This window comes from Ictidomys tridecemlineatus, chromosome 6 (assembly GCF_052094955.1).
Source record: "Ictidomys tridecemlineatus isolate mIctTri1 chromosome 6, mIctTri1.hap1, whole genome shotgun sequence".
NCBI classification, from domain to species: Eukaryota; Metazoa; Chordata; class Mammalia; order Rodentia; family Sciuridae; genus Ictidomys; species Ictidomys tridecemlineatus.
This window is the reverse complement of record NC_135482.1, coordinates 16873269-16945357: the sequence shown is the minus strand read 5'-3', so window position 1 is coordinate 16945357 and position 72089 is coordinate 16873269. Positions and strand designations below refer to the sequence as shown.

The 72089-nt window shown below is 39.7% G+C and overlaps 1 protein-coding gene across 1 annotated transcript; it reads right to left on the bottom strand.

Annotated features, from left to right (window-relative positions):
• Positions 1-20535: 20535 nt before the first annotated feature.
• On the bottom strand, positions 20536-68904 carry C6H12orf42 (chromosome 6 C12orf42 homolog). Its single transcript, XM_078052924.1, has 3 exons — positions 68620-68904; positions 24986-25339; positions 20536-21883 (listed from the first exon to the last, which is right to left on the bottom strand). Exons 2-3 carry the CDS (start codon positions 25173-25175, stop codon positions 21450-21452), a joined length of 624 nt encoding a protein of 207 aa, XP_077909050.1. The 5' UTR covers positions 25176-25339; positions 68620-68904; the 3' UTR covers positions 20536-21449.
• Between the last annotated feature and the right edge of the window lie 3185 nt (positions 68905-72089).

The window sequence follows — 72089 nt, the reverse complement described above, 5'->3', positions numbered from 1 at the left end:
GCAGATCCAGGACCCAGGAAGGACAAGTGACTTAGGACACACAGTTAGCCAGAGACCACGCGGTGAGCGGGAGCCACAGGCTTCTGACTGGTGTGTGACCTGCCTTGCTCTCTCTTCCTGTCACCCAAGCATGCGTTCTTCTCAGTTTCTCGCCAGACTCTCTGCTTCCAAGAAATCACGAGTTCGTTCTATTCACACACAACACCTAGCTGGCTCATTTGTTCCCGTTTTATTTCCATGCCACCTCTGTGTTCCCCTCGGAGACGAGGTAGAACATTCTATCGCAGGTTGCTTGCCTCCCACTCCAACACCTGATGCCGTTTCGCTGTGGGGATGTTAGTCATTCTTCCTATGCTGGGGTGACTCAGTGTGGGACCATCTGGGAGCTAGAATTTTAGGAGCCTGTGCCCAGATTCAGTTTAAAAAGGGTCACTAAGTTTGGAAAAAATAAAACACTGTAATAACCAAGTATTAAGAATTCCTTGAGTGTACAGAGCCTACTGTATAATGTAAACTAGGTAAAAAATTTAAAAGACATGATGACTGCTTTCATAGTTATTTTAAAAACTAAGCGCAGTGTTGAATCGTGGCCACATTCGAGTATAAAGTGTCTAACTGCTACAGCGCACATCCTAACTTTGTGACTGTAACGGCATCACCTACTCTATAACCTCAAGACATCACTGAATTCCCCCAACCTATTGCTCATCTATGAAACGAAGGGTCCAGACTCTCTGATTCTTAATTCCTTGACTGAAGACCTGTCAAGTTTATTAACATAGAAGATGCTTTGTCTAAAGGCCTAAGAGGTGAGAAATAGGAGGTGGTATGAGAAGAGGATAAGTGAATCACTTTAAAAAAACCAAAAACTGAGGAAAAGAAGAAGAAAGGGATGAGGAGGAGGAGGAGAAGGCAGAAGAAGAGAAAGAGCCAAGGAAAGACGGGAGGAGCCTCTCTCTTACTTGATTATGTCTCGGGTCCAAGCCAGCATTAATCTAGCTGCAGTTTCAGACTTGGAGTCGGGTCCTTGATGGCAGCTATTTTTAATTGTAAAAGTCACAGGTCAAGAAGGGAAAGCAAAAAGAAGGATGCTTTTGACCTTTGCATCGTACTCAATGCACTGTACAGGGTCAAGGAAAAAACCTCTGAGAGTGGCCTTACACCCTGGTGCCTCTGTCCTTTCTAGAGTGGCAGTTGGACATTACTGAGGGCTTATTCTAGGCCCTGAAACCACACCAAGGTGCTTCATTATGTATTTGTTCATTTCATCCTCACAGCAACTTAGGGAGGTACTGTTAGCAATCCCATTTTACAGATAAGGAGTTTGAGACAGAGAGAAGTTAAGTTACCTACCCAAGACCACACAGCAGTCAAGTGACAGATCAGGATTCAGACAGTGTATCTGCAGCCAGTGCTCTTTTGCACTCTGGACTCCTGTCGAGTCCTGTGTCCTTCCTGAAATATATAGTTAACCCTGGGGTACATCTTTAAACACTGACTCCTTACCTCCCTGGGTTGTAATGTAGAGAAGGCTTGACCAGTTTTTTCCTCTTTCCTTTAGAAGTCTCAGGTTAGAAATCTCCATTTCTCAGACTACAGAGCTAACCTCATCATCTGTGTGATTATTCTTCATTTTTCACTCTTTTTCGCTGTGATTCCTGGGGCAGCTGGTTTAGAAGGCATTGATTCCTCTGTGCATAGAAAAGGTGTTTGGTTTTCTCTGGTGTCTGTGTGTCTGCGTGTGAGTGTGTGCACACTCTTTGCTTTAAACCATATTTTCCTATGGATCAAATAAATAAATCCTTCTAAGGTTTAGCATTGGCTGCCTGAAGAGAAACAAAACCAGAAATACAGCTTGTTCAAATTTGAAAAACAACGTTTCCAGCTGCTCTTCTTTCAGTCTGGCCAAACACTTATGCTTAATTTGAAATTGGTTTCCTTTAATTTTTAGCCTCCTCAATGAGATGACAGCATTGAACTCTTCTCCCTCCTGGCATCCTGACTCCTCAGTTCTATCTACAATTTAGTACATTTTAGTTTTCTTTTGGAAGAAAAGATGACTTAGAAGAAAAAAAAATCACAACTTCATTTTTACCTTTTTTTTTTAATTTAAAAGCTTTATGGTAAATGCCTTGCCTGAGTTCAATTTAATTTCCATACTGAAATAACAACTTTATATTGTCATTGATATCTCCAAGACAATTTAAGACTCAAAACCCCAAAAGAAGTTGTTTCTATGAGTGATCTTTTAAAGTTTCAGGGATTGTGATTATGTAGAAAATCTGACAAAAAGCAAAGAAAATAGGTTGATATTAAGAAAAAAGAATTTAACTTTTTTTTTTTCTTTAATGGGACCGGAGATTGAACCCAGGGACACTCTACCATTGAACCTTAGTCTTTTTAATTTTTTGTTTTGAGACAGGGCTCCCTAAATTGTCCAGTTTGGCCTTGAATTTGCCATCCTCCTGTCTCTGCCTCCTGAGGAGCTGGGATTACAGGTGTGTACCAACACGTCCAACTTATAACAGTTTATTTAAAACTATAAAAAATATCATGAATAATCATAAACACATAATCTTGAAACCTACATTAAGCACACTGAGTTTGGGAGAAAAACATAAAAAGTCAACATTGACACACCAACTTAATAAAGACATTAAAGTCATGTGCTTAAGGTCCTTTCCATCTCCTCCGAAAAAAGTTCTAGAATCAGGTAGTTTTATGCCAAATTTCAAAGATAACTGATCTTAGATGGATTGTGGCAGAATTAAGAAAAATTAAAAAAAAAAAAACAGCCCATGAATTTATACCCAAACTAGGTAAGGACATATAAAAAAGAAAGTATAGTTCAATTTTATTCAATAAAACAGGTAACAAAACCCCGAATAAAATATTAGCTACCCGAATCCAATAGAATATTAAAAACTATAACATGATCCAATAGGTCTGGGTTTTTTGTTTGACTGATTGATTGATAATTTAGCCCAGGAAAACAAGACAGGTAGACTTTTTTTTTTTCCTATTTTATTCAGTTCCCATTAGTAGACTAAAAGAAGAAAGACTAGTAGTCATCTCGTTAGGCATAGGGAAAAACCTTTAAGTGAATTTTAATGCCAAGGTAATGTAATTTTTAAAAGTTAAAACTCCAGATAGAAGAGAAGTTCTATAATATAACAACATACTACCCATCAAAAAGCAAGTATAAGGGGCTGGGGCTGAAGTTCCATGGTGAGCGATTGCCTAGCATGTGTGAGGCACTGAGTTTGATCCCTAGCATCACATAAAAATAAACAAATAAAATAAAGGCATTGTGTCCATCTACAACTACCAAAATTTTTTTTTTAAAAAGCAAGTGTAATACTTAATTTTAAAAGTTTCCCTCATTTTCTTTAAGATTCCAAAAAATGATGCGCACTCTCATCATTATTATTTTTCTAGTGTTTGTGGAAGACCACAATACTCTCTCTCAGTACTTCCAGTCCTCTGCACCAAGGCCCTCTCTAGAGCGCCTTCCCCAGCATTTTACCCATAGCAATGGTGGACTTCCGACTCCATTGTTCAAGTTCCACCATCTCATGTCCAGGAAGATATTTTAAGAGTTTCCACTGGTTATGCTGTTGCTCTTTTCCCTCTCTGAGCTGCTTCTGCCTGGATCCCAGAAGAAAGGAGTCTGAGCTGCTGCCAGTCATAACCAACCTGCTGCTGCTAGGTAAAGGTATTGAGACGAAATCTTTAATTTTGTAAACTTTGCTACGAAGGGGTGACATGATTTATTATTGTATCATAGCCTAATGAAAGCTGACCACAGTATCCACTGGAGGTTACAATGACTATTACTTGTACTATTTGAGCAACTAAGAAGGCTAGGATTTTTTATACATTGTTTTGATTTAGTCTTCTTGATCCTACTAGAATTGATATATAGTGATAATTAGTATTACACTTAGGTCAATTGTTAATGGTACTTGGAACAGGATTATGATTAATGCTAGTTTTTGAATTTTTAAAAAAATTATATAAAAAGACTAAAAGAAAACTTTAAAAAAATTGTCATTATTAAGTGATATAATGATTTATAATAAAACTCAAAAAATGCAAAACACTATTAAGACTAATCGAGGTTAAAGAGATTTCTGGATATAAAATCAACTAAAATATCAAAAAATTACAGTAGCAAAATCAAATAAGCAGAACTCATTCTTTGTGGTAATAAACCATAACTGCTGGCTCTTGTGATTTCTTTTGCAGAATCCCTGAAAGGTATTAGGGACTCCAAGAAGTTTTTGGAACACACACTGAAAAACCATCTTAGTTATAAGCATTAGGCTTTCTGTGATAATGTTTTGTAACAAACAGTCCCCAGTGTCCTACAACAATAAACCTCTGGTTTGCAGACTGGGTCATAGGCCGGCTGGGCCTGAGTTCAGGTAGACTTGACGTCAGCAGGCTTCCAGAATTCCAGGTGGGCAAAGTCTGATCATCAGGTTCCTCTTTGGATTCACTGGAACGTTATCAACTACCTCCATGTTACCTTTGTCCACCAAAGAATAAGGATGTTAAAAGGCATTAAGCACATGTACTCTTCACAGGAAAGTAATGATTTGTCTCCTACAAGATCTTGCTTAGAAATTAAAGAAAAAGTACATTGTCAAAGAAAAAGTATACCCTAAAATATACACCTTCAGAAAAAGAAGAAACCTGGGATGTTTGATTAAGGAGGAAAAATGAAAATTTAAATATATACAAAAATTAGAAAAGCATTAGTTCACAATATTGGATACTGAAAAAATAACAATTTATAAGACAGAAAAAAGAAAAGAAGATCTTCTCAAGATATTTCTGGGTGACCTGATAGTTTGACCCATGGAAAGCAAGATTGTAGGTGGCCAACCTTGAATTCAGGGTTAGTTTATAATCATGCATCTTAAAATAGTTCTTCAGGGGCTGGGGTTATGGCTCAGCGATAGAGCGCTCACCTAGCACATGTGGGGCCCTGGGTTCAATCCTCAGCACCACATAAAAATAAATAAACAAAATAAAGGTATAAAAAAATTTAAAAAAAATAGTTTTCAACACTGTATCAATGAAACTATGCAACATCCTTAAGGTAATCATTTGCTGATATGAAAACCACATATATTTCTGTATGAAATATCATTTTTAAAGAGCAAATCACTACACTAGCAAAGCTCATAACTGTAATGTTTCCTTACATATATCCTTGAAAAGTAAAGAGAGCTATAAATCACAGTTTAATGCCATGGTGACAGCAACACCAACTGGGATCTTACTGAAGAGATGCTCAATAAGAACGAAACCATGACTGACCTCAGGATTTTTGCTGACTGAACCACACAGCAGCTCTGCACAAATCTCACTGTACTGGCAGCATAAACAAGACAGTGAGCTTGGAAAGCAGTTCAGGAACCATGAAAAGCATCTTAACTAGGTCAGTAATTTTCAAGGACCTGTTTTATTGATGAAAGTTTATAGTTTCAACAGATTTTTGTCCATAATGTTTATACGTTCAATAACACTTTTCATGAATCTATTCTGAGCCAGAAACTGAAAGGATTACTCGTCTCTTAACAGAAATCATACCTGCTACTTCTGTTACCACCACATTCAGCATCCTGCCGTCTCAGAAATATTTGATTCATTAATTTACTACTTTAAAGGATCCACTAACCCTCGTTTGTGATAGATTACAGAAACTCCCTTGAAGAACCTAAAGGATAAGAAGTTTGTTCTCACCTTCGATAGCCAGGATGATCTAGAGACACAGAAACAGTATAGTAATATATATATGTATCTATATATTGAGAGAAAGAGAGACAGACCGACAGACAGACATACAGACAGAGATATAGGAAAATAGCCAGAGTCAGGGAGACAGAGTCAGGGAGATGGAGACAGAGAGACACACCATATTAGCTATGCATTGCTAAAAAAAAAAAAAAAAAAAAAGCAACTTAGAGGAGGAAAGATTTATTTTGGCTTAGAGTTTCAGAGGTTTCCATCCATGGTCAGCTGGCTCTATTGCTCTGGGCCTGTGGTGAGGCAAAGCACCACAGCAGAGAGGGTGTGGTGGAGCAGAGCTGCTCACCTCTTAGGGACTGGGAAACAAAGAGAGAGTGGGCAAGGCACCAAGGACCAGACACACCCTTCCAAGGCCTGCCCCTGGTGACCCACTACCTCCAGCGAGGCCCCACCTCCTGCAGTTTCCAACACCTCTCAAGAATGCCATCAAATTATGAACCCACTAATTAATCCATTGATGAGGCCAGAGCCCTCATGATCCAGACACTTTCCAAAAGCTCCATCTCTGAACAAACATGGATGCACTGGGGACCAAGCCTTCAACACTCTAGCCTTTGGGGAATATTGCAGGTCCAAACCATAACAAAGACAAAGAGACAGAGAAAGATAGAGACAGAGAGAGACAACAGAGACAAAGGTAGGTAGAGAGACAAAGGGTTTTTAAAAGAATTGATTCATGCAATCATGGAGGTTGGCAAGATCAAAATCTGCGGGAGAAACCAGCAGAATGAAGTTCCAGGGAGAGTCGATGCTGCAGCTCAAGTCTGAAGGCCATCTTCTGCAGAGTGTCCTCTTCCTTGGGAGAGTCAGCCTTTTTCTTTTGACCTTCAACTCATTGGATACAGCCCATCCACATTATGGAAGATAATCTGTTTCACTCAAAGTGTACTGATTTAAAATATGAATCTCATGTTTTAAAAATACCTTCATAATAATACCCAGACATGTGTGACCAAATATCTGTGGACCCTGGCCTTGCCAAGTTGACATAAAATGAACCATCACATGCCCAAATGCAAAAATGGGAAATGCTTCCATGGAAATCCTCAGGATCATTCTTGATTATTAGCTAGGTCTTTTCCTATGGTAAAGGAAAATGCAACTAGTCGTTTCAAAACACACTTTTAGAAATTATATTTTTTTCTTCTATGGAAAATATTCACCTTAAAAAAATCATCTCTTTTTTTCTTCCACTAAGAGAAAAAAAATCAGAAATCACACACAAAAAAAACCTCTCAAGATTATAATATTGTGTGGTCTAAGCATTACATGACTCCTAAGGCCGGGGACTGTGCAGTCGTGTGGAAGGAAGATGGCGGACACACGAAGAGGCTGTGTGGAGCAGAGTTTGGGTAAGTGTGGATGACTGGTCTCTCCTGGCACACGGGGCTCTGACTGGTCATGTAGGTCCCCCAGCCCCATCACCCTTGGAATGTGCTCATAGGAGACAGTGCCGCAGAGAGGTAAGCAGGGCCGTGGAGGGCTTCTTTTGGCTGCTCACTGAGCATTTCAGAGACTGTAAGTGGGGAAACTCACTCAGGGCTCCCGGCCTGTCCTCTAAAGGAACCTAATGGCTAATCCTAAAAAAAAATAAAATAAAATCCAGTGATTTTTCTCAGCCTTACAACCACAAATGTGCCTGACAGCCAAGGCTTGATAAGTAGGCAAATAATGACTCCTCATTTCCCCTTCCTCCAAGCTCCTGGAAACCATCATCCTAATCTCTTCTTTTATGAGTTTAATTATTTTAGTTACCTGACATAAGCAGGATCGCTGCAGTATTTGTCCTGGGTTATTTCACTTACAATACTGCCCTCCAGGTTCACTCTTGTGGTCACATCTGATGGGACTTCCTTCTTTCTTAAAATTGGATAATATTCCATTGCCAATGGGAATAAAGTTCAGTTATTCAAGATGAATAAGTTCTAGAGAATACCTACAGTTAGAAGTACTGTATCATACACTCCAAATTTTGTTCAGAAGGCAGATTTCAAAGTAAGAATACCCGTCTCCAACATAACAAACATATACACACACACACACGTACAAATGGGCAGGAGGACACTTTTGGAGGTGATGAATGTCTGTCACCTTGGTTGTGGTAATGGTTTCACAGAGGTATGCTTATGTCATAACCCATCAAGTTATATACATTAAATATGCAGATTTTTAAACAATTATGTCCCAGTAAAGCTGCTAAATATAGGTTGCTAATTATATACTTATTTATGTATACCTTTTATATCGCTAAACATATTAATAATATAAAAACAGGCAAGCAAACGTTCAGAAGCAATAGCTGGCAGACAGGGAAACTGCTAACAAAATCAGTTGTCACAAGAACTCCCCTTCCATCCATGGTGATTCCTGTTTCCATCAGAAAGAAAAAGTGTCATGAGAGAAGGGAACAAGAGTTCAGCATCCTGATAGGTTTTAGTGGAAGAAGAATTTATTTTTTTTTTTTCTGAAATGTTAGCTTGGACTTCTTCTAGGTCTGGGCACAGGCTGGACAGGCAGGCCAGCGCCGTGCCTGCTGTACCGCAAAATGGGATGTCACAGCACAGAGACAGCAAGGGGTGCACAGAGGTACAAGGTGTGATTCTTGGAGAAGAGATTTCCTGTTTTCTTGCTGCTGTGTTTAGGTTCATGGCAGGGAACAGACCCAGAAAACGGAGGGACTAAGACCAGAAGTACAGGTTCATCACAGGAAAAAATGTCAGAAATATCCATTCATTGATCAGGAACTATTTATTGACTTCCAGCAGTTTCCTGGACACTGATAAAAGCATTGGGATTTTAACAACACAATTACTTCTAATAACACTGAATGTGTACACTGTGCTAATTGATTGTGTGCTTGACAATACTACACCATTTAGTTCTTAACAGCAAACCTAAGAAGTGGGTACTACTATGAAGGACATTATGTAGGCAGGGAAATGGAGGCTTTGACATGTTAAGTCAGTGGTGGAGGAGGGTTATGCATCAGTCTGCCCCCAGGGCCTGTTCTCTGATATGACAGAAGCGAGGCTCCTTAGAGGAAGTCACATCTAAACTGAGTTGGAGGCCACACAGTCCTAAAACACTGGCAATGTGTACTTCAACCACCCTCTTACTCTAAGGTGCAACCACATTCCCCGGACCACAGTTGCATGGCCTCCAAAGTGATGTCCTGCCTCTACTGGAATATGCTCTGTTCTGAATTCAGAGTACACCTGTCTACATCCAACACTCCAATAGCTTTCCCCACTCTCAAGAGGAGATCAAGATCCTTAGCATGGCCTCCAAGTCCTCACAGTCCAGCCTCCACTAACTTGTCCAACCTCATCTTTGACAACAATCCCCATACCCACTGGGCTCCAAACAACACTAGCCCCAAACACACCAGCCTCTTTCTTCTCCAGGGTCTTGGACTGGCTGTGCTCACACCTCAAATACACCTTCTTTGGACTCTGAGCAAATCCATTTTTTTCCTACTATGCTCTCTGACAGCATCACGTACCTCCCTCCCACTGGCAAAAAGCCCTAAATAAGATAGATAATGTCTTTACACTGGACACTCCTGATGCCCAATACCTTTCTTAGGACCTAGTAACTGCTCAATAATATTTTGTAAAAGAACTGAGCGAGCGCACAGCTTATCTTCCTTCAGATCTGGAAAACTAAGGCTGAGAGGAAGTAACTCAGCCAAGGAAACAATATTCAGAGCGAATGCAATACATGTTTTGTGAAAAGACTATTCTAATTATCAGGAGGCAGCAAGTAGCATGAAAGCTTTGTGACGACTTCCCCGAGGACATCATTGGGGGATGAGGAAGCACTTTCAAATGACAGAAGCTCACCAGGGACTTGTGATAGAAGTTGTCAGTCTCCTCCACCTTGACACCTTGGGAATCCTAATCAGGGCTTTCTCCATGGTGAGGGTTTCTTATATTTTTGGAACTTCAAAACTCCTGTAGATTTCAATAACAAGATGGATATTTTATTCAGAGCAGCAGTGTGCTTTATTTCTGTTTGGAAGCAGAGAAACAGAATGTTTTACTAACAAGTATCAACCCTGGGTGATGACCCTGGTATTGACTTGAGGCAAACTGGTGGAAAAGAAGAATGAACTAGAAGTGAAATACAGAGCAACCATTCCCCTGTCTTCATGCAGATCCCCCCTGATGCTCTGGGATGTAAGGATGAGCCACTGACATCCCTAGCTTACAGGTACCTCAGTAGCGTTCTGTTTATCTCCAGGTGACCAAAACAGATGAACGTAGCTACTCTAGCACCAAGGAAGTGTGGAAATGAAATGCTTTTAATCTGGTGCATTGCTGTCCCCAATGAAACAGAGGTTCTGTTAATAAAAAGGGGAGATCAAGGACCAGGTAGACAGTCAGTAGTGCCTGCATCAATCCAGACGGCCATTGAATTTGGAAGCTCAATCAACCAATGTGCTCATAACCTCTGCCCAGTTCAAACATGGGAAGTTCTAAACCACCCCACCACCTCTGGGGGAAAAAAAAAATCCATCTGAAGCCAATCGGTTGCTTCCGTGATAGTTTTGGTCGTATTGCCACTTCTGAAACCCTAAGCCCTGGAACCAAAGAGGAGGAAGGCTGGACCGTCCCAGGCCTTCCATCACTGCTGGCCTCCCCCCCCTTCCTCAGGGCAGTAAATGGCCATCCGCCTTCTGCTCCCCGATGACCAAATACCGAAAATAATTTTCTTTGAGAAGACTTTGTTCCACCTAATTTGTGAGTAAAATTTCGAAAAGGGCAGCAGGGAAAGGCCTCAGATAATGAGGAAGTCTCCAGACTCAGGGGACCTGAGGAGACCTGCTCTCAAAGCTACCACACACCATTCATCACTTGTTTCCAGGCAGAGGCACGACACCCAGGGAGAGAGGTCATGGACCACATGACCCATGCCGCCAGGGGCTCCCGGGGGCCCTGCTGCTCCCCCTGAGGCACACACAGCTTTGCAACCTGGTAGAATTCACAGCCCACCTTGGTTTTCCATATCAGGGGCTCATTTCAGACTGTGGAGAGTTTCTGTGGAAAAACCAAGTGGAAACTCTAGAGCCAGCACAGCCAAGGTGTACAGGACATCAGGGGCACCCAGAAAACAGGGCAGGGTCATCACACAGTTCACAAAAGGAACCCAAGAGGAAATAAGCATTGATTGCCTTATCTGGTTGAACGTGTCCTTATTTGAAAAGTGCAAGTCCTTTTACCTGTCATTTTCAATAAGCATTTGATCTTTTATTTTTTTCACTCAAAACAAAGATATTTCATCATTTTCCATCACGAACGTATTCTTCGTAACCTCTGTAACCAGATCTCAGTTTTTCAGACTTGTAAAAAGGTTCTCTGCATTGACTTTGCCTCTCTTTATTGATACATCAGAGTGGCTTTACAAGGTTCTGAAAGATAGATAAGTGAACATCTCAAAATCTCCCTTAGGGGGCTGGGGATGCAACTCACTGACAGGGTGCTTGCTTAGACTGGGTGAGACCCTGGGTTCCATCCCCAGAATCTTACACACACACACACAAAAAAAAAAAAAAAAAAAAAATCCAAAATCTCCTGTAGCTATTTCTTACATTAGCAAAACTCCTAATCTCAAACTCCTTATTAGTTCCTTCTTCTTTGAATCCTAGAATTTTTTCGGTATGGAAAATTTCTATTTTTCTATGGAAAAATAGAAATTGAAGCAAAAAAGTGAAAAATCACATATAAGAAGGAACAAGGCAATTTTTATTTATTTTACTTTAGAAACACATCCATGTTATTTTGGTTCAATCTGTTCTTTTTAGTCACACTTAGAACAAGGTGTCGGGTAACAACCACATTTAATGGAAATACACAAAAGGTCAAATAGAGAAGCAAATTGGGTAGGTAGGATTCTGTTTTCATATCATTTCATATGTGAAGCAAATGCTATTTCATCATATACTTGGCAAGCCCCAGTACTAGTTCTCAAAGAGAAACCCTCTGATTTTTCAGATGAAAACCTTACCACACTGATAACCAAAGCCAAAAAAAAAAAAAATCTATGTAGATCTAATTCATCATGACCAATGTGAGTAGGCAAGATGATTTAATTCAGAATCTCCATGTCTATTTTTGGTTTAGGCTAAGTCTTTTCTGACTGATATCACCACTTTTTTCCTAAGTTCTACAAGTCAGAGAGCATGTTAGATGAAATACTTAGGAATCTTTCTAGACATAGGCAAAGGATGTCAAAAGTTATATCTTATGTATCTTGACCGGTAACTCCACTTTTAGGAATTAACAGAATAAAAATAATCAGAAGAGTACAAAAATATATTAATTATATTTAATACAAAAAAATGTTTACTGTAATGAAATTTGCAACTAAAATGCTCCAAAATAGTAAAATGTTTAATTAAATAAAATTCTCTTTATTTAAAATGGTAACAAAGATGACTATCTGTTGGTATTGCAAAATTCCCACAGTTCACTGTGATGAGGGGAAATCAGTTTATAGAACTATAGGCGTAGTACAAGTTCATGTTTACAAAAAGAGGTTGATATGTGAATATGCTAAGCAAAATCCATGCAAGGGTACACTCCAAAATGCAAATAATCGTTGCCAGTGTGTCATTAGGCCATATATAATTTCTGCTCCTTTAGATCTCTTGGTAATTTCTTTTGCTTCCTTTCCTTTTTATAAAAAATGAGAATACTATTCAAGAAGTGATTTCCATTTTAAGAAAAAAGAGAGGGGGGCGCACTAATGCCTCCCTTCCCATCTGGGTTAGTGACATGCGTGCAAAGGGCCTAAAGAGAGAGGTGGAGAGAGAGCAAGAAGGAAGGCTTCAGCACACTCAATGAAAACCAAACAATATGCATATCAGCATCTTAAGATGTACCACTCTGCTGGGAAAACCCAAGACAAAAGAATTATCGGACACAACAGTTCAAAGCATATTGCACCTGTCAAAACGTCTGTCATCTTCTATAGAAATGCACCATTCTAAGAGAGAAAAGGAAAACTTTAGAAAAGTCACTCAGGAACAACAGCTTACTTTGTCTCCTTCCTCTAGCCAACTCCTCCATCTGAAAGCCATTGAGCTCCATGCTAAAGATTGCCTGGAAGGACCAGACAATGGGAAGGTCTCTTTCATTGTCAAGGACAGTTACACTTTGAAGATGACGCTCAAAAGAGGTTAAAATGGGTCAACAAGCAATTGTTGGGCCTATGCAGGGACATGTGAAGAGAACATTGTTAAAGTCACACACACAAAAAAAAATCTCGATCTCAAAGAATTCAACTCTAACCTAGAGGAGGTGTGGGAAGGAAGGAACTAACACGCAATACTGATTTCACCCCAAAGAAGGGTTAAGGGGGGAGGGGACTGACCTCAAGAGGATTGGTTAATAAATAGTTTAGGGGATTCTTTTTTTCTTCATTCCAAACATCCAGCCACATGATAGATTAGAAATACAATTGCAAGTGAGAAAATGGGATTTTAAAAAGTGATATCAATATATGTAAGTGGTGCTAAGTCTGTGTGAGCCATTCTATTTTTCAGAATTATGTTTTCTGGATGCACTTTAGGAAATCTGAGCAGTATTTAGTCAGATGATTGGCAAATGGCTGGGGAGTGAACCAACCATTGGAATAGTAGTGCATATGTATGTGTGTGTGCACAATTTCTTAGATATCTCAAATAAAGAAAACTTAGAAAGCTGTCCTAGAAACACTGAAACAGGGCGAAGCAGCATGGTAAATATGCATCAGCCTGCCTGGGTGTAGGGCCCAGCTCGGCCAGTGACATTGGACAAGTAACGTCACCTCTCTATTCTCAGTTTCTTCCTGTGTACAAGGGGATAACAGCAACATGCCACAGGGTATTGTGAGAAACAAAGAAGATAACTGCATCCAGGAGAAAGGAAAACCTTTGTCTACACAGACCCTGTGCACTGATGCTTGCAGCAGCATTACTGATAATAGTCTATGCAAGGACATGTGAAGAGAACGGGGGTGGGAACAACCCCAACCCACAAGCAGATGAATGGATGAGCAAGATGAGGTGCATCCGTGCAACGGAATACTATCTCACCATCAAAAGGAATCACAGGCACACCATGTAACATGTATATATGAATCTTGAAATTTTTTTGTTAAATGAAAGAGGCCAGTCACAAAAGGACATACATTATATATAATTCCACTGTATGTCCAGAACAGGAAAATCTATAGAGACAGCAGATTAGTGTTTTGTTTTGTTTTTGTTTTTAGAGTTTAGAGGTGAAGAGAGAAGTAGGGTAACAGTTAAAGGATACAGGGCTTCTGCCTGAGGAGATGAAATGCAAAACTGACTTTGGTGATGGACGCACAGATATCTGAATAAGCTAAAACATAGTGATTTTTTTCAGATTAACTAAGTGACCCCTATGGTATGTGAATATAATAAATCTGCTATATCAGAGTGAACAACTCAAGAAACAATGGCAAAAGAATTCTGTGGCCAAAAATAAATCAATAAATACAATATAGAAAAAGCATGGCAAGGGGAAGAAGCAGGGATACTGCAAAACAAACAAACAAAAAACAGAACAGTGTTGGGCACATTTAGGTACCTGATAAACACTGATCGTCAGTATGGTATAAGTAAAAATAATGATTGTGTATACCTTTGGAAAACTTTTCATGAAAGTATTAGTAAGGCTGAAATTTGCATTGTAATCATAAAGTATTTATCTTAGAAAATAATCTGAGCCAGGCACTGTGGCTCATGCTTGTAATCCTTGTTACTTAGGAGGCAAAGGCAGATGGATCACAACTTCAAGGCCAGCTTCAAATAAAAATAAAAAGTTCTGGGGGACATAGTCCACTGATTAATCACCCTTAGGGGTGTGTGTGTGTGTGTTTTATATATATATATATGTTTTATAGATAGATAAAGATATATCTGTATTACATATGCTAAAATTCAAGTTCATCTCCTAAACCTAAAGATAATCTGTCCCCAAATGTCTTTTAAAAATGTAAGCTTCAGGGCTGGGGATGTGGCTCAAGCGGTAACGCACTCGCCTGGCATGCGTGCCGCCCGGGTTCGATCCTCAGCACCACATACAAACAAAGATGTTGTGTCCGTCGAAAACTAAAAAATAAATTTTAAAATTCTCTCTCTCTCTCTTTTTAAAAAAAATGTAAACTTCAAAATAAAATGCAGCTCCTTCTCTTCTTTGAAGAATTTTATATTTATCTATATTAAAGAACCTATGATTGCCAAATCCTTAAACTTCCTGCTGAATCAAACATGAGAAAATTGATAAAAGCCTCACACTCTGAAACACACTCACAGTTGGATTCATTCTTTAAAAAAATCATTTGGACTCTTTTCCCAAAGCCACACAAACTATTTATACATTGACTTGTGTTTGTGGTCAAATTTTAAAATCCCAAACAATTCTAAAAAGTGAAATGAGTAACACACACACTGGAAACCAACTCCTTTCCTTTCCCCACATGGCAACATACATGTTTATTATTTATAAATCTTCAAGTACTTTCTACTTATAAAACAAATCAGCCATGCCATTGATCTTGAACAAAAATGGATTTATGAAGAAACTAATAAAACGTAAGCTTTGGGGTCCTTCCTTTGCAAGCACCCTTCCAATTCTCCCTGCATAACCATATTCATCTTTTTATCCTTTTCCTTGAAGAGGCCCCTTAAAAATTTGTAAGTTTCAGGTTCTATAATAGTGGATTTGCACCTGGTTGGTACTTCCCTCTCTACCCACTATTTGTCCCTTCAAATACTCTGCCTTCTAAAATCAAGCTCTAATTCTGCCTCTGGAAGTTTTGTCTGATTATTTCAACCCAAACTGTTTTGTCTCTCCTTTCTCTAAATTTTCATTGCATTTAATTCACTATAAACCATAAAAATCCTTTTTTCAAAACTATTTGGGTCAGTTGAGAATTCTTTCATATGATTGCCAATAAACTATGATATTAGGTAATGGAGAATAAATCATGCATTGCTTAACACTATTCAGGCCCACAATCAAATATATTAACGCATTTTCATCAAAATATATGATCATTCACACAGAGTAAGAAAAGACTATTAATAGCCTCTCTTTGGTTTGGCTCCAAATGAACTTTTGGTACAAAGATTTGAGATTTCAGTATTGGTGTAAAAGAATTATAGCCCTGAACATTATTGAGACGTTATTTAATATCTATGTTTATTGGACCAAAATATATCTTCATTGCTTTATCCCCAGCAAAAAAAAAAAAAGTGACTAGCACATAATAGGTGTTCAATAATTGTAGAAAGAATAAATGACAGAACTAAGCCTTACAACAGGCTGAGCTTGTCAAGAAGGATTATGTCCTTTGGGGTCAACATTCCCAGGACCATGGCCAGCGCCTGGTACATGGTGTGAATAAATGAGGGTTGAGTGGAACCAGAGTCCTCAAATCCCTCACAACGACTTCCTAGGATAGTGAGAACCCAGTCAACGCTTCATGATTGATCCCATATAAATGACTTTAATATCAGATTGATTCCCAAAGTGGAAAGGAAGCAAAGCAGAGAGGATACAGAGGTAGCAATGGGAGTGGTGCTTAGACATGGCAAAGATCTATGGGAAAGAACTGATGAAGAAAATCTTAGTTCACAAAGGCCTTGGGCTGTGTAAGGAAGACACCACACATCTTAAGAATTCTGGAGCATTTTTCTTAATATCAGCTCTTTCCCTGACAATGACCTCTTTCCTGGATCCTTATACGACTTCAAATCTTTAATATCACAATGATAGTTACAAAAAAAGAGCTGTTTTGTCTTTCCCTTACCTGTGTAGTTTCAGATTTTTTTATAGAGTTGGGCTAAAAAAAAAATCACATTTGGAGAATGTCACCTGCCATTCTGTATTCTAAAATGAACTTTTCCAAACAGAAGTTTCAAAATGATTCACCTGTTAATTGACCAGTGACATGCCTTGTTTTTAAATATAGAATTTTCTTTATATGAGATATTGCAGCATAACATTCGTGAGCATGGTTGGGGGGAGGACCCTTGGCCATATTGCCTTGTCTATGTTTTAGTTTCTTCACTGGTAAATGGGATAATGCTGCTGACTTCAGAGGACCATGATAAAGGAAAGTGATGTGGCCTATAAAAGCTTTCAGAGAGGAAAGTGATGACTTAGCAGAAATAGTGCTCCAAGTAAGGCAGCTGGATCTACAAGCCCTTAAGTTAGCCCCGCATAGGCAATGGCAGTACACACACTAGTGATTATTCAGATTTGTGATACAACTGTGCTTTGCATTTACATACGACTCTTCCTTTTCTAAATGCTTTGATTTAATGGTAAATTTAGTCCTCAAATGATTTCTTGTAATAAACAAAACATTTCACTACAATTTATCAGTGAAGAAATTTTGGTCAAGTGGTGGTACTGACACCAAGGTCTGCTCACAAGCAGCCAACGCTTCCCTGGCTTTTTGGATCCAGGTCAGCCCCAGTCCCTTAGCTGTTTCCATAATGCTACCCCTCTCTCAAGTCTGATATTGATAGACTTCAAAAACCTTGAAAAGTGCTGGCATGTTTCATAAACCTAAAACCACCTTCCCCTCCCTTGTCTTCTGAGCCTTTATTCATGGGGTTTATGTTTCGTCAAACAAAAAGAATTAGGTGATAATAGTCTTCAATGTTGCTATGCTCTCCAAAGAGTTCAAAACATACTGTTTGTGGTCAATCCACAGTATCACCTCCCATTCTCTCGAGAGTGAAGGCATAGAAGTCGAGTTTCAGTACCGTGGTAGACCGCTGTTCACTGCTGTGACCAAAATACCTGATACAAATAATTCAGAGGAAGAAAGGTTTATTTTGAATTGAGGTTTCAGTCCATGTTTGGCTGGCTCCATTGCTTTGGGCCTGAGATAAAGCAGAACCACGTGGCAGAGAGGTGCAATGAAGGAAAGCTCTCAGCTTGTGGCAGCCATAGGAGAGAGAGAGAGAGAGAGAGAGAGAGAGAGAGAGAGAGAGAGAGAGAGAGAGAGAGAGAGAGAGAGAGAGAGAGGAAGATGAAAGGGGCAAGATACAGTCCCCAATGGTGCCCCCACCCTGTTACCTACTTCCCTCCACCATGCCCCACTGCCTACAGTTACCACCCAGTGGTTCATTCAAATTATTAATCCAGCAAATGGGTTGAGCCTTTGGTGAGGTTTCAGGCCTCAGGATCCAGCCAAAGCCCCAACTCTGCACAATGCTGCAGTGTCTCTAACACATGCACTTCTGAGGAACATTCCAGATCCAGACCATAATACCCACCTCACCTGTGTACCAACAGCATGGAATAAAAGCTCATTTATACATGTTGATGAAACACACACATATTCATATGTACATATGTCTTAGCTTTATGACATCATATGTAATACATATTTGTATATAAAAATTAAAATTTATACTATATAATAATGGAGTTTTAAGCTTATTTGTGTATATATCTATTATATATGTATATATATAATCATCATTAAAATGAGGCTTTCTCATCTATGACTGGAGATAATAATAATAACTACTTCGTAAATTATTGGAGAAATAAATGAATTAATATGCATAAAATACTTATAATGTTTCCTAGCATATAATACACAAGAAATATTAGCTAGCTGTAATTATCATTTATTTTATCTTATAAAAGTATTCTTCACTTGAAGACATTATTCACCAGACTGTCTTAAATATGTAATTTCTTCAATGAACCAATATTTTAAAACTATCAATGTCTATTTTTCAATGCAGCTTTGAGAAAAAAAATATTTTTACCATAAAGTGGCATATCATGTTCCTTAGGAGACACTCATGATGTGAGTAATGAGTGTATATTATAATACACAGAAATCACAGACCCCTGAAGAAGTAAAAGCAACCTGAAATTCAGAACCTACCCAACAAGTATTTCATAGCATAAGACCTCATTTCTGTCCTCACTGCCTGGGCTATAAATAAGCACTTACTGTTTATTTACTGAAATTGATTCATTCTCAATTATGACTGTTTAATTCAATGATTTTTCCAAAAATAATGGCCTTGGGAAAGATTTAACTGTGTTTACCTTTGTTCTGAGCTCTAGCACAATCCTTCAGAAGAACTTGCATGCCCTCAGCCCACAATTCTAAAGTCATTCTTGGCTCTCCAGGGCATCCCTGTCTTAGCATAGACAGGACTGATGGGCAGGGCAGGACCAGCTGACCTCCTCTCAGCCACAAGCCCCCAGAATAAGGACAACCACCCAGGGCAGCTCATTTCACTTCTCCTAGGAAGAATGGGATCTTGAAGGGCTTCTTTCTGAGTTCTGATTCTTTCCTTACTTATTTGATAACAAATTCTTAAGTTCAACCCACGGGTGTTCGCAGACTTGGTATGTTCAGAATAGACTTTTGAACAATGTTCTCTCAGCCATTTTCTCAGGTGTGTTCTACAGGACAGTTGGGCTGCTAGACACTGATATGTGTTACTTTTTATTTTTTTATTTATTTTTTAGTTGCAGTTGGCCACAATATCTTTATTTTATTTGTTTACTTTTATGTGGTGCTGAGGATTGAACCCAGGGCCTCGAATGTGCTAGGCGAGCACTCTACCACTGAGCCACAATCCCAGCCCCATTGTGTTACTTTTTAAAAATACAAAGATGTGTATAAACACACACACACACACACACACACACACACACACACACACCAGGGTTCCTTGATTTAAAAAAAATTGGGAATAACTGGGCTAAGCAGAGCTTATTAGAATTTTCATTGTGGAAATTCTCAGAGATCTGATGTATTACTATGACTGCGGGAGGGAGCATGGTGGGCCTCATCTCTCACATGTATTTATCTATAGAATTTGCATCTCACAACATGTCCTTCCATAATAGTTTCTGTGGAACACACTTTGGGAAATTGCTTTCGAATATGTTGTACCACACAGGTTACATCTTTTGCCTGTATCCCTTTTCTCAATTCTGAACAGACCTGCTTCTTCTGCAATGCATTGTCAGCAAGTTCATTAATTTGCATTTCTACAGCTAAGGAAATCCATCTACTATATCAAATACTTTTTTCTGTCCCTGAAATTAACCTTTCTGAATTTTTGGCTAATTGTTTCAGAATCACCTGAAGCAATGATTTTTTGGCCTGACAAAGAATTCATTGTTTCAACTCATAATCAAAGATCAAATTAAAATATCCCAGGAACAAAATTCTACATAAATAGAATCAGTTTGCCCATACACCTTTCTCCAACCTGATGACGTGAAGTTGAACCATGTCATTGTACCATGAACTCTGGTGAGCAGATGCCATTTATTAGGTACTTGGAGAATTTCCAGCAATCACCTTCAATAGTCTGTACATTCTCTTATAACAAAACTATGCTAGCAGATATAATAATAAAAGTAAAAGCACTAAACCCATATTAATCAAGAACAAGCAAAGCTCTAAAGTTTGGGTGTTACACTTTTCTTTACAAATGCCAACATATAAGGATATTCAAATTTTCATAACAATCTATTCCAGAAACAAATTTAAACCTGAAGGCTTAAATATAAATATAGCCATCATATATATTTTATATACACATATATACTTATATGTATATATAGATTATATAAAAATATATATCAAATGTATAAATTTGATTGGAAGAAAAAATAATGTAATCATTAAGATTTTTACAACTTTAGTATATCAAACTCTATAATCCAAGCCTGCAGGAAATTGTAAGAAACTTGAATACAGAACTACATATGGATCTATTGTTTATATCGATTCCTGTTTCTCTCTGAATATTTAAAAAGAAAAATAAAATGCTATGCTGAAAGAGAAAAACTAATCCCATAAAACCATTTGATAAAGTTGGTCTCAGCATTACAACACGATGAAAAGCTGCTATATTAAGATATTAAATCAACCAAAATTTCAAAATTTTTGCTAAGAAAGATCATTGACAATACATTCCATGAGCCACCCTGGTATTTTTGACTACAAATTACAAAGTTGGAATCTTCTTTACATTCGACTTACTTCCAAGTGTTCAACTTACTTCCCAGGCCCCAAATCAAGATCCAGCTTCAGGTTTCTACCATAAAAACCTGAATATTGCCTGAAGAATCTCCCTTAGGCTCATCAGGAATAATCAAATTTCATGTGAGCCATTAAATCACAGACATTCAATTATGTTTTTCAACCCTCTGTTTCGAGATGCTAAAGGCCCTTGGAAAGCATCCTTCCACCGGAGCCCAAGTTGGCAAGTGAGACCGGTTACCTGCAAAAGCCAGACAAAGAGGTGGACCCTTGCAGTCCCGGTAGGCACATTGCAAAGTGGCACGCGGTGTACCCCATCCCTATTGTGCGGCACAAATTCTTTGTAACACTGGGAGACACTGCAGAACAAAAATACTATTAGAAATGCTTCAAAAGGAACATTTTTTGGCGGCCATAGAGACTTTTGACATTATTTATTAGGTTCAAAAATGCTTCACAAAAGCCTAACAATGGTTCTGTGGAAACCAGTGCATCTGAGGCCCTTTCTGTTGTTCCGGGCAGGCATTGATTTGAAGATGGGCAGCGGTCGCGGAACAATTCCCTCGCAGCGGTCAGCGTAAGTGAGCATTCACCACCGGCCTCGGGAAAGCCTGTGAACAAGCCGTATGGAAAGGCCGGGGCGGGCGGGGGGGTGCCGCGGTGCAGACCTTTATTAACCTCTTGGAGTGGAAATGGGTGGAAGCGCCCGCGGGCCCAGGAAGGGGCTCCTCTGCCAGACTGCCCGAGAGGGAGGACAGGGAGGCGTCTGCCCGCAGCCTCGGCTCCCCCGGGACACGAGGATGCTTGGGGAGCATCTCCGCTACCATGGCAACCGCGCCTCTGCCCGCTGCATTTCCGGGAGCCCCTGGGAGCCCTTCGGGGGAATCTGGGTGTGCCCCGAAGTCTACTGTCACCGCCGCCCTCTCCTCCACCCTGGCGCTCGGCGGGGCGGAGCGGCTCCGGGTCCTGCACAGGCCGATGGCGGTGGAAGGTCTCCCCGGGGGACCTGGAAGGCAAAGGAGGGCAGGAGTGGAGGGACCGCAGCGCGCCAGCCCCGAGGTCCAGCAGAAACTCCTGCTCAGAGGAGGTTTAGGAATGGACGTTTGTGATGCAGACACACGTTTCTTTAAGAAAAACGAAAAGCAAAAGCAAAAAAAAAAATCAATCAAAAATCAAAAAATGTTGTCTATTCTCTCCTGTTTGAAAGCGTCTACCCCTGCTCCAAAATAATTTTTACACATTTATCAGAAAATTCTTTCATTTCAAGGTAAATTTTTCAAAACTTCTAAGAAGTGTGTGTTGCGGGGTGGGGGGGGGTGACTAAAATAGAGCATCCACTTCTAAATTTGGGAAAAGTTGAAGAATGGGAAAGGAATATGTTGTAGTTAGATATCGTGCAAAACATAAAAGGGTGTGTGGCCCATGTAGGCTGAAGAATGATGATTTTTAAAGATCCAAAAGGAAGTTACTTCGTGGATTTTATTAAAAATTATAAACCAGCTGAAAATTAAACAGTGGATTAACCTGAAGCTATTACACAACACACATGTACATACTAACAGTAATAATTGCAACCTTGATTTTGTTCCAAGCAAAGGAATACACATAGACACATAAGGATCTGCGATCAGAGTCAATCCTGGCATATCACCTGGCTTAAGCACCTCAGTCCTTACACAAAACATAGAGATCACGTTACCTAATTCACTTTTGGTCTATATGATCCTCCTATATTTGTCCACTCACTTATTAATTTATTAATATTTGAATGCCTGATATGTGCCTGGCAGTAATATCGTCACATTAGTGATTCAGAAGGAAATAAGGCAGACAAGATCCCTGAAGAGGGAAAAGGACTCATAAATAAGTAAATAAACAAATTTGTAAGTGTTCACTGGTAATAAAACCTGTGAAGAAAAACAAAGCAAGACAAGATTAGAAAATACCTAAGTAGCTAATATCTATCTCACTAAAGATTTTTTTTAAAAAATGAAAAACAAGACCTCTTAGGTAATAATTGAGGGAAGAACATGATAAAATGTTAAGCATTAAGTACATGGTAAGAACTCCATACCCAAACAACATTGCTATTCTATTTAGAACTTTAATATAGGGATACTCAGACCCACAGTTGGAGTGAAAGGCTTAAATTCTATTTTATCTCTGAAATTACAGAACTCTATAGGTCTCAAATTCTGTATCATAATGAAAGACCTAAGCAAATTCATTCTGCTTGGGATCTTATTTTGCTCTGAAACTTAACCTCTGACTTATTGTAATCCTAAAGTCAAGAAAAAATCTACAGAAAAGCTCTATGGAAACAGTTCAGTTCTCGGAAAAGCCGGAAAAGCCGCAGATAGGCCAAGATAACCACATATCTGAAATTCCAGATGGCTTCCACCTACATGTGGTGACCAGTATTTAAACTAGAAGCCCTGCAGTTTGGCACGTACGCCCCTTGCGACATCCTCACGGTTTAAACCAATCAGTTTAAATGAATCCCCCTCTTGTAGTGACCAATTCCTCCTACCCAACTTGTTCCCGCCAGTGAATGTGCTAATCATGTTTTAGAATTGTTATTTGATTTTCCCGTGGTGTGTGATGATTTGCTAGGAGATGCTGTGATGTATGTGGAGGTCCCTGCCTTCTCCAAAGAATGTATAAAACTGCTGCAAAACCTGGGCTCTGGGCCTCTTAGCGTCACCTGTTGCTGTGTGTGTGCGGAGGACCGAGCTAGCTTGCAATAAACACCTCTTTGCTGCTTACATGGATCTTGGGTCTCTGGTGGTCTTTTGGGGGTCCCGAATTCGAGCATAACAATAACAAGAGAAAATAACAGTTCTTATCTTAGAGGAGGATTATATAGACCAAAAATGAAAATGTACAGTTATATTTTAATATTTTGCCTTCTACATAGTAAGACTCAAAAAAATGCTCATTAACTAGCATCTTTCTTCTTTGTATTAAGTCAAAATTTGTCCCTCTCTTCTTTGAGTCAAATACAACCAACTGTGCAAATATTTGAAGTGAAATCTACTTCAAATTTTCCTTTAGAACAAAACAGACTACACAATATCAGCCTAATCCTTCGACTTGAAAGTTCCTAGATATTTGGAGAGAGGCATAGTTTACTTTCTTTTTGTCTCTCCTCAGGTATCAGAAACGCTACCATCATCACCACCACCATTCAATCCCTACTATGTTCAGGGAACTTCATTTATATCAATCCTCTAATTACAACAGCTTTTCAAAGTAGTAATTGTCATTAGTTTACAGATAAAAAAAAAGAAAGAAAAAAAAAGGTAGCCAAAGAACACAGGTGGGACTTTGTGGTGGCTACAGAACTGAAATGGGAGATCCCTGAGTCTGGGCCCAAGATCTTCCTGTCTCAAAGCCCTTTCCTTCTTGTCCATTTCCTTACTTTTAATGATTTCTCTTACTATTACATATTATTTCAAGGCACTTTATTACCATACCCATTACCTTACACTATGAATTCATGGCTTCCTTAACTGTAAAACAGGAATAATAACATTATTATCCACCTAAGTGTTCTATGAGGATTTCATAAAATAATGTAAAATGTTCAGCAGAGAGCCTAATCTATGATTAGAACTAAAAAAATCGGGCTGGGATGATGATAATAACTGTCATTATTATCTGGTACAACACCTGAACCATCAAATTACCTGTCATCAGTTCAATCATGTACTCTCCTCCAATACAATAATTGACAAAAAGTAGACTCTCAATGCCGGGCACGGTGGCACACACCTGTATTGCCAGCGGCTCAGGAGGCTGAGGCAGGAGGATCGCAAGTTCAAAGCTAGTCTCAGCAAAAGTGAGATGTTAAGCAACTCAGTGAGACCCTGTCTCTAAATAAAATATAAATAGGGCTGAGGATGTGGCTCAGTGGTTAAGTGCCTCTGAGTTCAATCCCTGGTACCCTCCCCGAAAAGTAGACTCTAAGGACTTTCTGGTACAGTTCTTATTGTACCTTCTAAGATATGACCTGCCAGTGGTTCAATACATTTTTTTGTTTATATTGAAATCAAAACGTGATAGGTTGCAATAAGAAAAGAAAAGCTAGGAACCAGATGATGCTTACGAGAATTTCCCTTGGAATCGCTCAAAGACTGGTTTTGAAGTCTCGTGTGTCTACTAGTAGCCTCCAAGTACACAGGATGTTCTGAGTGTGGTAGACTGGGTTTATTTGCCATTTTTGGTGCGAAAAATGGGATGCTCCAGGTCTGCTTGGAGGTTTTGCTGATTGTCTTTGGAACTTTCTCCCGGAGCATCAAACTCAGTGAATCCTCATCCCTTTCACCACATGACGCTGGGGTGGAACAGGCTTCTTGGCGGTTTTCTTCTTCAAAAGAATCTGTGCTCACAGAAGACCTGGGGATGATGGGCTGGCAAGTATGAAGCAGTCGTTCACATGTCACTGGACTCTGAGTTCTTTCTGAAAATATTGCAAAAGGTAAATACATTAGTTTGAAAGAATGCGCTTCATCATCACTTTCAGAAAGGATGAAATGCGGTCCTGTGGATTTTTGTTGGTTTGTTTGTTTGATGCTTCTACCATGAGCAAATAAAAATGACCAAGACAGAGACTAAGGTACTTGCATGGGAGAAAAAGAGGAGGTATGAAGAAGGTGGTAAAGGGTGGAGAATGCTTTTGCTGAATTTGAGCTATATTACAGGCACCACGTTGAGATCCGTGCTTATCATCTAGTTCTCAAAAAGCCATAGCTAGCAGAGATAATAATCTCCATTTTACAAGTCAGGGAGCTGATTTGAGGCTTATGAGCTGAATTGTGTCTCCCCTAAGAGACCTGTTGAAGTTGTAACCGGAAGTACCTGTACATATGACCTTGTCTAGGAAGAAGGCCTTTGAAGAAGGAACCAGGCTAAGACAAGTTCATACTGGATTGGGCTCACCTTTCTTATCCTCATGAGAAAACTCATACACCACACACACACACACACACACACACACACACACACACACACACACGTAAAGACACGGACACACAGGAAGAAGCCAAGGGAAAACAGAGGCGGGGACTGGAGATGTGCTGCCCAAAGCCAAGGAACACTTGTGTTACCAGATGCTACAAGAAGACTCCTCTCCTGGGAGCTCAGGGGGGGACACACAGCCATACCAACACCTCGTGTTTCAGTCTTCTGGCCTCCAGAACTAAAAGAATGTATTCTCCTGTTTCAGGCCACTCTGCTTGTGATCATTTATTAAAATAACCCAACATAGACTTAGAACAAGTATCTGGTCCAAGGTGACACAAATATTAATTAGCAGATTTGGAACTTGAATTTAGATCCCTCTGCCTCACAGCCCAGTCCTGATTCTCAAGACACTCTGCTGGATGCCCTTCAGAAGACCAAAACCAGGCTTATTGCTTAAAACTGCTCTAGAATATTGTGAAGAAGCCAGTGACAAACTCTACCTCCCACTTTTAGTTCTTATCCAGCAACTGAGGTGAGTTCCTTCCCCTGATTACTTCCCTTAAGAAACTGATAGCTGCTGTGGCAACGCAGACCGCCTGCGGCTACACCACTCATTCTTTGGTAGAAAATCATCATGAGTAAGAATTCCCAACAGTCAAAGATACTAACAAACAGAACCGATGCAATGCCAGGTGTCCCTGTCACAGAGGATGGTGTTTGGAAGATGTAGGAGGAAAGAGAGCTTAAAGAGGTAGCTAAGAATCAACATTGGCTTCTTAGCCAATTGGTAACGGGTTGGTTATGAAGGGAAGAGATAGGCAGAAAGAGGGAAAGAGGGGAGAAGAGTTCTCTGGATTGTACAGCTGGGTGGTATAAGGGTGTGTGTGTGTGTGTGTGTGTGTGTGTGAGAGAGAGAGAGAGAGAGAGACAGAGACAGAGACAGAGACAGAGACAGAGACAGAGACAGAGAAGGGAGAGAGAAAATATAGGCTTAGAATTTGAAAGCACTGAGGTCTCTTTGGGAGGGAGGAGTGTTGTGAAGTTGAGGAGAAGAGACAAGATTTATTTGCCTTTATTATCAAATCGAAATCTTTTTGAGACTGCCTCTTTCATGGAATCAGAAAATGAATCCTGGCTGGTCTCTAAGATAAGTGCAAGTTCTGGAGTTTGGTGAACTAGGTTTGAATCCTGATTTCTACAAATTACAGGTGTGCAGCCCTAAAGGGAAAATGTTCTTAGTCTTACCCTCCTCATTCATCAAATGGCATAATCATATTTACGTTTTAGGAATATTATAAGGAACAGATTAGATAATGTAATAAAGCAGAGCAGCTGGGGTTGTGGCTCAGTGGTAGAGTGCTCACCTAGCATGTGCAAGGTCCTGGGTTTGATCCTCAGCACCACAAAAAAATAAAATAAAATAAAATAAAGATATTGTGTTCAACAATAAAAAAGATACAAAATTATACAATTTTTCTTTTTAAAATGAAAAGAATAAAAGTTGGAAGAAAATGAACCAAATGAAAAGTTATTTCTCAGTGGTCTAATTCAAACTTCAAAATTTTTATGTAATGTTCAAGTTTTATGCATTATTCTTACGATTCAGAAGACACCCTTATTTAGACAAAAAGGAGAAGACTTTATAGAGTTAATGTGGTTTAGCATTCCTACTGTGCACTTATTTCATCACCTAATAGCGACATGAATGAGAATTTCCATGGAGGGAGCAGAATAACAAGGAGAAATTTCCAGATCTGCCTGGTAGGGCATAGACCAGACCAGTGTGGACAAATGAAGAGCAATTTGCAGGAGGTATTGGGCCTGTAGTTATGTGACCCAATTGACCTAGTTTTTTTGTTTGTTTGTTTATGGCTTCGACTGTGTCCCCTAAAGAAATGTTCAAATCCTAATCACCTGTATCTGTGAATAGGACCTTATTTGGAAATAGGATATTTGCAGATATAATCAATATGAGATCATTATGGTAGTCCTTAATCCAATATGAATGGTATCCCATGAGGAGACCAGAGACGCATGCGTGAGAAGACCCATGGGAAGAGGGAAACAGAGGAATGTCAAAGCCAAGAAATGTCAAAGATTACCAGAAACCACCAGGAGCTAAGAGAGAGGCAATGAACTGATTTTCCCTCACAACTTCCAGATGGAACCACTGCTGCTGACACCTAGAGTCTGGACTTCTGGCCTCAAAACTGTAAAATTAATTTTTGTTATTTTAGCCATCCAGTTAGTAGTACTTTGCTATAGGAGCCCTAGAAAACCATTGAACCAGAAGAGCGTGGATTTGCAATGTTGTCCAAGAGCAATTATTCACAACAACAACACTTTTTACCAAAAATAAAAAGTATGCAGATTGGGGGGATAGAAAAGAGAAAATCCCAAGATGTCATAGGTATAGAATGAGAGGAAGAAGACATTGGCCATATTGAGTTATGTTATGGGGGGGAAAAACTGTGGCAGAGTATACGGCTGGGAACAAGACACACTTTCCCTGTGTTCAAGGTACAAATGACAAAGAGGGTGCTGGTCACACTGGATGCCAGTGCATACTTAAAGCACAGTCATGTCTGCAGAGGACACTCAAAACAGCTCCAGAGGCCAGGCAGAGAGCCATAATGAGAGAAGGGCCAAGAAGGATATTCTGGAGCTATGTCACATTAGAAGGGCCCCAATGCTGTCTGATTCTGTCCTTTATTGCCATAAGGAAATGTGAGTCTAGTGTAAATAGATGTTCTGAATTTTCAGGAGAAGCAGAAATCTTTCTATGTATGACAACTGGTTTTTAAATGTTGGTGACTGTTCAGTCTTTTCAAATATATAGTGTGGCATACACAAAACACAACTCCTCTCCAAATAATCACAGGCCACCAGTTTGTGTCTTTGACCCAAGGTCGGCTGTATCAAAGCCACATCGTTATTTACTTCCTTCTGTAACATCTTCACCTCGGAACATGGTTTTATAAATATTCAGTCTGGGCTAGTGAAAGTGCATTTGCAAGCCCCATGTGCAGCAGCTTTTAGAGCTCTAGAAATCTGGTCTACCTCCAACATTTAATTTTAAAGCCCATGATTTGAAAAGGTAGACAAATTTATAAATCTTTCCCAAATGTAGAGAAACTTCAGAGTCCTTCAAAATAGAAGCACTGGATCTTGTGATCCCAAAGGAAAAGATTATTAGAACCAATGGTCAACATTATTAGAACCTTGTTCAGGTGTTCAAAACCTGGGAAGAGGATGAAAGGCCTGAGGCTCTTTATATATCTTTATGTTCCAGAAGATATGGGTTCAGAGAGACCTTAAAGGTTATCAGAGGCTGAGCCCCATCACCTTCAACATTCACTTCTGTTATAATATGTCCAAGGGATTAGATCTTCAGAACTTTGTAGCAAAGATTTCACAGCTTGTCCGAAGAGCAAAAAGTAACTTCATATTCGCAATATTTGGTTTTTAATTTACCAGCCAATATAGTGACAAATCTTGAGCCAAAACCCATGGCCCATGACTTAATATCCAGTCCTTCTTATTAGGTCACACTTCTCCTCAATCTAATTCACCACTGCACGGCCCTGGCTGCACATTAGACAATACCTGACATCCTTTCAAAAACACGGTCACCTGGTCCCACCCCTGACCAACCCAGTTAGATGGCACCCAAGTATTCAAACATTGTAAGCCCTTCAGTGATTAAAGGGTAATAGACAGTCCCTGGTCTCAGTCATTCAGCAGGATTCCAGCACTGTTACTCAGGCCAACTATCATGAGCAAGAGTTATAAAGTCAGTAATGTCATTGTTCCCAGATCTCTCTCCACAGATTGTCCTCATTTCAGAATCCAGCAGTGTATTTCTCCTCACAACTTGCATCTTCCTTTATAGTTTATTTGTTTTTATACCAGTGATTACAAAAACTCTCTGACTTACTCATTTTACTGAGGAAAAAAAATCAAGACCCAGACAGAGTAAATGTCTTGTCTATACCACTAGTCAACCTAGGATTCAGACCCAGGACTTAGAATTCTGCAGAAATTTTGTTTTCTTACGATATAATCAATGCTAGTGGTGTTACAAGTCACAGGACTTCCATGAACTGGGCTTGATGAAACACGCATGAAGAACAGCTATCAAATATTGGGCATTGGCCAGTCGCCATTGGCCAGTGGGCAGGCCCTGCCCTACTTCCCAAGCCTTAGTCCAAGAGAATGCTGTCAGAATTACTTCTAATGCACAGAAGCAGAAATGGCATCTTCAAAGGGCTGATACTCTGAGGCAAGACCCAATGTTTCTTAACCACTGAGACACTTATTTCGCTATAGTTGTTATTTGAAAAATCTTCCCAATATTAAAAATGTGCAAGCTCTTTTAATGCAAAAAACCTCTGCCTTTTATTTTGCAGCATGGATCTTCCATCTGTTGCTAATTTTGTTTGAAATAACATTGTGGTAGACAGGAGATTTCAAGACACAGTAAAATAAACTTCAGAGCTGAATGTAGTTTTCAGAAATAACTTTTCATTCCCTTTGAATTATAAAGTAGTTCATGATAAATCATGATGGATGCTGATGTAAGCATTTTAATTCAATAGAAAAAGACAGGTTAACACCTGTGTGTTGAGTCCTACTGAGATCCAGAGAGTATTTTGTTCACCCCTTTACACCCAAAAATACGTCTTTGATTTCCCACTCTGTCTCTTCTTTTCTCTCCTGCTTCCAACTCTAGCATGTTCGTGTTTGGAAAATAGACTAGAGGTGACTCTTCTAGAGGGAGAAATAAAACAATCAATTTCCCAAAACTAGTTTTGTTCTTTAGGTACAAATAGTGCTAAACCTAATTGATTTCATCTCCTCATATCTAAAATCAAATACCAACCTCAAACAGATCTTCCACTCATGCTAGAAACTCTTTTGTTACATGATTTGAAAGTATTCTTGGGTTATGCAATGGGTTTTAATGGAGTTTCCAACCTCCCACTCAGCTTCTCTCCAAGCTGTGAAGCAAGAGTAATTTTTACGCTCATAGGATTGAGTCCAAGAGAGGAGTCCCTATGTACCAAGCCCTGGAAGGTAGTAGAGCTTAGAGGCCAAGTACACAAGCTCTGAGTCCACAGTACTTGAGTCAGATCTATGCTTGACCCCTCCTTGGTTTTGAAACCTAAGCCAAGTTATTTAAATGCACTCTGCTTCATTTTCGCCATGCATAAAATAGAACGAATGTATTACCTACAAACAGTTAGGAAGCAGATTAAATGAGTTAGTTAATAAAAGCTTAGAGCATATTATGATTTAGAAATATAAAGTGCCCCCCTCCAAAGTTCTGTGTTACTGCAGGTATATTCAGAGGTAAAATGCTTATATTATAAGAATTATAACCTAATTGGTCCATCCTAGTGTGAATGGAGTAACTAGGTGGTAACTGTTAGGTAGGTGGGGTGAGCTAGAGGAGGTGGGTCACTGAGGGTACCCTGGAAGGATTCATCTTCCCTGTAGTTTCTTCCTCTCTCTCAGCCTCCATGAGTGGAGCAGCTTTCCTCCATCTTGCCCTGCCACCATGATGCTGTGCCCCATCTTGGGCCTACAGCAAAAGGAGTCAGCCAACCTGGACTGAACTTCCGAATCTGTGAACTTCTGAAATCAAGTAAACTTTTCCCTCTCTAAGTTGTTCTTGTCAGGTATTCTGTACACAACAAAAAACTGATTCACCCAGAGCAGCACCTGGTGATAGGAAGGACTCACCTGACTTAGTTGTTATTGTTGTTATTATTGCTCAAAATATTCCTTCCTCATTCCTTCTACAGCTTCTGCATGGTTTCTTTCAGCAGTCAAGATTCATGTGGCAATAACGTATTTTTCATCCATCCACAGCTTCATTTTTCTTATGCATTCCTTCATTCAAAACTATTTGTTGAAGACCTCTTATGTCTTGCCCTGTACCCTGGTCCCCACACTACAACAGAATAAGGCACATATGATCCCTGTTCTCGTGGAACTTAGAATACACTGGGGAATATGGAAAGAATAGGCCATGAATAAATGGTTATAGACAGCAGTGAGTGATATCAAAGGGAACAAAAGAAAGCTGAGATAGAGATGCATGTGGAGGTGACATTTCATCTGAAACCGACCTGAAGACTCAAAACGGTTTATTCATTTCAGGAGCGGAAGAAAAGAACATGCCTGACAAGGACTGAGATGTGTTCCTAAAATCAAGAGCAGTCCTGCCGGCTGAAGAGAAGTAGTCAAGAGGGAAGGGGCAGGTGAGGTGGCTGGAGGTTGCACAGCATGCGATGGAAGCTACTAGAAGTTTTACATAGATGAATGATGATGGCAGCATTTATCTTTGAAAATTCTCTAAAAGTAAAAATGAGGAGAAGAGACAAGAATGGAAGCCAGGTAGAAGGCATTTGGCAGCCATCCAGGTTAAGAGAGAATGGCAACTCGGATGTGTGTGGTCGTTTTGGATAAGTGGTTAAAACCAAGACAATCTAGTATTGATTCTATTCACATATAAAATGGGGATTATGACAACACAGTTGTTGGTGAAAATAAATGAGATGGACTTCTGATTTCAGCTCCAACATATAAACAACTCAGCAACTGACACATCTATCCAAGCAACGAGAAAGAACTGAACAAACTAAATAACTAATGTCTTTTCTTGGACCCATCAGAAAACTTAGTTTTCAAGACAAACTTCCACCCACAAAATCTGGGGATAAAGTCAAACTAAGAGGGATTTTTCAGGAGAAAATGGAGCCATAAATTGGTAGGAACTTTAAAGTAGTAAATTGGATGAATTGCTAAGGGAAGGGTATCCATGAACTTGAGAGTGAGAAACTCCCGGATCAATTTTAAGTGATTTCCCACATTTTGGTAGCCTTTACCTCAAGGAACTCCACCAGTTTCTCAAGGTGAAGATCTGAGAAAAAAGTCCTTTCATGGATCTGACAGGGAGAGGGAGGAATAATTGTTGTAAAATATGCACAGAGAATTTTCTATAGCATATGAAAGTCTCATGCTAGAAGGAAAATAACTATGATTAATATGGGCTATAATGGCAAAACCAGAAAATATGAAAGAACAGGTGGGTAGGGTAAACAGAGAAGAAGACTAAAAATAAAAACAAACGGTCCAATTTTGAAATTCTGAAGCAGAAATGAAGAATGCCTTTGATGAACTCATCAATAGATTGGATATGGCCACGGGGGAGGGGGGGCAGTGAACTTGAAGATAAGTCAATAGGAACTCCTCAAACTAAAATGCAAAGAGAGAAGGGAATTTTAAAAAGAAGAGATTAAAAGAACAGAACATACAAAAACTGTGGGATGGGTTTACCATTATATACCCATAATTGGAATACCAGAAAGAGAAAAGAGAGAGAATGGAACTGAAGAAATAATTGAAGTAGTTATGGCTGAGAACTATTCTAAAATTAATGATCTGCAATAGATCCACACAGCTCAGAGAATATCAAGCAGAAAGTACAAAATCGAACCAAAACCAAAACCAAAAGTCCTACATCTATGAATATCATATCCAAACTGCAAGAAATCAAACACAGGTAATTTTGAAAGAAGCAGTGTGGCGGGGGGGAGAAACATATACCTTAAAGAGGAGCAAGGATAAAAACTATAGCAAGATATATATTGCACAACATATAGCTAATAATAATGTAATAATGTGTTATATTTTGAAAGCTACTAAGAAGGTAGATTCTAAGTGTTCTCACTACAAGATAAGTATATGATTTATTTCACAATTATATACATTTCAAAACATCATGTTACAAACACACACACACATATATTTGCACTATTTGTATTTCCCAATTCAAATTAAATTTTAAAAATAATTATAGCAAACTTTTTTCCTCAGAAGTCATGCGAGCAAAAAGGAAGTGGGATAAAATATTTAAAAAACTAAAAGACAAAAGAAACCCAAAAAACCCATAGGTCTATATACAGAAAAATTATCCTTCAACATTAGAGGATAAACAAAGACTTTTTCAGGCAAAAAAAAAAAAAAAGGAATTTATACCAGCAGACTTGTCCTGTAAGAAATGTTAAAAAAAAAAAAATCTTTGGGAGAAGGAAAACAATATAGGTCATAAGTTCAGATCCACATAAAGAAAGCAAGAACTTGGAGAAGGAGCAAATACAATAAAGCCTTTTTTCCTTATTCTTAATTGATCTAAAAGAAGCAGAGTCTCCACTTTTTTTTCCAAATGGGTTCCTGTGCCATCTATATTATCACTCCACTTCTTTATTTTTCTTCAACTAACATAGCAATGCAATATGTATGTGTTTTAGTCAGCTTTTTTCTGTTGGTGCAACCAAAAGATTTGACAAGAACAATTTTAGAGTAAAAGTTTCTTTGGGGCTCACAGTTTCAGAAGCCTCAGTGTATAGAGAGAGCCTCACCACAGACAAAATCATGCCCCAAAGGCACCTCTAGTGACCCACCTCCTCCAACCACACCCTACCTAACCTACAGTAACCACTTAGTTAATTTCTACCAGCAGAATAATGCACTGATTAGGTTAAGGCTCTCATAATCCAATCGTTTCACCTCTATGCTTTCTTGCATTAACTCACACATGAGCTTTGGGGGGACTTCATATCTAAACCATGACACTATGTATAATTGCCTACGTGTGTAATGCCCACATCCCTCGATAGAATGTAAGCTCTCTCTGAGGGCTATTACCATCTCTGAATCACACTCCAAGAACCTGGCACAGAGTAGACAGTCAGAAATATACCTTGGAAAGAACAAATCAATCAATAAAATGTTCTCCTCTCCAGTGGATGCACTTTAGCATGCCAGAGTTATCCTTCCCGTGTTCACCTCTTCACCCTCCACCCTCCCCTTCTGCAGAGTTGCCTGGGTAACACTTCACTTCTTTCCTCAGAGATCGGCCCACACGGACAGCTCATCATGACCACTGTTCCAGCTCTAGTAACCTTAGTGCCTTGTCCACTAGGAAAGACAACAAGCCAGTTTTGCCTGGGAGTCCCTCAAACTTGGTTGTGGCACTAATGTTTTAAGACGAGTTCTAGGACTGTGTTTGGTTCATGGGGCATGGGTGATATCTGCCATGAATGTGGGACATTTGTCATAGCTCAGGCATTCTGCGGAGTGTGAGGTCAGTGCCTCCGGAGAGAAGCATGTTCCTTCTCACAGTAGCGCAGGATCCCCTCCTCTTCCTAGTGAAGGGACACATGGTGCCAGCCTCTCACCTGTACCAGAAGGTAGAGGTAGTGCTTTCTGATGCAGTTTGCCCTCCATGCAGAGCAAACCTCTTCCCATGCCATGATCAGCCTCTAATGCTATTTAATCACAGAAGATCTCCATCCCAACGCAGATGCATGCTGAGATGTTTCATTTTTAAACTTCTAAACATATTTCAAACATGAGCCAGAATTTAAAGATTGGTCTGAGAGCCTGAGCATTTGATTATAATGGACTCATTGATTCACTGACTAAACCATAGACCTGAAGACAGTGGGTTCCCCACCTGCAGAAGAATGAAAGTGATCCCTAAAATCTTTTCCAAACTTAAAAATACTGGAAGTGTCCAAGTAGATGGTTTCCATAACTATGTGGGAAAATTTTTAAATTATTTTTATTTTTGAAACATTATGTTGCCATTTTATATGTCAAAAGTAGCCCAAACAGGCAATTTCATATATCACAACTACATGACACATACAAAAGACTACACTATACATATAATTTGAACAGAATAAATAATGCCAGGTGCCAATTTTATTATATGAATTTCCATATTGATTCATCCATTCTCTAATTATGGAACTTTTGTTTTCGGTTTTCTTTTAATATAAACAAACAAGGCTGCTATGCGCATTCTTGAACATGTGTTTTTGTGCACATACTCTAGTTTCCTTAGGAGTGGAAAAGCCAAGTCATGGTGTATGTGTATCTTCACCATTAGAGAATACTCACTTTTCCGAGGTGTTCATCCTAGTTTGCACTCCCACCATCAGTATGCACAGTGTGCTGCTGTTCCACAATCTTGCCAACACTTGTTACTGCCTGATTTTTCCTTTCCCCCTCACCCCCCATTCTGGTGGGTATAAAATGATATTAACATTGTGGTTTTAATTTGTATTTTCCTGATATAGAATGAATTTGAGCATCTCTTCTCCCACTGAATCTTTCATCCAAATGGCTTACAAGCTGTCCAACTGTGGATGGGGTTTCGTCCCCCTTCCTCTAACCAGCTGGAGAACAGTGACCTAACCCAGGAGGACCCCGTGGGGAGCACCTGGGTAATCCACAGAGTCAATAATCTGCCTCTAAATGATTAACCAGGAGTTGACCTTCAGGGATTGTACTCACACAATTCAACTGCCATGACCCACAGTAATATTTCACATCTTGCTAAAACTCTCTGCCAAGCACTATTTTGCATGCAATTAAGTACTTGGAAGATTCTTTCATCTAAATGATTAACTTATTTCAACCATAGCTGGCTGGAAACACAAAAGCCTTCTGCTTCCTGCCTCTATTATCGCTCAGGACAGCACCTCAGCCTTCTTATATGAAGTGATGGCTAAGTCTCACCCTTCCCGACCAAAAATCTCCATGATTATTTTAAAATGGGATACCAAGATTGGAAAATAAGGCTGTGTGTGTGAACATTTAAAATCACCCGGTTCTAGGGCCTATATTCAGGAAACCAATCCCTCATTATATTTATTCTATAAAAGAAAAACTAAAGTGTTTTCCACTCCAGGGAAAGAATTCAACAGGAATGATAATCTTCCTAAAATGGTTCCACAAATAAATGAATAAAATTTGGAGAAGGTTGGGGGGAAAGTCATACATAGAGTCAGAAACGATTGAAAAAGGAATCCAGGCTCCTGCCACCCCCGGCCTTTGTTGGAGGGATCAGCAGAGATCTACACAGATATTATTTTAAAATTTAGAGCTGCTGCTTGTATGAACATGAATCCCCATGCTGAGTTTTTGCGTGCCTCGGTGAAATAGCAAAAAAGAACCCGACAGACCCCATTCTGGCATTAAAGCATCACGCTATGGAAAGCCTGAAAATAAACCATCTATGCTTGATTAATTAGGTTTGTACGTATTGTTTCAGAACCAAACAATATTTCTAAAGATTTCAATAGTTCAAAGATTGCCCTATGGCCGTCGGGCCAATACATCTTCCAACACACGCCGCTTACAAGCATTTTTCTTCCCAATATGTTGTCTTTGGTTGGTGCGACATTGTTTGAGCGAAGGGCTATTTGGGTCATAGTGGTTTTCTCCCCTGCACAGCAGTGGTGCTGAGCACAGCACTTTGACCATACATCTTCCATGTCATTTCCATCAAAGGCACATGATACTTCCTGGTGACCAATCAGGAGTGGTCCCGCATCCTAACAGAGGGCATATTGGCAAACCAAGCTTTCTTAATGACAGCCATTGTTCAAGGCCAACAAAAGGGAGGTCCTGAATATTAACATGTGGCCTTGTGTAAAGGTCACCAGTATGGCACATCCATCATATTTCACAGCCGAGAAAGAGAACTTTATAAGTTCTGTCAGAACCTACTGTTGTCCAAATAAAGGTAATAGGCTGACGGCTGACACCGAGGGGCGAGGGATCTTGAGCGATGATCTCCTCTTCAAACAAACATCTTTTCACTTCTTTGAAGTGGCAGCAGACATGATGGAGAGAGAGGGATTTTAAGGAATATACCTCGAGGCCACAAGGGGTTAGAATAACCAGGCAACCCAATTAAAATATTAATGTGATCACATGTAATCATTAGACCAAATGGCATCTCCTTCTAACAGACACGCCACACTGGAAAGAAACCACATATTTCAACATCCCTGAGTCCTGACTGGTGTTAATGGTAAAGACACACAAGTCCTTGAAAGTTCTAATAGTAAGATGTAGACTGTTAATACAAAGGGTGCAAGAGAACTCAAAGGCCCAAGCTTATTGACAACACTGTGCTTTTGTGCAAAGCGAAACATGATAGCAGACTTGAATGGAACTAAACGGTGTCCCATGCATTTAATATTAAATCTAAGAGCAATCTTGATGAGAGGCAGTTCTGTGTTCAATAGTACAGATAGGAGGTTGTGGTTATGAAACACTGTCTTGTTTTTGTTTTTGTAATTTATTTATTTATGTATTTTGATTAGGTATATATGACACCAGAATGCATTTTGATTCATTGTACACAATTGCAGCACAACTTTTTGTTCCTTAGGTTGTACACAATGTAGCATTGCACTATATGTACAGTCATACATGTACCTAGGGTAATAATGTCCATCTCATTCCACCATCTTTCCTGCCCCCATTTCCCCTCCTCACCCCTCCCCATCAAAGCTCCTCCATTTTTCCCATGTCCCCCCCATTATGGATCAGCATCCACTTATAAGAGAGAAATATAAGGATCTTTTGGCTGTATGCTCCCACAGTTCCTTGGACTTGCTTTATCATAGCATTCAACACTGGACACTGCTTATTTAATTATCTTGTCTTCAAAAATCATTCCAAACCCCAAGAGGCAAGAGGCAGGATATGTCTATTTCACTATTGTAGGGGCTCCATAAACACTGTTACATGAATAAGAACTTTCAAAAGTAAAATAGGACCCACATCTATCACCTCTTGATTCACAATAAGTTTCTGTTAAATGAAAGAAAGTCTCATGCACATAAAGAAAGAAATCAACATTGGAGCAATTTGTATTTATCATATGTTTTAGTCAATTTTTTTTTTACCACTGTGATAAAAAGAACTGGCAAAAACAATTACAGGAGGAAAAGTTTACTATGGGGCTCACAGTTTCAGAGGTCTCAGGCCACAGATAGTCAGCTCCTTTCCTTGGACCTGAGGTGAGGCAGAACACTGTAGCAGAAGAGTGTGGTGGAGGAAAGTATCTAAGAACATGGCACCAGGAGGCAGAGGGAGACTAAGCTCAGCTCACAAAATATATACCCTAAAGGCACTCCCCCAACGACCCACCTCCTCCAGCCACACTGTACCTATCTACAGTCACCACCCCATTAACCCATTCAAGCCAATGATTAGATTAAGCCTTTTAAAACCCAATCATTTCGCCTCTGAACTTTCCTGCATTGTCTCACACATGCGCTTTTGGGAGACACCTTGCATCTAAACTATAACATTATATTATAAGGAGAACACTAAATGACTATAATGCAGCCTCATCGGTTTATGTTCCCCTGTTTCAGAGCAAGGCATAATTAGATCAAGGATAGGAAGAAAGCAACTTGTTAACTATTTTTGAAGAAAACATTTTAAAGTAAATTGGTTGTATAAATAATATATCTGAGACAAAATTACTCAAAATAATAACTTTCATCTACTTTGTCTTGGCATCAAGCCTTTCTTCCCACCTCTGCACTTAATTCCACTTAGAATTAAGTAGAATGTCCTCGACCCGTTCACATCCTATTATTCTCCAAGGCCCAAGATAAGCACCATGCTTTTCATGAAACCTCCTCCTGTTTCTCATGCTCACACCAATCTACCTGTCTTCTGAATGGCTCTTCAGGACATCCTCACCAGACATGTTGTAGTTGAATGTCTTAGGTAAGTTCTTTCTTGTTTACCAATAAAATTATTAAAGGGATGAATACACACCTTATACTTTTCTGAATCTAGCCTAGTGCCTACCATGCTGTACTCTGAGTATGAAATCAAATGTTGCTAAGTAAATGCATTATCAGACAAAGCTTACCATTCCAAGAATGTAAGCAATTATTTTAAAAAATCTCTTGTTGGCAAAGATTTATTAAACTTCTATGGCAACCATGTTTTATTATGTCTACACACACACACACACACACACACACACACACACACACCTTTTCTACAGTCAATGATCCTGTGATTCTAAGTGGTTTAAATGAGAGCTTCCTTATTCCTAGATGCTGCTCTAACTACAGTGAGAAAATCATCCCAGGTGGTATCCCACACCTCACCCACAGTTGACTGGCCAGTCCATACTTGGACCATCCGACTCCTTCAATGGACTTTTGTTCTTAGGGCTTCAGAGACTACATGTCAGTTCTTTTTTATCTTCAAGGCAGATATTGTGAGATACGAGCTTGGAGTTATTAGAAACCATGTTTGCAGTCTTAACTGAAAAGACCAAAATGAGGAAAAGAAGATGACATGCAGGAAGAATGAGAGGCACAAGATGACGAGTCCTAAGGGCTCAGGAGACCCTGGCTCAGATCATCCCTGAGGTCCACCTCACCCTGTCAGTTCCATGTGTAAACCATCCTCCCTTTTTGACCAATGAATTTCAGATGATCTTTGTGATGACTAATCAAAACAACTTTAGTAAAACTAATCCTTATTCTTGTATTTAATTTATTGAAACTACATGTCTTTATAAGTTGAAACTAGTCTTGAGAGCACAAATGTCTAAATTCAAAAGAATGCTATTGGATTTGTTTTCTTTCCTCTTAAATAAATGGAGTGCTTTTGTAAAAGATGCTTAGATAAGTTATGAAGACTTTTCATCCTCATTAATAATAACTTTCCATCAATGCTAAAATGTATTACTACCTCTTAATTCCAAAAAAACAAGAAATAATAACAACAAGGCCCCAGGTTACAATAATGCATAATTACATATTTCCTACCCATTTGTAAAATATCATTCATTTTTACTCTATTTGTTCCATGCTGCAGATGAAGAAGAAAACAGGCTTAGAGAAATTAAGTTACTTGTCCAAAGTTGCCTAGCTTTTCATTGATATAAACAATCTTCTGGGCCTGACTTTAAAGGACCAAAATGCTGTCCTGCACCCCACAAATTCACATAGCCATTAATTCTTCTCCATCTCTTTTTCCTGCAAATTCTGACTCTTTTCCACTTCATACTCCTTGAGTGCTCTAGGAACAACTCCTGTGGTTGAATTCTAGAACCTCCCTTTCTGACTTAGGGCAGCCCCTAATCCTCTGTCTCTGTTTCTCATCAAAAAGAAAGACAGAAATAGTTATTATGTTCATCCAACAAAAAGGAAATTAATGGTTGATTAGATGCCTGTTCAACACAAGGAGGATAAAAACCAGTGTTCATGGTGAATTATTGAATTAGGGGGCCAACTTACAGTGTGGCTCTGTCTACACAAAGCCAAACAGCCCATAGATTCAGCCAAAGGGAAGGGAAAAAAAGGACGGTTTAGCAATAGAAAAAAAAAATGAAGCTTGCTGATCAGGACTGTGCAGACAAAACAAAATGAGAAACAAATGTCAATGGATTAGAGCAGTCATAGTAGAGTACAAGTAGAGTCTACAAACTTAAAGATGGGAATAAGTAAGAGTGAGACTTTTGATGCTCACTATCAGCAAGGCAGAGATTCTGTTGAATATACAAAAAGAGATGTATTAAATTTGTTGTGGGGGGGGATACTTCTTCTCCTTTCTCTAATATTTCTATCTCATTTTCAAAATTCAAACATGATATAAATCAAGAAAAAACAAAGACAGTGTCCAAAGATATTGCATTATGCTCCATCCCAGGATATTAAAAAAAAAAAGATCCTCTTTTGATAAGTCTGGCATATAACACATCATCCTGTAGTTATTCAACCTGACTTAGTTTCATATTTGGTGAATTAAATATCATCTTCATTTCCCATTGGGCACAAAGTATATTGAGATGTGTTTTTATCTATAAGAGTTCTAAGTAATAAAACTCTTTGGAGTTCCAAATCTCATTTTCCCAAATCTTCTTTAATACTATAGTAAAAACTTTAAAAATTCTCTTCAAAGTTTGTGATTTTCTGTTTATTTCTTTATATGTAGCTGTTGAATAGCATCAGAGGTATATGTATGTCAACTGTGCTTTGAGAAGATGTCGTTTTTATTTCCTGTATAATTTTTTGTTTCAATTATAAGCACTTGCAATACTCCAGTGCTGTAATATTCAGAACCCATAGACTCCAAATAGGCTCTAAAACTGAAATAACTTTTCCTAACAATTGACCCAGGAGGATAGCAAGAGAGATGATGGTAATTTTATGAGTAATTTATCACTTCATTAAGAATGAGATACAAACTCATGAAAACTGAAGATCTTAATTAATAACTTATTAATTTAATTGTCTCCCTAACACTAAAAGAATCAGAGCCAGGAGCTACACAAAGGAAGCATTCTTCAAGACAAATTGGAAAGGATCATTTTTGTGAACTGAGTCCTGAACCCAGGAATGAACATTTGCAGCTGCCACTATTTTCCATTACCTTAAATATTACTGGGCCATATGGAGCTGTTCTGAGGACTTTCTATTTTTAAAATGTTCTGTTCATATTTTATACTTTTCCATATGTCTCTTCATTACTTCAGAGTTCCTATTCATTTCCATAAAAATAAGAGCTTTGTTCTGCAAGAGTCCGTTTTCCCTTGTCCCCTCGATTCTATTATGACCACAAACCTCCACTTGAGGCCAGATGATTGTAGCAAGAAGAATAGAGAATTATTTGGGAGGAAAAGAGACATGGAAGGATGTCCTATGGGTTGTAAAGTTTCTGTTTTCTTTGCTCATTCCAACCAACTCAGCATGGCTTGAGTATTGAACTGTTTCAAAAATGAATCAAATGCGTATGGAAATCATCACTGAAACCCTAAGAGAAGTACTGAAGAAAGATAGAATCTGATTAACTGAAGATTAACCAAAATGTGCTTTCTGCAAAAGGGCGCTCCCTGTAGTTTGGGGTTGACTTCAAGCAATTATCCAAACAAAACAGTTGGCGCCTGTATTGGTGACCAAGTAGTGTTTGCATAAAGTAGAAGAAGGAGACAAATATGCATGAAAATTAAATTTAGGTCTCTGGGACTACCCTTTGGGGGCCATAGAAGGGCCGATTTCATGTTCACAGCTAGAACTGGTGTTGGCAGGCTGGCCTTATTCATGGGCAGAGGGAGGGACTCCCTTTTTGAGGGACACTCTGTAGCAAAGCAAGAATGGCAGCATCAAAAGCATCTTGCAGACCTTAAGCCCCTGGCCTCATGCTGCTCAGATCAGGCCTCCAAGCCGAGTTTTCTCCACTGAGAAAGAATGGTGGCTCAGAGCATATGTGTTCGCTCAAGTAAAGGTCCCTGCTCACATCCCTCCTCTCATTCCCAACAACCCAGAATACATTAGCGACTTTTGCATTTAGAAGATACCACATGTGCCCAGGAGAACAGCCAGTCTTCCACACGACAGAAGGGCTGAGTCTTAGAAAACCAAGTTGAAGGTCATAACATGATGCGAAAGCTATCTTAGAAAAAGGTCCCTCGACTGCGTCAATACTTGAAAAAAGTCCCTTGAATACGTCAGTACTTGAAGGTGTGTGCTTTAACAGGCAATATAGATCTCTGGGCATGTGTGGAAGTAGGTCGCAAAACCTGCCCTAATTCTTCACCCTTCCTTTTCAATGTGACGTTATCCTCTATCAAGATAGAATCTGCCTCCCTTCCCCTTAATCTGGGCTGGACTTGTGACTTGTTTTGCTCAATAAAAAAAAAAAAATGGCAGAAATAATAGAAAAGAGAAAAATGTTCTATGACAACAAAAAGCAGGAAGGATTATAAAATATAGCCTGATGGATGGGAGACATGGACAGTTATATCTCATGTCAAAAAAAGAGCATGTTATGCCCAAAGAAAATAATGTCTACATATATTGAGCTCTTTGATGTGCTAGAAACTGTTCAGAGCATTTTACTTATATGAACGAATTTAATTTCTCCACAAAAAATAATTGGATGAGGTCATTTTAACCCTCTTTTATTTTTTTTTCTTTTTCAAATTAAGAAAACAAGACCCACAGTGGTAGAGTCCTGGCTAACATCCCACAGACCCTAATTGGCAGAGCCTGATTCCAACCCCAGGCCATTTGGCTTCAGAACCCATCCCCTTCACCATCATGCTACAGTGCTTTTGAAAGAACTAGAAGAAGCTCAGCAGGACATGAACAGGTTATAGAGTGGGGAGCTGGGACTTCAGCAATAGTCCCTCAACGGGGACCAGGTTCTACTGTTGGACTCCTCAGTCTGTTTTCCATGGAGCCACCAGAGGGATCCTTTTAAAAGTAGAATCAGGTCTGGCTGTTTCCTCACACAAACACTTCCAAAAGCTTCCCACTGCACATACAGAAAAATCAAGTTTTCTCATCACCATCACAAGGCCTCCCACTGTCCACCTAGACCCTTCCACCCTCTCTACTTCTCTACTTGACCAGCCTCCATCTTTCACACTGCACTCTGGATGCACTGGCCTCTTCCTACCTCTTGACTACCTTAAGCCTGCTCTGGTCAGCTCCTTCCCACTCAGGTTCTGAGTCTTTACTGTTACCTCTGCTTAGAATGTGGTCCCTCCAGCCCTGGACATTGGTGCAGCCTCTTTTATCCTTCAAGCTCTCCACAAATCTCACCTCCTTACAGAGGCCTCCCTTGATGACCTTATCTAAAATGACACCTCTTAATTACATTGCTCTGTCATTACCTCAATTTTCTTCACAGGACTTACCACTGAAATTATATTTGTTCAGTTATATTTGATGTCTTGCTGCCCCACTAAAGTGGACACTTTTTAAGGCAGGGCCTTTGATATTCCTATTGACTGCCTAGACAAGTGTCTGGAATAGTAAAAACTAATAAAACTCTAGGACACCAAGTTAAACTTGGATTCCATATAAACAATGAATATATTGGACAGAATATGATTATAGTAAAAAATCAGTTGAAGAATAAACTGGATGTTCTGTATTATATCTGAAACACCATGGACCCCACTTAAAGAAACAAGGTATTAAAAAGGGAAGTGAAATCAGTCTGGAGAACATAAGTTGTGGAGGAAATGACATGATACATAGTGGCACTCAACACTCAATGAGAAACCTAAAATTTATTCCTCTTCCCAAAATAAGACTGGCCAGATAATCAGCTCCAGAGATCCCTACACCTGCAGGCAGAAAAACAGGCTTTATGGGTTCCGTTGCAGTTCCATTTTCTTACATATCTTCTCTCGTACAGGGCAGACCTACCTGGTACCTCCAGTCACCATGTTGTGAGCATGCCAACCAAAGCTGCCATACATCCCCCCATACCCAGTTTCACTACTGTTTTGCAAAACTGAGGCTTTGATCCTGTTCTGGATCCTTGCACCCACTCTGAATTAGAGAGAGGGAAGTATTAGTGACCTTGCCCCTCACCCACTCCCAAACTCCAGCATTTCCATTCTCTAACATGAACCAAAGCACAAGCTCCTGAGTGCGCCCAGTGAGTGCCACTGATATGCCCACCACATCCTGAAAAGGACTTTGTTCCTGACATCATTCACTCTTGAGGAGGACGTACAACTTACAAGTTCATCCAGCAACTGAGTTCATAACACCTATTCTTTGCAAGGCATTGTGTCACAGAGATCCACAGATGAAGACCAATCTCCATCTTCTAGAGGCTTTAGTCTAGAGGGATAAGGATCAGTAAAAAAATCACCATGTCATGTAACAAAAGTTTTCATGGCTGTAGTTCTGTGACACAGAGTCGGTGACAATAATATTTTCATTTTACAGAATAGAGAACTGAGGCTCAGAAAAGCTAAGGTGCACAAGGTTGCAAGGCTGAAGATAGTTGGAAAAGGCACTGGTACCTTGCATTTCTGCTATAGTTGTCTAATATTGCCTTAAGTTGATACCAGATGACTCCAGTCAATATAGATATTGTAATTCTCCAAATCACTTTTCTAAATGTTATTGTTGATGAAAAATCATGGAGCATCTGATTTCAAGCTGTACGTATTAGTCAGTTCAAGGTAAGTAATGTTGCAATAACAAATATGTCTGAAATCTCAATGGTTAACTAAAATATACAATAATTATTATCATTCACAATTCATGTTCATTAGCAAGTTGGCTTCAGTTTTGTTCCACACAAACATCACCATGGGCCTCGTGTGCAAGGAGCAGTCCCTATGTGGGACATTGCTGGTCTTAAAGCAAAGGGGGAAAGAATGTGGTTCTCGCTGCTTTTGCTCAAAAGTGACACATTTCTGTTCAGACTTTGCTAAGCAAAGCTTGTCTCATGGCCAAGCCTGATGTCAATGAAGCAAAGAAATCAAATCTTCCCAAAACTGAGGGCAACAAATGTTTTGAACAATAGCCCACCACCTCACTCATAACTATGGAGGTCCAACTAGACATGGAAACAGGAGACCTGGGGCTGAACACAAGCTCATCCACTGCAGGTGGACTTGAAATAAAATTATTTGAGCTGTAAACAAGGGCAACTGTTTCACTCAGCTCAGGAACTTGACATGAGATTCAAGCGACAACATGAAGGAAAGTTCATGGTAAATCATGGAACTTACGGCTTTTATTCTCACATAACACTTCACGTTCAAACAGCTTGCCCCAAGCTCTAGATCAGCAGTTGCAAACTCAGATATCCACAGAGCCAAGCAGATAGTACAAACAGAAGCATGAAAGTTGCTTGTCTTCAAAACAAAAAGAAATAAAAACCTAACACCCACCTATTTACATTTTTTTTAATTTTTTATTATTTATTTTTTAGTTCTCGGCGGACACAACCTCTTTGTTTGTATGTGGTGCTGAGGATCGAACCCGGGCCGCACGCATGCCAGGCGAGCGTGCAACCACTTGAGCCACATCCCCAGCCCAATTTACATTTTCTTTCTGGTGATTTTTTTTCCTTTTCCTTTGTACACTGCTTTTCTGGGCAAACCAGTACAATTAAGGACTGGATCTAGCTACAGAACCTCTATAGAGAGAATCTGACTGCAGCCCACAGCTTCAAACACAGTTCTACCCCACAGAAAAGACCTGCAAAGCAAGTGGAATTGAAGTCCATGGTTAGGAGGAACATATTTAGGTATAGAAGGCAGCTAAAAAGGATTAAAGAACCTAGAATGATAGTCAAGGCCACACTTGCTAACTCATGGCTCCTCCTTAATAAAATAAGCCAAATCTCTACATAAAAGATTGCAGCATTTTAGGATTAATCCTGATTCAATCACCAACTACTTGAACTGCAAGGGAATATTCATCCCTTCATTCCTTCATCAAGTGTTTGAGTGACTGTTGGTGGTAGGGCTGGGCCCGGTTCTGCTCTCCCTGAGTCTACAGTATGGTTAAAGGATAGTGAGTGACTCTGGCCAGTCAGAGGGGAACAAAGCAGGAGCAAGTGGCCCAGTTCACTCAGATGAAGGATGCAGGAGACTGCACCGTGAAAAACTGAAGGCTGAAGCAAGATTGAGGGGGAGAAGGACAGGAAGAGGAGCACAGCACAGAGTCTGACCAGAGGCTGGAGGTGAGCAGGCCTGAGCCAGGCAGGGCATTGGTAAGGCTGTAGATGAGCAGGGCATTTGTATGCCTTGCCCACAGAGGAAGACCAGCACAGCAGCCTAGGCAGGAGGCAGGAACTCCTAATGCAGAGTGAAAACAAGGAAGGGTTGATTCTGTGCAGTAGGGAGAATGGGGATAAATGCACCATGTTAGAGAAATCTGAGAGGTTCCCTGCTGTAGTTTGAATGTGTCCCCCCAGATTCTTATGTTGGAAACTTTTAATTTCAAAATTTGTAGGTTATTGGTAGTTGGAAGTAGGGCCTTTGGGAGGAACTTAGAATTAGACAGGGTAAGGAAAGTAGGGTCCCATGGTAGACCCCAGTCAGCACACTTGCTCTGTCACACCATGCAGTGCCCTCTGCTGTGTTATAATAATGCAGTGAGAAGGTCCTTACCAGCTGCTGGTGCCAGTCTCTTAGACTTCTCAGCCTCCAGGATCATGAGCTAAATAAACCTTTACTCTTTATAAATTACTGGGTCTCAAGTAGTTTTTTTTTTTTTTTATAGCAACAGAAAATACACTAAGATAATCCCAATTAGCAGAAATTAGGATGAGGGAAATCTAGTAAATATATAAAAGCAGAAATTAAGAGCATGTGAATGAAAACAGTCTGGACAAAAGGAAGCATAATGAAAAAAGGAGTAAAAAAAGAGAATGAGAAAACAAACATGTCATGTTCAAACTGTGGATTAATGATTTCCTAAGGCGGCTCTGTGTCTCAGTTTAATAGATGCAGCACTCTGGGCTTAGCATTGTGCACTCAGTATCTTATTGAATCCTCATAAATACTCCATTTCATTCATAACAAAACTGAACCATTCTTTTATTTTTTTAATTTTAAAAAGATTCACCTTTATTAAAGTGTAATTCATGTATAAAATATTCACCAATTTTAATATTATGAATTGAAGTTTTTTGACCAATGTGCATGGCCACAAACCTCTCTTGTAGGGTCAATATAGAACATTTCTATTGCTCTGTAACACTCCCTCATGCTCCTTTCCCCAGAATTCTGCCATCCAGGGATCTGCATTCTTTCCAAATAGCTTGCTCCAAGTTCATCAATTTAATTCTTCAGGTAACTTTATATTTTCCCAAAGAAATTTTAATCTTGATGTAAATTTTAACTCTTAATCTAAAAAAGGGACAGCGCTTTAGAAACAAGAAGCAACCTCTCACAGAGAATAAGCTATTAAATTTTCAGAGTCGGCTTCAAAACAGCCACCAATTAAGAAAGTGCTTGAATTGAACAATTCTGATATCTCCATTCTGGCTATTTCTATTAACTTCCAACATTTTACCTGATTAATCTATTTATAAATAGAAGTGCCATCAGTGTATGCAATAAGAGACAAATTCTCCCTGTATGGAAGTCTTTCACAGTGTCTGGTTCACTCCTACGACAACTGATTGCCAAAGGCATAGTAAGTCAGGTGAAATCAGCGCCGGGGACCAGTTCCTTAGACGGTGGAGTGCAGGGGGGATTTAAAATGGGAGATGGGGAACAGCAGAGGGAAACTGCTGACTTAGCTATTTAAGAGTCCTCAACATACTGTTCCAGCCCCCAAACCACCTGAGTCTTTGTATTGAAACCTTTTTTGATTTTCTTAATTGCTCTCCTCTGTATCTGAAGTTATTCTGTTTATGTGCTTGTCTGTCTGTGGTCCGTGGAGACTCCTTAAAGGGAGGAGTGTGTCACGCTGGTCTGCCACTGCATTCTCAGGAGGCCTATCCCCTACTAGGTACTGTGGATTGAATTGTATCTATCACCACCAAAGACTTGTTAAAGTCCCCACTGCTGGGACTGGGACCATGTTTGGAAAACAAGATCTGTTAGATATAATGAAGATATGAGTGATTTTACAGACCGCAAGCTAAATCTTGTCCATCTATGTCCTACAAACTGTAACCTACTTACTACCTTGACCTTTACAGAAAAAGCTTGCTGACCCTGGATTGCTGACCAGCCTGCCTCTCTGCTTTGAGAATCTAACCAACATTCAGGAAGCCACACCAAGCGGCACACATGCAAGCCAACAGGCGAGGTGCACAGAGAGAGGAGCCTCAGGAAGGAAGGTGTGAGCCTGGAAGGTGCCAATCATGCATTTCACGTCAGGCCATAAAGGAATCTGAGTGATAGACATGCGCTCACTACCCATCAGCAGGTCTCCATCTCTTTGCCACAACTCCTAAAGTCACCCCATTCCTTCTTTAGAAAAGAGACAATCGAATATAGTGACTAAAATGAGAGACTTTGAAATCAAGACAAGCCTGGGTTTGAATTGTTTCTCCAATCACTTCCTGACTTCAGGACCTCAGACAAATCAGTTACCTTCTCTGGGCCTTCGTGTGGAGTTGTCACGATTACCAGAGATATTATGTATAAAGTTTTCTTAAGAGTGTTTATCACATTGTAAATGCTCAATAAATGTCAGTCATTATTACCAACAGTTTGTTCATCCCTGTGACCAAAACACCCAACAATAACAACTTGGAGCAGGAAAAGTTTATTTGGGTTCATGGTTTCAGAGGTTCAATCCAAGGTCATCTGGCTCCATTGCTCTGGGCAGAACAGTGCGGTATAGGAAGGCTGCTAAGTTCATGGCCATCACGCAGCAGAGAGAAGGGGATGGGAAGAAGCCAGGGACAAGATATGGTCCCCAAAGGCAAACTCCCAATTACCTATTTTTTTTCAGTCATGACCTCCCTACCTAGAGTTACCACCAGGTAGTACCTTCAAATTATCAAACCATCCTGTGGATTAATCCATTGAGGTTATAGCTCTCCTAATCTAATCTTTCCACCTCTGAATATTGCTGCAGTTCCTAACACATGAGCTTATTGGGGGACACCCTCATATACAAACCTAAATAATCAGAAACCAGAATTTTATCTGACTTTAGTTCACATAAGATACCAGAAAACACTCTTTAGAAAACATAGCTTCATTTTCAAAAGTTAAGTTATGGTAGACTTCCCAAAAGTCAAAAGTACATTTCAAAATCAGGGAAGAAACGAAGAATTAAAAACCACTTTTCCTTTTTCAGTTACAGTAAAGCAACTGTCTCAGACTCTGAAAACTCATATCCAAGATGAGTTGAAAAATCCCCAGGGTCCTCTTTCAATACTATTTTGTACTAGGACCAAATTTTCAGTGGTAGTGTTTCAAAATACACAACATGAGAGTTTCAACTCCCCAAGCCTCTTCACTTTTAAAAGCACACAAAATGCAAACCCCGTCCCTGGCATCCAGTATGCTCTCTCTGTGGGGAGTCAGCTTTGGAGGCCAACCTTGAGAGTGAAGGCCAGGGTCTCATATTTACTACAAGCGCCAACCACGTAACAGCAGCATTAGTAGCTGCCTGGGGCAGTAATTCCAGTGCCCCAACTTCAAGCAGCTGCTTCTTAATTAAAATTTAAGTTGCTGATTGTGAACAATTTTAGCTTAATCGAATTTTTATGCATATAAATGCCCCCGTTAATCTCTAATTGGCAACTTCCCGCCTCCTTCTTCCATTTTGTTCCAATGTCAAATCCAAAAAAGCACCCAAGTTATGCCCATTTACATTACTTTCAGTTTTCCTGCATCAGAATCCCCTGAGAAGAAAAAGAAGAAGAAAAAAAAATCACAAAAACTCATTTCAGGAGATTGGAGTATCCTAAACCTAAACCAGCTCGTATCTTAACTTGCCTCTGTGAGATTTACAAACAGGAAGAGAACAAATAAGGAGTAATTTAAATTTTAATTTAACACCCCCCTCCCCACTATTTTCTTATCCCTTATCAAACTGCCAGCATTTTGCCTGCTGACAATAAGCAAGTGACATTGGCATAGGCCAGACCCTACCCACAACCAAGGAATCTCTTTCATCTAAACCCCTGATCCCTTTAATAAACAAAATACGAAAAGGCAGTCGAAATTACGCTGTGGCTTTATAAAAGAAGGCAGGGAAATCCTCCGAGGACAATCCCCTGCTTGTTATTTTCACATACCATGTGACTCCAAGTCATTCTGAAGGATAAAGAGACAGGGGCTGCCACTAGGTCCCAGCCATGATTTCCCCTGCGTTCCCAGCCTGGCCCATCTGTTCTCCGGAGGCCACATGAATGGCATATGTCAAGAGAGTCAGAGCTGTGCAAACTGCCCAAAGAAATCGCTCGGCCAACTTCCCTTTGCTTCCACGGCTCCAGTAATTGTTGCTGAGCCAACCACCATATGGCGAATAATTAGTTTTTCGACCCCACTCAAGAAAAATGTCCGCCTCATTGCCAAGCGTCAGCAATATGTGTGTTAATGAACAGTGGGAGCTGAATGCCTATACATTAACAAAAGTTGGGATTTTTTTTTTCTTTTCTAGCTTCAAGCTCTGTCCCTTTTGCTTTGCCCCCTTTTCAAGTAGGTGACAGTCTGAAGCATTTAGGATCCAACTGTATTTAAAAAAAAAAAAAGCTATAACTCAATGGGAGATGCCCAGTTTTCATAGCCAAATGTCTTCCTTTTAATAGAAGGGCTTTAATTTTTTGCTCAAAATAATGAATTCCGTCCATATGAATATCGGGACTTTGAAGCAAAGGAACAGGTTGATTTCTGCTATGATGTGTCAAGAGATGAATAAGAACGTATAGGGAATGTCATAAGTGCCCTGTTCTCAAGCAGGGTGCACCAATTTGGCCTCTTTAAATAAGCACTTATCTCTTCCCTCCACCTGAAAATACACAGGATGCTTTTAGCTTGAAGACTGAAGAACCCAGTTAAGATTTTAAGTTCACTTTCCCCAGAAGAGAAGCCTTTAAAGGCAGATAATTTAGATAATTTCTCTCATGAGGGAAAGGTCTTCATGCAATTAGAACATAAACATTTAGTCAACTTCTATGATGCAAAATTTAAAAAAAAAGTTTTCTTTTTTTTTGCATTTTCTGGAGCAAGACAATACTGATTCCCCCCCCACACACACACAAGTTTCCAAGCTAACTGCTTTCTGACCTTGGCCTTTACATTCTCTGCATGCAGACATATGAACCCTGAGAAAAAGAGAGGGGGAATTGAAATGTTCTCTAATACAATTCTCAAAGAATCTTGCTATAGGTCAGTGGTTCTCAAATATCTTCAGTTTGCAGACCATCGTACCATGGCAGAATCCCCCAACGATCCTCCCTCCCATTTGTGGCTGGAAAACAGAATGCCTTGCCAGAATAAATCAGCAGAGGGGCGCTGACTTAATGAGACAGCCCGGCGGAATCACACACGCAAAATGCGAATCAGGGTCACACACACAAGGATAACTGTTATTTTCTTTTTATACTCATAATCAATCGGAATCACACCTGCATGACCCTCCAGACTGGAAACTTGCTGAGGATAAGATTGCTTCTGTTTTACTCACCACATTACATCAGTACCCAGAGCTCACTTCCCAGCTGGGTGTCAGGGATACAACAGGGATTAGCTCCATAAATACTTTAGCAATCTTGAATAAGAGACCAGCCTAGGTACCACAGGCATTTCATAGGTCCTATTTTGACAACTTTGGCCATGGGCATTGTGAAGTGATACCAAACACGGCACCTGGTGGCATCTTCAATGTCCTGTCGTTATTATTGTCCCTCTGAGTACCATTGGCCTCTGCACACAATGTTTACGTCTTTCTGCTCTAAGATTCGAATGGTGGGGAAAACATGTTCCACTGTGCTCCACAGCAGCTCTTCCAGTGTCTTCCACACACTTGCACCTAGAAGATTTGGGGGGACAACAGCAAAATTTGGAAATTCTAGATCCGGGCCTTCACTCCAAGCGTCATCATTGACGCGCTCCCTCTGGATTCCCCTAAGGCTCAGTTTCCTCAGATGTTTACAAAGGGGGAGGGAGGGGAGAAAAGAATCCCTCCTTTATATCATTTGGTGAATTAATCATCAGGTTGGACAAACTGCTTACTATGACGCCTGGCACAGCAGAACACCTATAAAATGTGGCTATTTTTGAGTTGTGGTCAAGGAACCTATCCTCCAGCCCCATATCTACTTAATGCCCAAGAGCTTCAGATTTTCAGGAACACTGAATAAACACTGTCTTGGAACATAGGGACAGTTAATTATGGATCTACCCTCTTATTTAAAGCAAAGCTCTTTTTCAACTCTTAAGACACTGAACATGAATCAGTGGGAAAAATAAATAGCTTGAAGTGGCTTTCTTTGTGATGCAAACAGTCATTAGAAACAGGTTTGCTTTTGCTTCCCACCCTGAGGGAAAGAACAAAGGATTCTCAGGTCTCTGGAGTCAGACCTTCTATCTTTGGTGGGCCTCATACCTGAGTCTAGAAATAGCCCTTCAAAGAAGGATGGGTTGGCAGCCGGGCAGCCTCACCAGCAACGCTGCTCTGGTGAAAGGGGTACTTGGGTTGCATAACCCAAAATGTCATCCTCCAGAGCTGCAGTTCAATTGTGCCGAGGTGGAGGGAAGCTTATCAAAGCAGGGTTGCTGTTCTCGAGGAGCAACCAAAACAAAAAGTTTCAAGTCAACTATAAATGAGGAAGGAACTGCTTGTAGAGGTCATCTGTCCCAGGCGATAGCTGGCCCTTTGTGCACAGCTGAAAAGTTTGCTCCTATCTGGCAGCTTATAAATCCCAGCTGGAGGACTGGGGACAAGGCTCTGAGATTGTGAGGAGGAACAGACAGGAAATCTGGTGGGCAGGGGATTTTAATATAAGATACGGCTTATCACATAGACCATATCCCTCTAGCTGGGCATCACCTAATAATCCACACACACTCTGGCACTTTGTACTGATCTGAGCTCATAGTCTTCTCCTTATCCCCCAGGCTCACCCCACCCCAAGCTTCCCCAATCAATGGCTAAACAGCTGCTTTGATAAAATGAGCCTCTGAATATTGCCCTGCAAAATGCAGCTGTGCTTCAAATGAGCTGACTGGGTGAGCTGGAGATGACAATCAGGGTGAATTCGATGGAGGAATAAGGGGCCCCCACCCATGGAAGGTAAGCTGAGGTGTGAAATAAAGTGTCCCTTCCTCTCTCAAATTGTCTTTAGTTGGCCTTCCTACTTGGTTACTCCCAAACTCTTATCCTTATGCTAGTCATGGTCAGGGTTAAAAGACTGTCTCCAGAAGGTCCCCACTTAAAAGCCTACATTCAGTTGGTAGGGGGTGCCACATTAAACTCCTCCGCCCTGGCACTTCACCTATTGTTGACTTTCCAGGTGGCCCACAAACCACCTCCATGCCCAGCGGGACTTCATACTGCTCTTAAGATTGGGGACACCCAGGCTGAACTGCTGTCCCCCTTGCGTTCTCTTTCCTGTCCTCTCTTCTTTGCTGAGACACTACCAGCCTCACCTGGCTCTCTTATTTCATTCCCTGACACTTCTCCCAGGACCCTGTTGTGTTCATTGTCCAGGTTCTATTGGAAATTTTTTTAAGAGAGAGAGAGAGAATTTTTAATATTTATTTTTTAATTTTCGGTGAATACAACATCTTTTATTTTATTTTTATGTGATGCTGAGGTTCGAACCCAGCACCCCATGCATGTCAGGCGAGCGTATTACCGCTGGAGCCACATCCTCAGCCCTCTATTGGAAATTTTGATCTCTTCTTTCATCCCTACAAATGACCCCTCTTAGCCCTATTGTTGCTATATGGTATGATTGTCTTTCCCTTTACCACCAAACTTGTAGAAAGAAGCGACAGTAATCTGAAACAGTGGACTCTACCCCCCAGTGGCTAATAAACACTTGAAGAACTGAATATTAAATTTTCTAGTATTTTAATTAATTGACATTCCAATTGCTCCTTGTGACTATTGACTCCCAGGTGGAGTTGAGGAGCCCTGAAGTTCTGTCTCTTCTTTTTGCTCCTCTCTTCGAAAGTTGTGCCTGTCCCTCTGCTCTCTAATAAGACTACAAAACAGACCCCCCCCCCGTTTCCCCTTCTGAGGATCCACCTATACCAGGTCTCTCTCCACACCTGGACCTCAACCTTTCAGATCTCCTCTTTCCTGTTGGACGTGTGCACTTGAAATGCGTGTCTTGCCAGGAACGTTCAGAGCAGCCTCTGATTTCTGGGCCTCTGCTCTGCTGAGAAAGCCTGAAGAAAGGCTTCCAGGTCACCTGTGATTCCTCCGATGCATTTCATGTCTACAGTGCTCTCCTTCCAGACCAGATTTTTTTATGGAGCCCAGCTCAAGGGAAGAGTGTCCCAAAGTGCTCTTCACTCTTTCCCATTTTCAGACCAGAGAATGGAAGAGGAAGGAGGAATTTCAAAAACAAATGATGACACTTTGGGAAGCAATGGATATGCTCACAATCATGATTGTTGGGGTGATGGTTCAGGGATGTATACCCCATGGCAAAACCTGTCCTATTTCTGTGCCTTGTATGTCTGCGATTTGTTTTATGCCAATTACACTTTAAAAAAGTTAAAGTGCCTAGCTTAAGTCTATTTTACGTTTAAAAAAAAAGAGGAGAAATACATGGTACAATAGCCCATCATCCTGTGGGGAGGGGGTTCTTTTGTTCTAAAATGTCTACTACCTGCCCTGCTTCCGTTGGATATGTAATAGAATCAGTGTTTCAAATAAGCAAATAGGTGGATGAGAGGTGGGAAGTGAGAGATGATAGAGTGTTGATTTTATGCATCAATTTGACCAAGAAATGCACAAGTAGCTGGTAAAATATTATTTCTGGCTATGTCCATGAGGGTGTTCCTGGGAAAGACTAGCATTTGAATCAGGAGTCTGAATAAAGAAGTTCAGCCTCAACCGTGTGAATAGGTATCACCCAATTCATAAGAACAGGGTAAAACAACAGAAAACCAAGGGAGGGCAAATTTGCCCTGTCTGCTTGAGCTGGAACAACCCCCCTCTCCCGTAACTGGACATTGGAGCTTCTGGCTGTGGGCCTTGGGTCCCTGGGACTTACATCAGTTCCCTCCTCCACCCCTGGACCTTGGGTCTCAACTGAGAGCTATACCATTGTCTCCGCTGGTTCTCAGCTTTTCAGCTTTTCAGATTCTGACTAAATTGCAACCAGCTTTCCTGGCTCTCCGGCTTGCAGGCAGCAGGTCTTGGGATTTCTCAGCTTCTAAAATCATGTGAGCCAATTCCCATAATAAATCTCCTCATATAGCTCCTACTCTCTGTTTCCCTGGGGAATCCTGATTAAGAGATGATTGGATGGATGGATGGATGGATGGATGGATGGATGGATGGATGGATGGATGGACCGACGGACAGACACACACACACACAGGCAGGCAGGCAGGCAGGCAGGCAGGCAGAGCATATCCAAGCTAATCAATTTGCAGGCACATCTGTATGTCTACAGACCTTCCAGGTGAAGAGGTGCTAAGTTAGATACCTCTGGCACATGGCAAAACTGAATACTTAGTACACACATCAAAACACTTGATAGGCTCCTCAACCTTTTAACAGAAATCCCAATTTCCTGAAACCTGAAGGGTTGTAAAGATACCAAGTAATTGTCAGATTCCATCTCTTGCCACATTTTAGCCTGGGATACGTTACCTTCCTCTAACAGAGAGCTAGACAAAGAATAATGTTTTATTGGATCTCATTATAGAATGATCTCAAAGAGAGGGGAATGGAGAATATGCTAAGCACCTACTATGTGCCAGGCACTGTTCCTGGTGTTCCATATGCAAATTCCTATCTAACCCTTCATTCTGCCCCAGTGTAGTGTTAATACCCCATAATATAGACCAAGAAGATGCTTAAATAAAGTTAACCAGAAAGTTTGTGAATTAGAAAACACCAGCTCCTTTAAGTTTCAAAAAGATTTAAAAAAAAAAAAAAAAAACAAGAACACTGAGTTTGAAAGATTGTGTGTGCCTTTTTCACATCTGTCTATAAAAAACAAGCCCACACTTAAATTCCGGGATGGAAGCTGCAGACTGCATGCATTAAATTAGAAAGATTACATCAGTTTCCAAGGGTCGACACTGATAGCAAAACCTCATTGTCCTGTCACCAGGGTCTCTGCTCTCCTTCTAGATGTCAGAAAGAAAATAACCAGACAAGTACTGGGGCAGATTTGAAGGCACTGTGTGAGAACTCTTTGCCTCCTCACCCTGTTTACGACTTACATTATGCATCCACCACAAAGTTACAAGCATCTGTCAGAGTTGTCCCACCATTTACAAGGTAAAAAGAAAATACGTAAATAGTATGAGATTTTAGCACAAATCTAAATGGAATCATCCATTTTCAAAAATATATCAATGGATGCTGCCAACATGGCTTAACAAAATAAAAAAATCTAATGCTCACCAATAAAAACAAATCTCTTCTATACAAAGAACCCCACAAACAATTTCCCAGAATGTATTCCTATAAAAAATGAAACATACAATATAGACTTTTAATTTTTATAGGCATTTAAAATATCACAAAATCAATTTCTTTTCATGGACTTCTTTTTACTTTGATAAAAATAACCCAATGCATCAAAATTAAAACTTTGCTTTAGCTGGGCATGGTTGCTTACACTTCTAATCCCAGAGACTCAAGAGGCTGAGGCAGGAGTATCACAAGTTTGAGGCTTGCCTCAGCAACTTAGGGAGGCCCTAAGCAACTAAACAAGGGCCTCAGAATAAAAAAGTAAAAAGAGTTGGGGGATGCAGTTCTTCGGCTCAGTGGAAAAGCACCTCTGGTCCAATCCCCAGTACCAAAACCAAAACAAAAAGAAAAGCATTGCTTTAAAAGGAAAACATGCTAAAATAAAATATATTTTTAAATTAGACTACAAAGTTTTCTGTTTCAAAAAAACCTATTTATAACAGTAATTATGCAATTGAAAGGTCTTAAAAGAAGTAATCTGGTGAACCGAGGAATATTTCCTAACATGCATTTTTATGGCATTTCAGAAGCCTGAGATTTTATTAATGCCCCAATTGAAATATAAGGAGAAATATCTGTTTTTCTCTGGGCTGTTCATTTTAATGCTACAGCCATTGACCTGGTACCATATCAAGCACTACCTGAATGTCCACATCTAGAGCCAAAGACACATATCTTTTCATCTAAGGAACAATGGCAAAGCTCAAGCATGTTACCAGATAGATATCACCTGATGTGACCAAAAGAGAGAGAAGCAGAAGTCTTTTTCCATATTTGGGCAAGGCTAAGTCATTTTCAGCTGTTTCCATCTTTCTTGTACAACAAAGATGGAGGCCAGGGCAGCTGGATGTTGGATCAAGATATAGAAGTCCTCCTGACCTCAACCACAAAAGTGAAAAATAATCTAATTCCAATTTCCTAAGCTGGGTTCTCCTGGTGCAATGAGAACACCAGCTGAATGTCCATGTTCATGGCCAAAGAGGGAATATCACTGCACACGGAACTTCTCCATGCAGAAATATCCATGAAAACTCTGCACATGGGCTGATCAGCAAGATACACCCCAATTCTATTCCCTACTTAGAAAACTCTGAGGGCTTGGCCCTGATTCCAGTCGATAATGATATGTCAATCCCTGCTTTGCTGCTGGTAGCTCCTTCTTAGAGAAAGTGGCCCACCCACACTTTTGTATCATGTCACCATCTGCCCTAACATGGAGCCTAATAGGGCTACCAACTGCCTGGAAAGTCTAGAAGAGGACATGGCAAATTTGTGACTGTGCATGACAGTGTGCATATGAGAAGAGAAAAAAAAGGTGTTCTACCGAAGGAAAAGACGAGGCAGAAAGAGAGGAAGAATACAAACAACCCTGGAAAAAAGGCCATGCAAAAAGATAATTGAAATTACAATTGTATATTGGAAAGGACATTAACCTAGGAGAAGGGACATAGGTTTCGTTTACAATTGGCTACTGCTTATGAGTTATCTCTGGTTAAATCATTTCACTTCGTTTGATTTAGTTTCCAGAATGGCAGTCCAGCCTAAGTAGCTAAGACTTCAGCTCCTTTGGGATCAGGCAGAGTCTGAATCTCTGATCTTTACAAGTACTGTGACCTCAGACGTTTGACTTTCTCTCTTTGCCTTCAAATATTTTGCATGCGCAAATGGGAGTATTAATTACCCTCTTTTTAAGGACTTGGGAGAATTAAATGAAGATACAACTGGTAAAGCAATTAGCACAATAATGAACATAAATCATACAGGAAAGGAGGTATTCGATCCATAATAATTAGGAATTACTTAGCTCTCCTATGTATGTTTTCTCTTCTATGAAATGGAGATGGAGTACTTTACTCATAGGGTTGCTGAGGATCAAGTGAGTTAATACACACAAAGCACTGAGAGGAGTTCTTGGCACATAGCAAGGGCTCAATAAATATTTTATCACTATTATTGCTGTTGATGATGTCATTATCATTACCATCCTCATCATCTTCTTTATCATCATTAGCCAAGTGCCATCTAGGACTTGGCAGCATCTTTACTATCATCACTTTTGCAGATTAAAACCAGTTAATCATAAAATTATGAAATTATGTCCACCTCTGCGCAGAACTTTGTCATTCTTAGATGCTGAGCTAAGGCTACTTTTTGCTGATACGCCTATTAAATATGCAACAAGAGCAATAGTTTATTTCAGTGAAATTCTTGGATTCTTTAGAGACAAGTTTGTGATTATTCATGAAAAGAAAAAAAAATTAAAGCAACCTAAATGTCCCACAAGAGAGAAATGTTTAATATAATGATAGTTAAGTCAACAGCACATAATACTGTTAAGCATTTAAAAGAAAATGTTGGGAAGTTTATTGAACTGAACTAGGAAGAGATATAGAAAGATAATGTAATGGAAAATTAAAGAAAAATATAAAATGGTACACACCCTAGGATTGCAAATCCGTAATAACTATGCACACAAGGAGAGTTGAGATAAGTCTTAGAAACAGTAAATTTTGTCGATTTATGAGTATCAGAGAACTTCTCCCTCCATTAGTCATATACTTTCTGGAGTATAATTATAGAAATAACTCCAACATGCTCTATTAATTTGAATCCTCCAATGTTAACTATAGGAAATTTCACAGGAAAAAAACATATTTTTGTTGTTTTCACATAGAAGTGGATAACAATCCTCAGTGGTTTTGAATATAATCACCTTCATTAATTACATGCCATTTAGATATTAAATTAGAACTGATCAAAGGCTAAATCTTTAAATAAATAATAGTATCACTGCTACAATTATCAGGTTAACCCATATTAATTCATTATATCACATAACTGTAGTGTATGAATGAATCAATACCATAACACTATAACTTAACTGTATGTAAACTGAGAACTGTAGACAGTTATGGTGTACCACATGGTGTTTTAAAATATATATACATTGCTCCACACCATTGCCCCCAGAAAGCAAGAATTGGTGGACAAAAAGAACCATAAAAAGCACAACCACCCTATGATTAAGTAAACTGACTTTTTAAGGTAGGACATATACTATTACGATCCCTGCCTTCCATCCTGCCTGTATGCGGGAAGAAGTAAGGAGAAGGGCAGTTGTAGTCTATTCCAGCAGTCAGAGACCCTAAAGGTAAAACATTAGGTAGGTGAAAAGCCTCATGGTAACAAATGTTTATAGGAGTTATAGCCACTCTTACAATCTGTGGGCACTAGAAAACCAGACAGTGGAGGAAGATCCACCTTCTCATGAGACTATAGGCAGAACCCTGGGAATAGACCTGGCCATAGGCCTGCAACGTACCTTCCAATGGATAATGAACAGAGGCAAACAATATCTGCTCTGCATGTCCTCCAGAAACACCAAGGCCCAGAAAGACTGCTGCTCACTACAAGAGGACAGAGTTCTAATTTATATAATGCTATATATAAATGTAATATATATCATATATACATGGGTATGTGATATATATTTATACAGATAGATTGATCGATCGATCGATCGATCGATCGATAGATAGATAGATAGACAGATAGATAGACATCAAAATAGGGAAGAGAATACATCATCCCAAAGACTCAGAAAAACCTCCTACAATCAGTCATTTGGAATCCTTAATGGAATAAAAAAGACATAACCTTACTGAACAGGAGCAGAACCCTACAACAGAGCAGGATAAGGTGAAATGACAAGAGCTTTAGATGATCAAAAACAAGATGTGCAGCAAAGAAATTAAAGACCAGTGGCAAAATGGATGAGTACATGCAATAACCACACACACACACACACACACACACACACACACACACACACACCAAATCCTAGTAAGGTGGATACGGCAGATGCTGTTGGTGCAAACAGAAACCATGTTTTCTGCAAACGGAAGCCATCTTTCTCATGTACCCATACCTTATGGAAGGAACCCTATTCCCAGCTCAGGAGAAAATCCTCCTGGGAAAACTCCATTCCTCTTCCCATGACTAGTTTAGAGGGGCACCTGTAACCTGTTGAAGTCTATGAGGTCTGAGGTGAGGTCAGCTGAGGGCTCTCAGAACAGTGCTCACTGAAGATGATACACCGGAGAACTCACTGGAGCTTCTGGAACATGAGGTCATCTTCTAAGATGAGGGAAACTAGACAAGGGTGGGGCCTCGACACTGGGCACAGCAGCCTCTGTTGCATTTGACTGATCCTGATGTGCATGGCGAACTTGAGAAGCTCATCCTTAGTGAAGAAAACAGGACAAGGAAATGAAAACCAGGAAAAAACAGAAAATATGGAGGGAAGAGAAGGACAAATAGAAATGAAATGTAAGAAATGTAGGTGTTCCTAGAAAAAAAAACTAGGGAAAGATGTTTTGGTTTGGACATGAGGTGTCCCCCCAAAACATGTGTGAGATAAGGCAAGAAAGTTGAGAGATGAAATGATTGGGTTATGAGTGCCTGCTGTGGTTTAGTAGTGGTGTCCCCCAAAAGCTCACATGTAAGACAATGTCAGAAGTTTGGAGGAGAAATGATTGGGTCGTAGCCTTAACCTAATCAGTTGATTGACCTCTGATGGGATTAAATGAGTGGTAACTGGAGGCAGGTGGGGTGTGTCTGGAGGAAGTGCTTCACTGGGGGTGTGGCTATGGGTATATATTTGTATCTGGTGAGATCTCTCTCTCTCTCTCTCTCTCTCTCTCTCTCTCTCTCTTTCTCTTCCTGATGCCATTTTCCCAATTGCTTGCCTTTGCCATACCATTCTGTCATGATGTTCTGCCTCCTCTCCAGCCCAGAGCAATGAGTCCATGGATTAAGACTTCTGAAAGCATGAGCCCCCAAATAAACTTTTTCTCTTCTAATTGTTCTTGTCAGTCTTTTGGTCACAGCAGGAAAAAAAGAAAATCTGACTAAAACCAAAGAGCAACTGACATCTATGCAATAAGCAAAGATGTTATTGCCTAAAAATAACTGAGGTTAAAAGTAAGTCTGGAGAATTCAAAGTTAAAGAGCTCCCTGTGTTTTGAGAAAAATTAATTTAAGATTTATATATTGGCTTGTGCTAAACTATTTGGTCTTTCTTCAGAAAGAAAAACTGGTAACAAAAAGAAGAAAAGCTGTGCAACTATCCAAGAGAAGTTACAAACGTCTACCTCTGTACAAAAATAAGATTGGGACTGTGCTTCTTTGTATGCAATTTTAAATTCGAGAGACAATGGACAATCATCTACATACACCAAATAATTTTGGTTCTCATTAAGTTTTCATTCACATAGCAAAACAATAAAAAAATGCTTTCTTATGATATGCAAGGGATCAGAAAATATACCAAGTAAACGTGTTTCTTTAAATTTTTCATTGAAAGTATCCAAATTCTAAATTACATAAAGACTGAGGAGCGAAGCAGCATTGGGAATAAGCATAGTTAATTAAGCTTCTTGTTTTGTAAAAGAAGGTGTCAAAATATACTTTTTTACAAGTTTTCTAATCAGAGAAATATAGATTGGAGAATATTCTGGAAAATGTTGAGGGTAGTGACTAAGATAATGACCCTATTATTGTCTACCATGTTACCATGAGAAGAAAATGTATCATATCTTTCCTTAGGAGAAGATTAATACTGTTTCTTAGGAGAAAAGGTAAATATGTCTCTGATATCAAGATGAGCAAGACTTGCCATGCATTAAAATGAAATCAAGGTGGATTTTGAACAAGGACTTCTTGGTCATGTCCCTCTGAAAAGTGTCTCTGGGAGTGAACAGGATGGTCTACCACAACATACGCTGAAGACAGTAGTATAATGGTTAGTTAAGAGTTGATTCTGAGGCCCAAACTCAAAGTCTGAAATGTTAATTTTAGGAACAGTTGCAGGGGGTTAGTTATATGGTGATTAAATGAGCTAACACATGCAAAGCACTGAGCAGAGTTAGTTAATGACAGAAATGTTCAATAAACATTACCTATTATTATTATCGCTTCTATTTAATCTTTTTAATGTTGGAAGAAATCGCAGCCCACCAGGCGTAGCTTGTAGCTACTTTTAGTCAACACTGCTTTTAGGACAACACTTCTCAAATATACACCTTAGCCACATAATGTACTAACAGTATTCTGCTATGAATACCTTGTAGAATAGCAAAATTAATTTCTTCTTAAAAAGCAGAATCTAAAAGCAGATGGATCATGGTAAACACTTAAATATCACCTGAATTTCTCAAATACTTCCTGTTACAGTATGCATTTCTGTAAAGTGAATTAGTTCATCGTTGGTAAATAAGAGAAGACATCAATATAATGTCACGTTTTTCATATGTAATTTTTCTCACTATCTTAATGTTTGAACCACTAGAGAAAGTAGCTGAAGGCAACTTGCCCTGCCATAGCAGAACCTAGCATTGCCAGAGGAATAAGGTTGTCCATACCCCCTCAACACCTCATTCTTTTCTACTCCGTTGGATCAAGGGTTTCTATCCTCCAAAGCTGTTGTGCCAGTCTTCCAAATCTTTTTTTTTCATTTTCCCTGGCCTTCAAAATTTGGCAGCCTAGATCCTTCACCTATTTCTTCACATTTATCTCCTTAAAAGAATTCAAAGTGTGAATATACTGTCCTGGTTTGTTACAGGAAACTCAACATACTTTTTAGTCAGAACTTTCACTGAGGTTGTTATTATTTTGTGGTATAACAAAGATACACATGTTGTTATTAATCAGCCCCTTCTGATTTTTACTACTTTTGCACACTATTTTACAGAATGTGGGATTTCTCAGAAAACTATAGATCATATAATAGTAGAAACAACTAATTCCTGAAACTAGCCATAGCCTTTTCCTTCTGCCTCCTGTCCCTGTCTGTCCCTTCAAATGCCCCATCCAACCCAGTTTTATAGACAGTTGTAAAGAAAGACCTCTTGGAGGTCTTCTGTCTATTAATATCTGGGGAAGATAGCAGAGTATATTCAATATTTGAAGTGACAGATGTCACAACAAAGCGATAATCAATGATCTCTCTCCAAGGCCAGGTACCAGGCAAAGGACTTCTCATGCATGCTGAAAACAATGTAAGGATTATTCTGTAAGAAGAGTTTATTTTAAAAGTATATGTCTATAGAGGAAGCTCAGAATTCACTACTCAAATGATATTTAATAGCAAAGTCATTGAATTTTGCAGATGTTCTTTGATAATGAGTAATTCATGATTCAAGGCAACCCCACATTTCTTGAGTAAGCATGGATTCACACTTCTAAGACATAATGCATTAGGATCGAAGAAGATGGGCTAGTTTAATGTAATCCACTAACCCAGACTCAGAAGTGATAAATTATTTAAGTCCCAGGGTGTCTTAAAATGGAATGCTATTTTCAATGAGTTATAAGGAAAGCTTAGTGGTGGTACCATGCTGAAGATCAAGGATAGTATAAGCCCTCTTGTAATTTGATTATGTCCAAAAATGGTCAGTTAATAAAAAATTAGTCCAGCAAAAAAAATTTTAAACATTTTAATTTAAAACATATGTATGTTCATTTTTACCATTTTTTAAATAGTGAGCCAATGCCTTATCTTTGAACATGTGCCTGCTGATGGAGTTTGAGTTTCCTTTCTTGAAAATATAGCATTCAGAATGCCTAGCAACAATTGCATAGTAATGGTAACTGATTTCCATTTCCTGAAGTTCACTTAATTTCTTCCTAAAAAGTATGAAGTATTTCAAAAAAATAATTGAATGCAAATTCTTTCTAGATATTAATAATTCATTTCTAAATTCTTGCAGATGTCTGAAATTTAACAAATTTAAATCTGACTTAGAAAACATTTCTGAAGTACTTGAATTAATTTTCAGATAAGTTTTCCACTCATCTAATATTTGTTATGTGAGCATAACAAATACAACTGTCATGAATGGTCATGGAATACACAGCTTCCTCTTGGCAAATATGCTACTCAGTTAGGACCAGCTAGGCAAACCCCAGAGCAGCTTATCGCCATTGTGCTGGAGTGTCTGAATGTTCTACAAAGGAAATGGAGAACATTTATTAATTCAGAGGAAATGAAAGACTAATTAAGTGAGATTTTCTAATAGAATATTTAGTATAGTCTGGAAAACCTAGAGCTTAAGGCTAGTTGCAACCCAGATATCAGGTGTCAGAGCATTGATAAGATGCTTAGAGTTAAAAGATAATATTAGAAATGACCTAGTCCAGTGTCTTTATTTAACAGAGGAGTAATTTTTAGCCCAAAGAATGTGGGTGACTTGCCCAACCCAGACTTCCTCACTATAGAACCTAAGTTTTTACTTCTAAGTAGGTGCTGATTATTCTCCATTTTCTGATGCATCTCCTGTAACTACTTTCTATTCTTTTCTGGAAAGATCTGTGCCTCATAAGACTTGTCTCTGTGGACTGTGACACCTAAGCCCCATTCCCAGTGGCTGGGCTTAGGTAAATGAGGCTCTAAGAGGAGAGCAGAGGATTGCAAAAGAAGAGAAAGGTATCTGTTCTCTCTCCTCCTGCTTCCTCCTTGTCTTGCCTCAGTTAAGGTAGTGGACATCTTCTTCTTCCACCTGATTCCAGTCAGGCATCAACTGTGTGACCCAGCTGTGCTGGTAGAAATATTTAGAAAAGTAATGGCCTCCCACTGATTCTAGTCCTAAATATTTTACCAACCCACTCTACCTCTCTGCATGTTATCCCTTCATTAAATTATTTCCTGTGGAACCCTTTAGAAAGTATGCCAAATGTTGCTGGCTAGTCTCTCACGCATACAACAAGTGATTAGACAATTTTCCAACCAAACACTAAATCTTCACTTATTTATTTCTACCAGGAATTTAAGGGCCACAAACACCCTTAATTTTTCCTTAATTTTCAGAAGTTCTATTACAATGTGGGTTAGCAGAGATCTCATTGGGGACTCACTTAGCTGTTTGAATATGTGGTTTTATATCTTTAATCAAATACAGGAAATGTTCAGCTGTTATTTCTTCATATTTTGTATCAGTCCCTCACTCAACTCTCCTTCTAGAACTCCAGCAACACACGTTATCATTTTTGCTCTGATCCCACATACCCCCCATAAATTTTCTTTTTCTTTTTTTTTTTTTTAGACTTTTTTTTCTCTGTTGTTCAGATTAGGTAAATTCTATTGATTTCTCTAAATACTTTGATTTTCACAAATGGAGATGTGAAGACATGTTATTAGAAATATATTTCCTAGACATTTTCCTAAAAATGAATAACTTGCCTTTCTATCCAGAGTTCACGTAACTGAGTCCTCATTTTATAGATCCAAGTTGAACTGTCGTTTTTGCAGGGAGTTGCTTCACTTTACTTATTTCATTATCCCCTTTTACAGTCCGTAGTTGCGTTGTTTATATACTTTAATGGCTTTCGTTTCTGCTTCCTCCCCTAGAAAACAACGTGTCCAAAGACGAGGACCACGCTGTGTTCACTCCAGGGTTTTCACATTCACATTCAGCGAGTATTATTTTTGAATAAAAAGTGAATAAATATATCACATGTCCAAAGAGAAGCAAGTGATAGTTCTTGCCTGCTTTAGTGCTGGAGCTGAATTTGGACCGAGAAGATAGAGGTAGCATGTGTGCCCATATCCCGGAGATCTTAAGATATATAATCCCTCAGGCGAGGAGCCCCTTTGTGGCCCATCTTGACTTAATAAAATAAAATAAAAAAGAAAGCTGACATCCAAAAAATAATTAAAGATCACTTGAAATCTTAATTTCATTCTGAGGAAATACTGGAGAAGGTTCAGATTCATAAGGCATCTCAAATTCTTCCAACCTTCACCCTCTCTTCTCCCTTCCTGTCCCCTTTCCCCTCGTCTCTTTTCTATGTCTCCCCCCACTCTCTTGCCATAAGTACACCCGCTGTCCCCACTCTTCCTCATCCTCTTCCATCCCCAGGGCCCTAAAGCCCTCCGTCAAGCCCAGCTGGCACCACAGGCTCCCTCGTCCTTCCTCTTTGCCCCACTTGATGTTATAATTTTTCTTTTTCTCTTACTACTAGCATTTTATTTTATTATTTTTTTTTTTTGGTTCTTCAATTTTTCTGATTCTTAACTTACCCATTGCCCCAAAATGCATAAGAAAGGCCAAGCAGCTAATGAGGGGCAGAATTCTTTGCTCCTAATTTGAAGAAGCCAAGTGGACTAAGGTAAATGAATTCTCACACAGAGGGAGACTGAGAGAGGACAGTGCTCTGCAGGAGAAAATAAAAATAAAATATTTCAAGATTTTGCTTCTTCTCCCCCCTGGTTTTAGCCCCTCTCTTGATCTCCATCCACTTCTTCCTCTATGCTGTTCCTTCCCTGTGAGGCTGAGAATAGAGGTTTTTGAGCTTCTGAATAATAACCACTCTGAGCTGACATAGGAACTTACCTGCCCCATTACCTCATCTGGTTGAAGAAGGCACTGCACATTAAGAAACACTGAAACACAGGCTGGGAGCATGTGTCAAATTTTTGAAGACACAAATAAATAAGGCTTAACAGACAGGCTTTCAGCAAGAGAGAAGAGCAGCCAGGGTTCAAGTCTAAGTTGTCTCAACTCTGCCACTTGACAGTAGTGTGAAATCCAGTAAGATATTGAACATCCCTGATCCCAGTTATCTTACCAGAAAATGGAAATAATAACGTATCTGTCCCATACCGTCCCTCTGAGGATTTAAACAACGCCTGGCACATAGTCAAATTCAATGAATGTTAGTGATTATTGGCGTTGAATTAGACAAAGACCAACTAGTCTTATCCTGGAAAACAGGGAGGTGTGGGCTCAAACAGGCTCCGGAGAGTTGAGACACATGCATCCACCTAGCCCAGGCCTTTGGCTAATGCCCCTCATGATCAGACACTCTCTACGGAGCCTTTGCTCTCTTGGCATGATACATTTTGCTTTCAGCAAAACTCCACAAAATGTAAGCCGCCCCAAACACCCAGAGTTTTTCTCCATGGCACAGACATTACCATATAGGGACAAACAAGAGTTTTGCATGCTGAAAAATTCAGGGATCCTACCTTCCTGAAGGGTGGACCAGTGGCCCAATTGTCATGTTACTCAGAGAACGCCACTTCTTTGTCCCAGCAGAGTTTCACAGAATTCAAAAAAGGTGGGGGCGGAGGGGGCAAGCACAAAGGCTAGACAGCACCAGTGAGAGAAGGCGACTGTGTTTTATTAATCCATGTGATTAATCCAGCATGCTAGATTCTTTACAGAATCAAAACTTGCGTGGATTTGATCCACATGGATTAGAAAACACTGTGGCATTCACCGCCAGTTCCTCCTTGGCTTGTGCTGGAGTTTAATTCTTCAGAGTCTGGAAGCAACAAAGGAGAAAGAGCATTTATATCGGGACCAGCAGCACAGGCACTTTGACCAATGTCCTCCCCTCCTCTTCTGGGAGACACTTCCTGAATTTCCCAAGAACTAAGCCCTGGGTTTGTATTTCTTTCATTTTCCCCCAAAAGCTGAACAACTGGAAACTGGCCCCCAAATGCAGATTTCTGTCAACCCATGAAAAGTGGTTTTCACCCAGGAGTGAGAGAGCAAATCCCACCCCAAGCTCTTTGCAAGACAGTGGTGAGAATGGTAGAGAAGTATTCCAGGTGCCACTGGGAACCGCCATTTCTCCAGGAGGGTGAGTGCCCTGAAGGAATTCTGTCGGAACGTAAGAGCTTTCTCACAAGCTTTAGTGTGAGCCCTCAGATAAGCCAAAGAAAGAACATGAAATCATCAGGGAAACAGAGAGGGTGCTGCCCTTCAAGGCCCAGGCAGGCCTCATCCACCCTTCAGTCACTCAAAATATAACTCAAAAGTGCCAGGTGGTATGTGTGAACAAGCTTAGACATTACCAAGCCATTTCAACTCTTTTTATTTCACCTGAGAGAAGCAGAAAATGAGTCTTTTCTAGGAAACCTCTGTGGTCTATAACATAGGGATCTCTGACCTTCGGGAAACTTTTACAGTGAATGAATTGAGCTAAGCCCACTCTTACTGCCAACAGAAGGGTAGTAGACAATGAGAATCTCAAAAACCTTCCCAAAGCACATTTGTGCCCCTGAGAAATGCTGCAGTCTCCATTCTGGAGAGGCAGATTGTGGCTTTCATGTAAGATTGGGCCAGTCCAGGTAAACGGGATCCCAGGTCTCCCTTGCACCTTCCGACTGCTCATCTTCCTACTTTCTCCAAGCTACGGTCCCCTACCTACTGCAAAGACCGAGGCCAGTAGCTGGGTCACCACCCATGTGACATTCTGAGGTCACCTGGATGAAGCCAGTCATAAGAAAACTAAAAGTTTATGAGGCTTCATGGATTGATAGAAACAATTTTATACTCCCCAACCCCTATAAGAATTTGTCCATATTTTTCTAAGGGCTACTCCCAGTACCCAGGACAGTGCTTGGTGCAGAGAAAGCATTAAATAAATACTTGTTGAACTCATTGTCAGTCAGCTAGCTTATTCTTTATGAAAATTCCCAATCTCTCTCTTGAGGACAATTACCCTGATAAATGTATTTGTATGTCCCCCAATATCTAACAGGGTACCCAGAATGAAATAAGAAAAGGTGATAAAGTTATCCATAGACTCAACATAGGCAGCAGTCAGTCTGAGACTGTTTACCACCTTTGAAACTCTGGGTGGTATAGCAGTTAGTTTTGCTGTGTAATAAACCATTCCAGAACTTAACTAGTTCTTCAGTAATATATATATATATATATATATATATATATATATATATATATATATATATATGTTTATTTATATATCATATAAATGTATGTATAGATGTATATATATAAGTAATTTACATGTATAAATAATATATACATACATATATACATATTACTTCCCATGACTCTTTGGATTGACTGGGCAGTTCTGCTTGGAACCAACTCACCTTGAGCTTGATACTTGAAGATGAACACATACTCTTTCAGGTCTGCCCACAGTCAGACTCATTGGTGTAGAAGGAGTCTCACTCACCTGTCTGCTATCTGCTGGGGGTGACAGCTCATTTCTCATCATTCGGCAGGTTAGCCTGGGCACATTCCTAGAAGGATGGGATGTTTCCCAGCAGTGACAGGGCCAGCCTCAATTCACAAGCCTTTCCAAATTATCTATTTATATGATATTTTCAAGTGTCCCATTGGGCCAAACCAGTCCTGCAGCTGAGTTTCAAGGGGGTGGAGAATTAAACTCCTCCTTTTGATGGGTAGTGTAGAAAAAAAAAACACATTTCAAGGGGCCACATTCAAGAAGGCAATGAATTTTTGTGGCTATTTTTGCAATGCCATGACATTTTGCTTAGCCAAGCTCTAAACAGAATAGAAACTAGAGCCACCTCATGGACATGAGATTGCTGAGGGTTTTTGAGAGATAACGGGACTACATCTGGGAAAAGCCATTTCAGGGATAAGAGCAATTAATCCAAATAACATTTCAGAGTTTGTGACTGAGTCTGGGTGGTGGGAGGAGGGTGACACTAGGTCTTATTGAACTCTGTATTTTCTTCTTTAAAACAGGTCTTCACTCAATAATAATCCAACCCAGTAAATGGAAAAACCATCACCCTGACTCTCTCTCTTTTTTAATTAATTAATTAATTTTTAATTAATTAGTTTATCTATTTTTTATTTATATATGACAGCAGAAGGCATTAAAATTCTTATTACACATATAGGGCACAATTTTTGATATTTCTGGTTGTGTACTCACCCTGTCTGTTCAAGCCAAAAATCAGGACTTGTCCTGGATCCCTGACCCACATATCTTAACTATTAGCAAATCTTGCTGGTTATGTCCATCCAAAAATGATACCCAACACCCCCCCTCCCACACACACACACACACACACTCATCTCTATCTTCTCCATCATCAGCCTCACTTGGCCCCTTCCTCTTCCACTTGGACTTTTCACTGTAGTCCCCCAGCTTTCTCATTTGTTCCCCCTTCAATTAATTATCTAAACAACAATTAGTGTTTTTAATTTAGTGTTTTAATTTTTTTAAAGTAAATGAAAAGAGTAACAGGCCTACCTAAACTCTTCAATGGCTTCCCCTTGAATTTAGGATAGAACTAAAAATTTTTCATTCTAACTTAGAAAGTTCTTCCTAATCTGGAACCTCCTTGCTTTGTTTCTGAATTCACTCTACTCTTTTCTTCCTTCTGGATACGCTCATCTCTTTTCTCTTTTCTGAACACACCTAATACACATATCTCAGGCTGACTGTCAGCTCCTCAGAGACATCGTCCCTGTCTTCCACATTTAAATAGGCCCAATCTTCTGTTTCCCAGGTTACTCTCATTAATTTACTTTTTTCTCATCTTTCGTATTCTTATCTTTTTTCAAAGTGTTTGATATGTAAGCTATTTTAATGTAAGATTTGTTAAAGCAAAATCTATATAGAGAAGAATTTCATCTTTTAGCATCCAGCTATGAGTTTCATTCAACATGGAGATTTGTAACCATTATCACAATTAAGACA

Bases quoted from the DNA above. Each gene is read 5' to 3' on its own strand.
- C6H12orf42 (XM_078052924.1), bottom strand. From the start codon at position 25,175: ATGCTCCGGGAGAAAGTTCCAAAGACAATCAGCAAAACCTCCAAGCAG. The intron at 21,884-24,985 runs GTAAGCATCATC...TTTGCCTTCCAG, and splicing joins CGATTCCAAGGGAAATTCTC to GTCCCCCGGGGAGACCTTCC.